The sequence below is a fragment of the Pholis gunnellus genome (assembly GCF_910591455.1).
Source record: "Pholis gunnellus genome assembly, chromosome: 14".
Taxonomy (NCBI): domain Eukaryota; kingdom Metazoa; phylum Chordata; class Actinopteri; order Perciformes; family Pholidae; genus Pholis; species Pholis gunnellus.
The window spans coordinates 2,593,416-2,665,504 of NC_136541.1; the positions used below are offsets into that span (position 1 = coordinate 2,593,416).

Sequence of the window (72,089 nt, forward strand, 5' to 3'; positions counted from 1 at the left end):
AAGAGCTCTGTTCATTTGACAAGATTATGTTAGTGTACAAAAACACGTGAGTATCATAAACGTTTGCCACAGAGAAAATAATTTGCAATAATCCAAACTCCGATGGAGGGAGTGAGATGCTAACTTCCGGGTTGGCCTACAAAATACATACGTCACCCCTGCAGCTCTCTATTAGGCAACAAGCAGAAGATACAAATAAATACAAACATCCTCCAATGCATTTCACGCTTCATCTTGTGATAAAAGCATTTAAATATTAATTTGTGACACACTAAAAACACAGTGTCACAGTCGCACAAGTCAGCTAACTGACCTAGCTAACGTGTGCTAAAGCGTGTTGAATTGAGCAGCAGTGTTATTACTTATTGATTCAACGTTTCAGTTATGATATGAAGACGACTGTCAAAAAATAATGGCATTTATAGTAAAGTCCCACTTTGGGGAAAAATATTGTAGTTCAATAGAGCCGCCATCATTATTATCCACAGTCACTTTGTCAGTTGGGCATCCAAATTGTACTTTAAAAATAAAAGGGTAAGCTAACGGGACTGTGTGCTGTAGAAACATGACCACTCAACACAATTATGGCTCAATAACATATATTTAGTTTGTAACGTCTGTGCTGTAAAGTAGTATTCTAGTGTAGCTTCCGTGTTCACATGCTAACGGGTGTCCTAAGAAAGCAGGGGAGTGAGTGATCTTACTGCGTGTACGATCTTTGATGAGGGCTCCCTGTGTGTGTGTGTGTGTGTGTGTCTGTGTAGAGGGCGGTAACCACTGCAGTCCTACTACAGCAGTGTCTCCCCTCCTGGTCTCAGATACCGTCAGTGTTACTTGCGTTACCGCAGGAAGAAGTCGTTGAATTGTACATTTTATTTCTAAATTTTCTGTGTGTGTGTGTGTGTGTGTGTGTGGGAAGGGGGAAACATGGCGGCCCCACCGAAGCGGCAGGACACTCGCAAATTCATAGAGAACTTGTCCGGCGCTGGGAAATCCATCGCAGTGCTGACGAGCGGAGGAGATGCCCAAGGTAAAAACCGTTGTGTAACCCGAGTTCCATTATCGGACAGTTACGTTGCCTCTTGCCAGTTTTAATTAATCAATGCTTGTAATTCAACGTAATTGATTTTAACTCACATTTAAAACAAATGTTACTCGTGTTTTTATTTTGCATTAATATTTAGGCCATATTTAGTTGGATAAAATGACAGAAACACGTCAGCCCAAGAGCTGTCCGATAATGGATGGCTGGCCGCGAGGATGTGTCAATTTTTTTTTTTTTTTTTTACATGGATGCTATAATAGTTATCCCGGCGAAAAACGTTAAGTATACCATTTAATATTGATAATAGGTCTGCGTCCAGGTTGTAATGAGTGCTTTTGATTGATTTGCAAAAGCAACAAGTGTTCGTGATGGCTGAATAAAATAAAAAGACATCTTCTCTTTACACAAGGTGTTCCTCCCCATCCTGCACCTTTAACGTGCATCCTGCACCATTGCATCTATATTACTGTGTGCACCACATACATGGCACGTGTGTGTTCGTGCATGAACCTGTGCGCGTGCAGCAGGACTTATAATATCATCATCAACCCGGATGAATGTATGATATTTCTGTGATACTCCCATAATGAGCTCAGTCAGTATGTATGATGACCTTGCTGTAAGTTTACATAATACTATTATATATTTATTTTGTGTCTTCCTGACTTTAGGACAGCGAGTACTATTCAGGTTTCCTGTTGAATACCATCTACTTTGTTTGGCTGAGTAATACTTTTAAAACGTTAGACTAAGTATAAGCGCTCATATGAACTTCTCATCCAGTAAAAATGATCAGTTATTACAGTAAGACGAGTAGAAACCCGCGTTGCATCACTGAGGATGATTTACGAGAGGACCGGTGTCAAGTAAAGAGGTTAAGGAGCTTACTTCCGAGTCAACCTTTCACAACAAAAGTCACATTATTCTGTTTGCCCTTCGGTGCTTTTACTTTGAAGGCAGCTTATATCAACTTCCGGTTTGTTTGCCGTTAGCTTTACTCATCCTGTCGCGGTGGGATCGTGCCGTCTACGTGAGGAGCGCCGGGTACACAGTGGCGTAGTGATGAACGGAAGGGGAATTACATTAATGCAAATGAACTAAGAGTGAGGTGTTTTATGATGTAATTTCTCATTATTATATTATACTGATAATTAATGTTCATGGAGATATCTTCAATGGGTAAAATCCATTCTCATCAGCTCTAATATCGACCCTGAAACATCGTCAGAACATAACCAACTATATACATATATTGTCTATAAATACACCATACTGTCTATAAATACACCATACTGACCTTGTATGGTTTATATGGTGCTCTTCTATCTACACAGTGCTGCAGGTTAACCACAGCTACTGTTGTTACGTAACACTGTGTCTTTATAGGCTGCAGCACAGAACAGCATATGTTCCTCCAGATGATGCTCAGAGTCAATCATGCGTCACCACTGTCCTAAATCTCTTCCATTCATGACGACTGGCTGCTGGTTTGCAGTCCGGACCAGAACAAAGTGTTTTATTATTGTTATTAATCAGCACTGAATCTAATGAAACAAGCCGACAAACTAAAGTACCTGAGATGGTGAACGCTACGTATCCTGTGACTGGATGTAAAAACCTTTTACAGACCAGTAGAATACAATACATTGATTTAATACAAACTAAATAAAGAAGAGCAAAAACCTAAAATCCTAAAAACATGGAACATTAAAAGCCAAACAAGATCTAAGCGTTTGTGTTGCTGTTGTAGTGAAAGAGGTCTTCCCTCACAGGGGGTCAGAGACAGAAATATCTCGTGAAATAGAGAAAGCTTGAAAAATTCTACATTTTTAAATAGATTTTTAAAATAGATTTTCCTCATCAGACATTGACCTTCTTCACCTCTACATGCTTTTCTGTGACACAGGAGCACCAACCCTACTACCATGGCAACTTTTACTAGCACTCAGGCACGCACGCACGCACACACACACACACACACACACACACACACACACACACACACACACACACACACACACACACACACACACACACACACACACACACACACACACACACACACACACACATAGTTGGATATGTTTAGTCAGGTCGGAAGGAAAAAGTATTTCGTAATTAGTTAAAACACATTATTGCAAGAGCTCAGCTGGAACATGACACACACACACACACACACACACACACACACACACACACACACACACACACACACACACACACACATTGACGTGTGTGTAGTTCCTCGCCATTACACGTCATTCAAGATAATTTGTTATTTTCCTTTCCTTTGTGAAGCTCATTAGATAGATTATAGATCCTCTCAACCAAGCAGCTCTGCCCTGGTCTCTTAGCAACACCATCTCATCCCATCAGCCCCCCCCCCCCCCCCCCCCTTATTGGCATCCATCCGTCATGGGACCTTATTTATTTATTTATTTATTCAATACGTCAGATAACACAGAGCAGGACAAACGTTTCACAAATACACAAAACAAATCTCTGAGATAAACAAAATTACACTTTTTATTAAAAAGGAAAATAAACATTTTTCCAACTGTTGACTCAGAGAAGTTCTGAATCTCTGTGGGTTAACATCCTGTTAGTCCACCTGGTGTCGGTTTACAATGGTCCGTGTTCTGTGTATTGATCGTTTAGTTTAGACCTGAAAGGATTCATTGATTGACAGGAAACTAATCTATAATCTAAACTATTCACACGGTTGATGAATCATTTCAAGTCATCAATCATTCTTCATCTTCTCACTTGTTTGGACGCGCTGCAGGTTTCCTCTTACAGAGAACTGAATATCTTTATAGTCTCATGGAACCCATCACAGCCCTCCACCCGACGCTGCTTTTGCAAATCTAGATTATTATGTGTTTGTAATCAGCAACAGCAACATCATTTAGAAACATTGCTGACTGTTACAACCAGCAGAAATACATTTTCCATGTTGCAAAAACATCCACGAGCCAAGTGTAGCCCGCCTGTGTTTGATTTTATTTAGTTGCCAGACGCCCTCCTCAGTGAAATGGAAAAAAAGAGAGTTCCATTATCTGTCTGAACAGAGCCTGAATCCAGACATTGTCCTCCAAGAAGTAGTCACGTCCCGTGTGCACTCTGCAGACGAGGTGAACGTGCCGGGTTGTTCGGAGCTTGTGATCGTGGGAGGAGGTCTGGCAGACGGAGCCGTGTCGGCTGTGAGGAGCAGCTTGTTCCTGCTGAGCTCGGAGCTTTGCTTCACTCTGACCGACACGCAGAGAATAAGCTACAGAAGAGCGTCATCGTTTCATATCAGTCTGCATCAGGCATCAGAAGTAATAAGCAGGGTCACTCACGGTGAGCTTAAGCAGTTTGGTGATGCAGAATTTGTAATTTCCTGCCTCTAGTGGCCTCTTGATAACAATGAGGAAAGAAGGAGTAGTGGTGACGTCGTGACGCAGCGTGGGATCATGGGAGTTGTTGTCTTTGTTGCAGTGAGCTGCTCACAGTTCTGATTCCTTCAGGGTCTCCTCCTCTGAGTAAAACCGGTAGAAACACGGAGTAAAGCAGCTTCACGTAAAAATAAATGTGTTTCTCTGACGCTGTTCAGCGGACGCAGGACGTTTGCTCGACTTGTCTTCAGATCCTTCATCCGCTTAATTATTTTAGTTAAAAACAACACGAGTATTGTAAAGATGTGGCTTCAAACTGGTTTCTCTGAATTCTCATTTGTATTATTATTTTCCTTTGAAATTATCTTTATTATTGACTTTAACGTCCGACTTCTGTCATTAAGTCTCTCACAGCTCTCAATCTGCATCACCTGATGCAACAACAACAACGTCTCTCAAACAGATGTTTACATCAAATACTTTAATCTACTCGATCAATACATCAGATATAAAATACTTTAATCTACTCGATCAATACATCAGATATAAAATACTTTAATCTACTCGATCAATACATCAGATATAAAATACTTTAATCTACTCGATCAACACATGAGCTACCAGCCTCTGTCTGCTTAAGTGAAACTGTACAATGTGTTGATCACACTCTGACGTTTGTTTCTGTTTCTAATTTCTCTAAATGCTCCAACAGACACTTTAAAATGTGGCACAAAATCCTCAAGGTCACTCCTCTCTCTCTCTCTCTATCTCTCTGTCTGTCTCTCTCTATCTCTCTGTTTGTCTCTCTCTGTCTCTCTGTCTCTCTGTCTGTCTCTCTCTCTCTCTGTCTCTCTCTCTCTCTGTCTCTCTCTCTCTGTCTCTCTCTCTCTCTGTCTCTCTCTCTCTGTCTCTCTCTCTCTCTCTCTCTCTCTGTCTCTCTCTCTCTCTCTCTCTGTCTCTCTTTCTCTCTCTCTCTCTGTCTCTCTCTGTCTCTCTCTCTCTGTTTCTCTCTCTCTCTGATTAATATCACTGCACTGTGACGTGACGACCACTGACTCTCCTCCGTTAACAGGCATGAATGCGGCGGTCCGGGCCGTCGTCCGGATGGGCATCTACGTGGAAGCCAAGGTCTACTTCATCCACGAGGTGAGACGTGACTCCAGACATCACTGACGACAGGAAGCTGAATTACTGCAGACGAGTCGTCGCGATCGTCTTTGAGAGACATGAGACCTGATGTTGGCCTCTGCTAACAGAGTCCAGCATTAACAGGATTTTACCTTTAGTTAAAAACAGATCACTTCAATAACGTAGAAATTATCTTTTGATTCTTGTTTCACTTCTTTGTGTAGTGTGAATTTCTAAGAAGCTTATGAAATGTATATGTTGTGTTCTTTTGTTCAATATTTAATGCTTTAACAAGAGGATGGCCAACAAAGTCAGTGTGCCGTCATCATAACATAATCAAATAAAAAAAACAAATACTGAATCAGAGAATGTTCCGATGAAAACACACGAGGAGGTTTTGGTTCCTCGGCACCAGGCGACACGGTGAGCACCAGACCAGCGACCGCAATGAACGCTGGCGCTGTTTAAATCATCAGATGTGTAACGACTGGAGGAGAACGTGTCTGAACAGCTTCTGTCCTCAGAGGCCGTCCATTGTGCTGCTATCAGCAGAAGCTTTGATCAGAACAGGTTTCATTGTGACGCGTTCTCACTTATTTCACCTGCAGAAAGAGTTCTCTGACGTTGACGTCTCTTCTCTTCACATTTCATCGGCTGATACAGAGTTCAGACTCCTCGTCCCGTCTCCATGTCACGTTTCCTCCAGAGGGAATTTAACTTCCTGTCTCACTGCTGGAACTATTTAAACTCCTTATCCGGTCCGTTTATAGTCGCGACCGGCTGGTTTGCGTTCAAGTAAACAAATGGTTGGTGTAGCTTGTAGTCTTTTAGTTCGATGTGTTTCGTGACGTACAGATCGGTGGTACGTAGCTCACATGACCATTTAGATTCACTTGCTTCTAGCTAGAGAGTATTTACATATGTTAACTTATTGATTGCATTTGATAATTCTTACTTCTTTTGGTAATTTCAAAAGGAAACTTTCATCATTCTGAGAATCTTTTCAGTTGTGCTCATTTGCATGTTTTTCTTTATTGCATCTCAGACCAGTTTTACACGACTATCCCAGCATGCATTTCTCAGAAAGCTTCTCTCTTCATATAGACAGTGAATAAATGTTTGAAAACTCTGAGAGCTTCGTCTCCGCCGGTGTCACTCCACGGACATCCACAGATCGACTTATTATGATTCAACATCAGGAAAGAGCGACGTCTCATCCGCGTCTCATTAATACGATGCTGAATGTCTGAGAGTATAAGTGCAGTTTGAATGTGCATGACGCCACTGATGGCAGAGAGAGAGGATGTGGTCTCAGTGTGGGTATAATTGGATTACCAGAGGCCCACTTCACCCTTCACTGGCTGTCGTCACCGTCAGCCTCCGACAGCCACTCGGCTGTGAGTAACGATCAGCGAACACGAAACCGTGAGAAAAAAACAAACAGAAAATAACTAGCAAACGTACATTTGAAGACATCACTTTGTGGGATTTTTGAATAACATTTAGCTTCATATTAATGCTCAGGAGTAGAATAAGGTGAGCCACAGTCACTGTGTCCTGGATGATCCAGTCATTCATCACTGTCTGTCTCTCCTCTCAGGGGTACCAGGGGATGGTGGACGGAGGAGACAACATCAAGGAGGCGACGTGGGAAAGCGTCTCCAGCATGTTGCAAGTGGTGAGTCGAGCTATTGGTCGAGGTCACAACACGCGCTCCCGATAACAGACTGGAGCCCGTGTTAATGTTGGAATTATCTTTAGCACCACGGAGTGCTGTGTTTAGATGCTTCTAGCTTTGAGCCAAATGAGTCTGTGATTAAATTCAAACGTCTCGCTGTTTGTTCACGTCGGACATTCATCGTCTCAAAGTGGATTACATTCAGTGCAACGGTGAAAAAAAAAGCTTCATCTTGTAGAAAAGCAATATTATTAACGAGATAGAGAGACAGGCAGACGGAGCCGGTATAGTCAGGAGAGAACGATGTGATCTCAGATTGTTCTTTGCGTTCTTCCCTCAGGGCGGCACGGTCATCGGCAGCGCCCGCTGCAAAGAGTTTCGTTCCCGCGACGGCCGCTTGAAAGCCGCGCACAACCTGGTGCAGCGCGGCATCACCAACCTGTGTGTGATCGGAGGAGACGGCAGCCTGACCGGAGCCAACCTGTTCAGGGAGGAGTGGAGCGGTCTGCTGGACGAGCTGGTCCAACAAGGTGACGGATCATCACTGCAGGGCTTCAGGTCGAACAATGTTCTCATTGTTGCTGCAGCCCTTTGCTGTCGGCCTCCCTGAAGATCTGCAGAGATTAGATAAGTTAGTCCGCTGACGTACGGAAAAGAAGAAACGTGAGATGTGATGAGGGCTGCTGGTGGTCGCAGGTGTAAACACTGCAGCTCAGCGTGTCCGCCTGCTTCATCCAAAATACACAAATAACAATGAAGCTTGGTTTTGTGTCACTGTGAAGACGTTTACTGTTCCATAAAGTCTCCACAGTAAATCATCTGCTGATTCTTTGATGGTTCTTTATTTGTGCTTCAGAACTTGAAACGAAGCCAAACTTTACTTTAAATGTCGTCAAACAAAGAAAAATGCTCTCCCCTCGTCCTAAAATGATCTTTAATCGATACAAGAGTACTTTCCAGAGAGTCCAACCTTCGATTAGGGACTTTTTGGGGGGTAAAATGTTCCCTAAAGTTCCATTAAAAGGTTCCTTGTCTCTGAGGAAAACCGTCCAACTGGAGGCTCACCTCTACAGGTGTGTAGAGAGTTTATCTCCCTCTCTCACGTCTTTCAGGTCTGATCGACAAGGAGGCGGCTCGCAGCAACTCGGAGCTCCACATCGTCGGCATGGTCGGCTCCATCGACAACGACTTCTGCGGCACCGACATGACCATCGGCACCGACTCGGCGCTGCACAGGATCATCGAGGTGGTGGACGCCATCATGACCACCGCTCAGAGGTGAACGAATCCCGAGACGAGTACGGACCAACCAGTCCACCGGGTTTCACTGACATGTGCTTCTTGTTGTTTCTAACATTCCTTTTCTCTGTTTTTTCAGCCACCAGAGGACATTTGTGCTGGAGGTCATGGGCAGACACTGCGGGTAGGCTCCTCAACGCAGAGAGATTTAAACACCAAAACACATGAGAACATGTGAATGAGGAGGTTAAATATGCTGCTCAATAACCAAACAAAGTCCATTCTGAATATCTTTGTCAAATTTAACTAAATTATCATTTTCTTCTGGATTGCATACTTTTAGCTTTTAATAGGTCACGACCTGGTAAAAATACTTTGATGTGGAAATGTCGATAAGTGAGGACCGTGCATGTGTGTGTTCAGCCACACTATCTGTTACTGGGAAATAAAGATTCAAAGCAATGTTTAAAATGTGTGTGTGTGTGTGTGTGTGTGTGTGTGTGTGTGTGTGTGTGTGTGTGTGTGTGTGTGTGTGTGTGTGTGTGTGTGTGTGTGTGTGTGTGTGTGTGTGTGTGTGTGTGTGTGTGCAGATACCTGGCCCTGGTCAGCGCTCTGGCATGCGGAGCGGACTGGGTTTTTATCCCTGAAATGCCTCCTGAAGATGGCTGGGAGGACAACATGTGTCAGAAACTGTCTGAGGTAACACACACACACACACACAACACACACACACACACACACACACACTAAAGTTTCACTGTCTCTAAATCAGTCGATATTATATGTGTGTGTAATACGTACACACTGTAGCAATACATGTTGTTTACCTCAGCAGCCTTTTTAGCACAATGGTGTTTAATGTTGTGTTTTCTGCACTTCAATGCCAATTTGGGAACTAAAAAGTAGTTTAATTGATGATTTGCTTCTTAAAAAAAGAGAGAAAAGATCACAATTCATGAGTCTGTGGCCCTTTAGGAAAAGTTTATTCGTTATTCTTCACAAAGCACATTTTAACAGGTTTTCAGTCGGAGTTCGATGTGAAGTTCAGAGACTGAAAAACGTTTTTGGTGTAAAAGAGCGACTCTGGTGGGACTCGAACCCACAGCCTTTGAATAACCTCTCATGTGTTATGCTAGAAGTCCAATGCGCTGTCCATTGCGCCACAGAGCCGGCCGCAACCTGCTGTAAACAGACACATTCATAAACTCACTCACACACACACACACACACACACACACACACACACACACACACACACACACACAGAGCTATGCTTTCACTTTCTCTTCTCAACAACTTGTATCAACAATAGCTGCAGATGTCTTAACTTTCTAACTTTCAGGAAAACAACTTGAGTCCCACATTAGTGGGTTTGTTTGTCTAAATCTTTCTCATACACACAGAGAGTCACACACATTTCTGCCTTCAGCTCAACTCTTCCTGTAACCACTGTACAAATGCAGCATTAGTTAGATTTCTACAAAGAAACTGAGATAATCTGTTTTACACGGTAAAGTAGCGACTCATGTGGGATTTGAACCGGCAATCTTTGAAACACATGTCAAGCGTTTTGATTACAATTCCGATGCTATACCTAGTTCCACGAGACACACACCAGCAGCTGGTTTGTGTTGAAGATTCAAACGCAGTCGATGTTTTAAACGCGACTCTGGTGGGACTCGACCCACAACCTTTGAATTGCATCTGTAATTATTCACTAGAAGTCCAATGCATTAAGAAAATGTAGCTACCACATCAGCTGCTTAATTATGGGCGACAAAAAAAGGTATGAAGTAAATCTATAAATAAATACAGGAATAAATATGTAAATATGTAAATATTACGAATCACCGGTTAGTCAGCCGCCCTGATGTGGTAAAAAAAGCTCCTTCTTTAGTAATAACTATGAACACAAACATTTGGATCTTCTGTCATGTACTCGAATGCTTTTGCTTCTGTTTCGTCCCTCTAGAACCGCGCTGATAAGAAGAGGCTGAACATTATTATCGTAGCTGAAGGAGCCATAGATTCCCACAACAAGGCAATAACTCCTGATTACATCAAGGATGTGAGTACAGCGGAGTCACCGACCCACCGACTCTCCCTCACAAGCTTTTTGTTTCATTCCCTGTTGTGTTGACTTTTCACATTGTTTCTTTCATGCAAGTTATTTTTTTGACTGTTTGTATCTTAAATGTTTGGCGTGAAACCCTTTAGATTCACGGAACAACTCTTATCTAATCACACTGAAATGTGATGCTATATAATAACGTGTGGTAGATTTGATGTCATTGTACGTGCTTAATCCTCTATCCTCATTGGTTCTCCCTCCGTACCCCCAGCTGGTCGTACGCTGCCTGGGCTTTGACACCCGGGTCACCATCCTGGGCCATGTGCAGAGAGGTGGGACCCCCTCTGCCTTCGACAGGATCCTGGTGAGTCACGACATCTTTTAATGCTTCTCAATATGGAAAATAATGTGACGCGGAATTCTCTCTCCAGTCGTGGGATGATAAATTGTGAGGGCAAGTCAGAATGATATATTGTCCTTGCAGGCCAGTCGTATGGGCGTGGAGGCGGTGCTGGCGTTACTGGAGGCCTCCGCCACCACGCCGGCCTGCGTCGTGTCTCTGGTTGGCAACCAGGCAGTTCGACTTCCACTTATGGAGTGTGTTCAGATGGTAAGAGTGTGTGTGTGTGTGTGTGTCATGCAGAGAACATGTGTGCACTCTTGAGATTGCTCCATTACATGTGAGCCTTAAGCGTTTCTAATAACAGAGTATTAATCATTTAAAATAGTTTAAATGTTTTTAACACGTGGAGCTCTTCTGTGTCTCGTCATCAGACTCAGGAGGTCCAGAAGGCCATGGACGAGAAGAAGTTTGAAGAGGCAGTGAGACTGCGTGGCGGGTAATTTTTAACTTCTTTTGACGTGATTAAACATCGGATTCATTTGCCCACGAAGTAGTTTAAATTAAGAGAAGTGTTTCATCAGAGGTCTCGTCAGGTTTTCTCCTCAACAACAACAGAACTGATCCATCGTGTGTTTTCTAACTTTAGTTTTTTTGTCACGTCTGTGCTCTGCAGGAGCTTTGAGAACACTCTGAGCACCTACCGACTCCTCTCCTACCGGAAACCAGATTCTGAGCTTCCAAATGTAAGTACTCGTTAAAACCGAGACGCAATAATGAAACAAACTGATTATTTCAATCACAACATTATCACAAATGTAACATTAACCCCAATGTGTCTCTCCACCAGCGGCTCTGAGATTTGTACGGTAGCATAAGGTACTTCCTGGTCAGGTGCCTTGTGGGTGCTGCGGTCTTTTTGTGACACTAACACAGAGTCTGTTTTTCCCCTCCTGAGGGAGAGGAGGAGGAGGAGGAGGAGGAGGAGGAAGAGGAAGAGCAGTCTGATGTATGTGAGGAGTAGTGAGGCTGCAGCTGTGTTGCTTTAGTGCGGCTCCCACCAGATAAACCTTTTTGTTCAAGAGTGAAATCCTTTAAGCAGCTATATTACTCACGTCAAATACACCAAACTCCACTGAGAACATGAGTCATGTTACCATATTGTAAAACACACTTTCATTCAGAACTAAATACAAACTCACCAAACCCTCCGTACCCGGTGGTTCCACCAACTCTGCTTTGGTCAAAAATAAACCCTTAATTCCCACGTTTTAGAATCCATGAAAGCAGCCTGAAAAACAAAGAGTCTTTGGAGCGGAGCCAGATATCTGTTGTTGGACCCCGGTCAGAGCTGCCTGATACTAAGCTGTGATTGGCCAGTCTGCGTTCGAGGGGCGGGGCCTAGCGAAGGGGAAGAGGAATGCTTTCAAAGCCTAATCTGTCATTCATTCCCCGCACACTGAACACCAAATGAGGACTTTGTTGGCCGAGTGCATGAGGCATTGCATTCAAATGTGGGTCATGAACACACAACTTCATGGGATCCGTGTGCACTCTGATAGTCAGGGTTGAAAGTTGCGGTGCAGCAGTTTTTAGATTGAACATGTTATATCCTCAGCATCTAGTGGGACGGATGGTTTGAGTTTGAATAGCTTTGGATTGTCTGTGAAAGTTTGCAGAATAAGCAGCCGCTGCTTCGCTGCGTCTTTTAGCAGCATGTGGCTTCTTGCATGCGAGGTAGTCTCTGCCTGCTGCTGCTCTGCTCGGAGGCAGAGCCCTGCATGGCCCCCTCAGCTCGGTTACTGAGACACGAATGATGTTATGAGGCAGTGTGGACGGACGACTTGTCCCGTCAGGCATGGGGAGCGATTATTCTTTTAATTTGCTGAATAATCCTGCGGTGATACACTGGCCTACTTGGTGTCTGCTGCAGAAATCACTGCTTGTCTTCATTGCCTCTTAACAGCCGCAGAGAAACCTTCTTCTTCAACTCAAGCATCATACATGCTGTGACTGCACAGTGAATGTGTGACCATGTTTAAAAAATGTCACAAAGCTTATAACATTCGGCCCAAACTGTTATGCCGGTGCCCAGGCTCGGCTGTCTCCACTGAGTGACCGCTTCCCTCTTCATCCACAGAGCTCCTTTAACGTGGCCGTGCTGAACGTCGGCGCCCCGGCCGCCGGTATGAACGCCGCCGTGCGCTCTGCTGTGAGAGTGGGAATCACCGAAGGCCACACGATGTTTGCGGTCAGTGACGGCTTCGAGGGATTCTCCAAGGGACAGGTGAGAGTGAAGGGGACTACATGATGCAACTACGTATTAAGTCGTCTCTGTTTGTGTCATCACTTGTTTTCACTTCATCAGCTGGACGTGTCGTCTGTGTGTCAGAGGTATCGGCTTCTCAGACGCCAAAGCTGTCGCCTCAAAGAAAACTCAAAAAGTTCAAATTAATGATACAAGAAAGAGAAACGCGTCAAAGTTAAAAAGCTGCAACAGGAGAACATTCTGCTTATTAACAAACTGCTTAAAGCGTTCATTATCAGAGTCGTAGTTGATTCATCTTCTGTCCATCAACTAAAGGTTCCAGCGCTGCATCGGTCCAACATTTATCACACATTCTCCAAATTATAAACTATTTTGAATCATGTTTACTCTTTTCAGAGAACATTTACTTTAAGAACAATAGAGTGTTTTGGTTATTATTTCACATAATCTAGCAGTATGAGGAAGGAGCTCGGCATATATTAGTAAAAGATAAAAACACATGTTTGCTGTAAAGTGCAGGAGCATTCTTATGTACGGATTAAAATCTTGATTCAAGGTGACCTCTTTTGCAAATAAATGTCATCGTACAACTTTCTAATAAAGGAAGAACAAATACTCTATTCAGTACTGAAATCTGAGACTTGATGTCAAAGAGAACTCCAGTGCATGAGGAGTTCATTCAGCATAGAACCGTCACGCTGTGTAAACTGTAGCTGAGCGTTGCCACGTTACTGAAGTATGAACAGAGTCTTATTCCCCTGAACCCGACACCGCCGACCAGCCGACTCATCTCTAGCCGTGATGGTCAGACCTCGCTGTCTTTCCTCACGCTGCGTCTCTCTTATCTTATTATTTCATTCATTACATCTTAGTCATGGATGCTGAGACTTTGGCTCCTGAATCATCTCTGAGCTCAGTTAAAGCTATACTAGCGCTCATTAGTGCGAGTACGTGATGGATGGAAGCAGCATTCCTTGGAGGTCAACGTGAATAATTGATGAATAGCGGGAAGCAGGAAAGTGTCTCTGCCACGACAGTTACGCTATGTACACACACACACACACACACACACACACACACACAGTCTTAATTATATATGATGGTGATAACGTGGAGCTGCTGGTTGACGTTACCACAGTGTTTAATGGTGTTTAATGGTGTTTAATGGTGTTTAATGGTGTTTAATGGTGTTTAATGGTGTTTAATGGTGTTTAATGGTGCCGTCTTGAGTGTGATGAGTTTGATCCGACCTTGCAAAGTGAAGCCACGTTGTTCCTAAACAACAACAAAAAACTTTTTACATTTTAAACTTAAATTTTAAAGAATATTTGAGTTTTTAAAATGTTTTTAAGAGAATAGTTATGACATCTTCCTGCTTTTGCAAATCAGATCAAGGAGATCAAATGGGGAGATGTCGGTGGTTGGACCGGCCAAGGAGGCTCCCTGCTGGGCACCAAACGGTGAATATGAGACGTGTGATCTGGAGATGAAGTCATCAGTCGTGACTTTGTTTCTTTACATCGAGAGTAATATTCACATATTGACCCATTTTCTTGCTCACTTCTCTTAAATGAACCCTTGTTGTTGCTTTCCACTCGTGATCTCTGTCTTTAAAAATCAATTCAGTTGCAGGAGATTTGAACTTTTTGCTCCACAAAGAACTGATCCTGACCTTGTTCAGTTACCAAAGACTGAGGCAGAATAATAATATGAATCCTGTTTGAATGAGGCTTCATTCTTTACAGATCTCTACATCAGTGTGACTGAACTCTGAGTCTATCTGACTAAAAGGAACAATGATTTAAAGGGTTTCTCACAGTAACTCTAAATACAAACAACATATTAACGATGATTTCCTTTCTGTTTGCTAGAACTCTTCCAGGGAAACATCTGGACAAGATAGCGGAGCAGATTAAGCTCCACAACATCAACGCTCTGCTGGTCATCGGAGGGTTTGAGGTAAGAAAGAAAAACATGCTAATATAATACAAAATATTATATTCTGACTGTTTTAGCGTTAAGTGTAGCTCCTAATGATTCTATGAAAACAGAAATGTTGAATAATATTTTCATTGCTCAGCGATATTGTTCCTGTCCTACAGCATTATTAAGAACTCTCTCTTTGAGTGCATTGTGTATTGTGTTATATTATTGCTGATTTCACTGATTTGAACATTTCAATATGCAAAACATGTCTCCATTTCTGCAAAACCACATTTTCAGAATACAATTCAGACACATAGAGATGTCATAAGCTGCCTCCTTGTCTGTCCACGTCTGCTTTTTACTTCACGGCCGAGCTGCAAAGCCAAAACCTTACATTTGAAACTTCTCATATTTGGAAACCTAATAATACGAAAACCTCTAAATATCTCGGAAATGGAACTTCCGTCACAAATTTAAACAACATTTTTTTTAAATAAAACAAAATATTTATTTCTAAACTGTGTAACAATACAGAATAGAGAGTTTTCTGTGCAGCTTGGTCAGATAGTGAACCCTGTCCCCCCCCTGGCTCTCTCCCTTTGGCTTCTCCCGCCAGTACAGTACAGTCCTCCCCGTCCGTCTCTGATCTTCCTCATTACTCTTGAGGTCCATCTCCCACCAACAGGCCCCGCCCACCTCAAAGCTCTCTTTTTCCAAAAAGCCCAAGTTTATGTCTTCCCTACACGATGCTCAACATTTAATGTGTTCGTTCTGGAAAAGATGAAAGTAACATCAAAGATGTCGGTACGCTAAGTTAGCGTAACCTTTTTATTGTGTTCTTGACAAAACCCGACACCAGGATCTAGTTAAACACGCTTCCCGTGTCCTGTAGTCCTGGTGGAGACCTCGGCGTTAGGCCTCTTCTCTCGTCTCCCACACCTCATCCCCCGTTGTCTGTACGTCCTGAACGACCGACCAATAAGACGCTGGCTCTCACCGCTGCAGGCCTTCGTGGGATTGCTGGAGCTCTCCGCTGCGCGGGACAAACATCCCGAGCTCTGCGTGCCCATGGTCATGGTCCCCGCCACCGTCTCCAACAACATACCTGGTTCAGACCTCAGCATTGGCTCAGACACCGCTCTGAATGCCATTACTGATGTAAGTGGTTTAGAGTGTTACGTGTGTGTGTTTTGTACTCGGGACTTTTAAAGCGCACACGCCATCCGGCCTGTCAAAGAGTTTTTGGGGCTTCGCTGATCCACAGCTCGCGTCCTTCGCATCAACAATCAGAAGGTGGACTTCATTTGAGTTAAGACGCCTCAGCAGAGGTTCACATGGTGTTGACATGAATAGCTTCTGTCAATATTATTGCTGTAAAGTATCGATGGGCTGCAATATGTTCTGTGTAAACAGGCAACCTGACACTCAGCAATGGAACCTGTAACGCGTGTCCTTAGACCTACACGGAGCGTACAGACTTAACCCTCCGACTTAGTATGAAAACAACAACTCAGGATGGCGACACATCCTTAAACTTAAGAAAACTAAAGAAACTGCTACAGGAAATGAATGGCTGCTGGCAAGACGTTGACAGTTCGTTAAGTTTAATGATGTTTAGATGCTGCAGCCTCAGGTCCTAGAAATAAGGATGCACCGATCTTCCGTCCCGATAACGATACCTGGGTTTTGGGTATCAGCGGATACAAATGTTTAATTAATAAACTGGACGCCCGCACAGCGTGGTAGAGACCAGGATCCTTCTTCTTTCAGTCAACATCAGGCTTGACTTCTTCAAACAAAATGGACCAAATAAATACAAAGATTTAAGATTAAGATAAGATTCTTGTGGAGGAGCTCGATTATTTTTAGTTGTTTATATTTTGCCCCCCTCCAGACGTTAGATATTGTCGGTATCCACATGACTTGTTGACGTAGCAAACAGCTGACATGTTTGTTGTTATCTTCCCTCCTACCAGCGTGCTGCTCAGCCCGAAAACATAGAACTGAATAGAAAAGATCTGCCCCATTGTCACCAATGTTGGGTCGGTGTCGGCCCGATATCGTTATCAAATCGGTGCATCCTTACAGCAGCAGGAAGTCGCTCACAATTACCACAAAGGCTAATCAGGAGGACCAGACACGCTGCATCAGGCCACGTGCATCAGTGAAACCCTCAAAGCTGGTTGTTGTTGGAGGCGAGCTGGTCAGCGGAGGTCTCAGGTGAGTGCTCGGGCATGCAGTGACCTGTGTTGTGGCATGTTTTTGGCGCCTTTTTAACCCTAAACCCTGGTGAACGGACGCTCAGAGTCTGCGTGCAGTCTAGGCAGGAAGTCCAGCATCGCTGAACGCGGTCTACATTTAGTCTGGATCTTATATAGAATCCAGGCCCGGGCCTCTTTACATTCTTGTACGTAAAAGGAAACATCGCCTACGGCCTCTGGAGACCCACCGCAGCCTTTATCTTTATCTTTACACGTCAACACCGCTCAGTGTCAGCCAGGGTTAACCCCCCCCCCATCCCATCTCCTCTCAGCCAATGAGAAGCCAAAGCCCCCATCAGTGGAGAGAGCCAGCCTGCAGCACACACACACACACACACACACACACACACACACACACACACACACACACAGAGCTGCATCTTCATGGTCTCAGTTTAAAGGACTCCCTTTACTTGTGTCCTTCAGCACCGGTCTAGCTCAGGGGTCGGCAACCTTTACAAGCCAAAGAGCCATTTTGCACCAAATAAAATACAGTATTTTTTTTTTTTAGATAGTTTACCGAGGGTTAATGTTGTGCCAATACTTTATGATAATAACAAAATAATCTGCACCAAGACGGCAGCAACTTTATTCACTTTATTCCCACACTTCACCAGAACCTCTTTCTCTTTTTCCGTCTCATCCTTCACAATAAAAGCCCCAAACACAGACACAGGAACACTGCTTCCTAGAGAGCTCTTAACGTGCTCAACATAAGAACTTATACAATAGTTTACCGAGGGCAGAGGTCTGCAAATAATATATGGTTGGCCACCTGCAGGCAAAGGCGTAATAGGATGTGGCGCACACTTTAGTTGACAAACTATTAAAACATTTTGTTATTGTTGGCGGCGTGTCCAGCGGTGTTATCAGCCACGGAGCGACCGTCTGAAGTCACGGTTAGCGGCTTTGAGGAGGACGGACACAAAACAGGACTTTCCTTTCCTCATTAATGCTTATTTTGTTCTGCACAACTATTCTGAATTCCACACAAATAAACTGTAAAGGAACAAAACATTGATTGCTCTCCAGAACGACAGAGACTTCAGTCACCAGCAGAGCAAAGCATCAAGCGCGACCTTTCATTATTAACTCCTTCATTACTCTGTCGTATTATTTTAACTAAGCAACCAATCTACATCCTGTTTACACCGTGCCCAGTGTACGTGTATAGTCACGTGATATTAGTTTTCAGACGTGTTAGTCTGGCTGGAGATCATCTGGAATACGATGCTGAAACGCTGTGTGGAGGGAGATCGTTTTAAAACTCCAAACTCCAGCAGTAGGATGTGGCCTCACGGAGCCGCGGGTTGCCGACCCCTGGTCTAGAAAAATACCAATATGTTTTTATTAATTGGGAAAGCTCCTAAAACAGATTTAGATTATCGTTCACCAACTCCATTAAGGGAAAGATCTCCATTTATTCTCCAAATCAGCTAAGTGGTTCACACACTCAGTTCTCATTTGTTGTGTAAATTCTAGATGCTGTGTAGACGTTGGTGAAACAAAAAAAACAAAAGAAAGTGACGGAAAAGTGCAGATTTCTTGCTTAACAACTGCAAAGATAGTCCATGAATATGAGTCCATATTACATGCTGTAAACAATTAGTATGAAGCAGCACAGTGTGTCACAGCTTCAGGTAGAAACCAACGAAGGGTTCAAGTCGAGGGAGCCTCTGTGCACCATGAAGCAGCCTGTTGAATCCCTGTAGTCTGCATCACAGAGGGACAGGGTCTCAGATGTGTAATGTGCCCCCCCCGGTGGTCTAACCTCATATCACGGCCACCACCCACCACCCACCACAGGCCTTTGAGTCCCTGCTGGAGCTGCACGAGGCCCGGGCCGCCCACGAGGACTTTTGCATCCCGATGTGCATGCTGCCTGCTACCATTAGTAACAATGTGTGCGGCACCGACCTCAGTATCGGCGCTGACACGGCCCTCAACGCCATCGTGGAGGTAAGGGCCATGTGGTGAAGACCAAACACACCTGGAATACATCAGCCAGAGGCCTCCTGCTGTGTTGCATGTCTCAGAATAATGACGGGTAGTGTGGAAGAATCCTAGTTCATGCTTTTGAAGACACAGTGAGAGTTTAAAAAAACTATCCCAGCGCATGTCAGACATGTTTATGGATAAAGCTGAATGTGAGAGAAGAAGTAAAACTACAATCTGTGAGTAAACACAACTTCACTGACAGAATGTCTGATCTCCTCTTAAAGCGTCTAAAGGTAACGGCGTGTTTACTCAGTATTCTGTCTACTTAAGGAGAGCTGCAGCTCATCATTATTCATTATTTAACTGTTTTCATTGTTTAGTCTTTAGACATAAATCTATATTTCTGTCAGTCTTCCACAGCCCAACGTTCAGATTTACTCAGAAAAACAAAAAGCAAAAAGTACTTTAGTTCATTTAATATAAAGTAGATTAAAGCAGGAAATCCCCACATTTGAGAAGTTATTGCAGTATAATATTATATTAAGTTATTCATATAAATACCGTATTATCTTAAAGTTGTCTTATTTCTTCTTGATTGCACATCAGATGATTGTTTCAGCTCTGTTGTGGTGAACCAGTCTGTGATTTTTTTGCTCGTTATTAACTTGAGTTCTGCGCGTGCGATGCAGACGTGCGACCGCATCAAGCAGTCGGCCAGCGGCACCAAGCGGCGGGTCTTCATCATCGAGACCATGGGCGGCTACTGCGGCTACCTGGCCACCGTGGGCGGTCTGGCTGCGGGCGCCGACACCGTCTACATCTACGAGGAGCCGTTTGACATCCGGGACCTGCAGGTCAGAGACCAAGTCTGCTTTAAGTATTTAGTTAAGGCTTGAAGGCAACTTGAAGGCTCGTGTCTCCCTCAGACGTGTACTTAATGTCTTTATGTTTCATAACCTTACTTTAGCATCAGCAGTAAACGTTAATATTAATGTGTTTAAAGCCTCTGAGCTGCCTCTGCCTGGATGTTTCAGGTGACCCAGATTATGACATTATACTTATTAATAACCTCTGAGCTGCGTCACTCATCCCGTGACAGACAGATCCATCAACACAGATCAGGTCGGGTATGCTAACATCCTGATTTTAGGTTCTGATCTTGTTTTCATTTTTATGTTAGTCTGGTACAGTTTAATGTCTTTTATTTTTAGGTCTTTTACTTTTATAATAGTTGTTTTTTAAATTGTATTGCCTTGTGTGAGCTACTTTCTACTCTACTAATAATAATATACAGTTAAGTGGCAACAGAAGATAAACTAAAACATGTTAGTAAAATAATTCTTCATTTGTGAGTATTACTATACATTATAAATAGGCATTAGCCAACATAAAATAGGACTTAACTGAGAGTACATGTGTGTGGGGATACGATTCCATATCGTCACAATATTAAACCTTTTTTTGTCTCCTAATGACATTTAAAAAAGGAGCCCTGTAAAACCTTTCTTATGCATTAAAACAAGGGTACAAACAGCAGCTATGGGGCCCCCTGGTGGTGTAAAAGTCACCCTGCACCCTCTCTGTTCTGAGGGGGGGGGGGGGGGGGGTGAGACTGCTGGATCGGCTGCTCGTGCAGGTTGCAGGTTTGCAGGACTCCGTCGCTCCGGTTTTTAACGCGAGGCTTCTCTCTCTCTGTTTTCAGGCCAACGTGGAGCATCTGACGCAGAAGATGAAGACGAGCATCCAGAGAGGCTTAGTGCTCAGGTGAGGCAATTCTTTTTTTCCATGTCACATTTCCACTGTTGTTTTCTTGCCGCACGCATTATTTAACCTGCGTGTGTGTGTGTGTGTGTGTGTAGGACTCAGGGAGATAACACAGGACAGGGTTGTAAAACTATGTTTTTTGTTGGTAAATAACTGTTTTGTCTTAAAGAAAATCAGTATACTTGTCTTCAATGAAACACACGACATGTTAAAGTGTCTTTGACAGAATAATCGACCGTACACACTTTACTTCACGTCTTCTGTTGAGGCTATTTTAGGTCCACTGCAGCATCGCGCTGTTTAAAGTGCTCCCAGCAGGATGCAGGTCTGGGGAAGTAGGACACATAATTCTGGACAGTGTGGAGGTGACATTGTGTGTCTGCGCTGAGGTTTTGCACCTGCGTCAGTGGTGCATCGCAAGTGGCTCAAGGGCACTGGAGCAGTGAGGGGCGTAGAGAACAAACAGCTTGAGGACACTAGTTAGGCTGCTTAATGGGCCGGTTCACCCAAATGAGAATAAATACATCCGCATCTCTGTGTCGCTGTTCAAACGGACAATCCGCGGATCACTCCACAACAACCTTCATGTGGGATTGTTTCTTTGGTACAAAGTAGATCCAAAGAAAAGTGTTTACAGCAGCTCCTAACTTTATTTTTGTTACTTTGACTAAGCTGCTGCCTCATTAACGTGTGTTTCAGAAATGAGAACTCCAACGAGAACTTCACCACTGACTTCATCTACCAGCTGTACACCGAGGAGGGACGAGGAGTGTTCGACTGCAGGAAGAACATCCTCGGTCACATGCAGCAGGTCGGACACACACACACACACACACACACACACACACATTATATATGCTGTATTTTCACCAGTGATGTTGGGAAATCATGATGTCCTGATATTGTGAGTCCATAAATATCCACTTACTCTTTCCGTGGTCGCAGGGAGCTGCAGCTTTTCCCAGCATGCACTGAGAGAGTGGTGTGGTGCATTCATGGAGTCCATTACATATATTTAATCAGGGCTGGGTGAAAACTCACAGTTAGTTTTTGTTTATATAATGCATCACAATACAGATTTTGTTGCACTAATCATCATTTCTAAGCCTTGATTTGAATCGAGCAATATTTTCCTTTTTTCACAGGGAGGAGCTCCTTCACCGTTTGATAGAAACTTTGGCACCAAAGTCGCTGCTAAAGCCATTCAGTGGATCTCACGCACGCTCAAGGACTCTTACAAAAAAGGTAAGACACGGCTCATTGACGGTGTCTGTGCATGAGTGTGTGTGTGTGTGTGTGTGGTTATAAAGGCTGATGCGGTTCTTCATTGCAGGGCGAGTGTTTACTAACTCGGAGGACACCGCCTGCCTGTTGGGGATGCGGCGCAGAGCTCTGGTGTTTCAGCCGGTGTCACAGCTCCGGGACGAGTCTGACTTTGTGTGAGTAACATTTTACAGGTTTCCTCTCGGTAGCATTACAGCTCCTTGATCCCCTAAAAAAAAAAAAGAGAGATCAATCAGTTTACCAGCAAGAATCGGGATGACTTCCTATTCGTCATTGTTTCTTAAAACTGCAGCCCGCTGCCTCCATAGTATACAGGACTGTCTCAGAAAATTAGAATATTGTGATAATCCCCATACGTGTGATTTAGTTTACTGAACCAAGCTGAGTGTTTTTCAAGGCTCAGGAAACCCTTGCAGGTGTTTCGAGTTAATTAGACGATTCAAGTGATTAGTTGAATACCCTACTAGTATACTTTTTCATGATATTCTAATATTTAGAGATAGGATATTTGAGTTTTCTTAAGCTGTAAGCCATAATCAGCAATATTAAAAGAATAAAAGGCTTGCAATATTTCAGTTGATTTGTAATGAATCCAGAATGCATGACATTTTTGTTTTTTTAATTGCATTACACAAAATAAAGAACTTTATCACAATATTCTAATTTTCTGAGACAGTCCTGTATATATATACAGTATGTATTTGTGTTTCTGAAGAACGTCACATTCAAGCTGCTGACAACAGAGTAGAGTGATGTGTTCATGTTGCTGCTCACTGGTTTCAGTTGCAAAGACCATTTGAACTGTTGCACATGTTAAGTTGTTAGTATTCTAGGTTTCCTCATTTAGTCATGTAATCGTCTGTTTCTTTAAATAAATAGTATTTCTCTTAAAGTCAGACATGAGTTTTCTTAAATGAGTCAAACTGATTTATTTTTCACACTTCACTTTGATACAAAGTGCTTCTTTGTAACAACATGAAGCTTATAAAGTTGAGCGGGATAAGTGGCTCCCCAAAATATAGAGCAGGAGATGAGGTCAGGACAAATGAAGCTTTAGAGAAAGTTGTTGAACACTTTTGGTGAAGCAAACTTTGAACTTTTGAACCCCGTGTGGTTCCTGTATCAAAGCTCACCTTCACATGGAGTCGCTCTCTTCCTTTGCTGGTGAGACTGTTTTGTTTTCACACATAACATGCTTGAATAATTGATTATGTGGAAATAAGTCATAAAAAGTGTTAAACATGAAGTCTGTACTTTGTGGTGTTTCAGGAGGAAAACTGACTCAGTTATTCTCTCATATTAGTTTCACATAGTTTCACATTTTCTCCATCAGCTTTGTATGAAACCCTGTAAATAAGACAAGAAGAAAATACTTTGTTCATTCTTGAATCCAGAAATACTTTATTCATCATGTAAACCTTCAGTTTGTTCACATCCCATCAGTAAAGTCTGTTAAATGACTCTTGTTCAATGATTTCATGAACACATTCACTTCATCCTCATAATCTATTAGTTTGACCAGAATCTCAGTTATGTGAAAGAGAATAATGAATGATTTACTTATTGATTATGATTATAATAATTAGTGATATAATACATCATAGAACCTCTTTTGTATAACGATTAAGAAAACAACAAGAACAACATTTAATCTGTTCTAGAAAATAAACATAATTTCACTTAAAGAAATCTTCACAAAGAGTGCTGAGAACTAAATATCTTTGATAAAAGAAGCTCTGGTGATTTCTCTCTTTAAGAGCCATGCAGTGGAAGAGAAACAACAACTAACAAATACATCAATACTAATATTTATCACACATTTAAACCTCAGAGCAGTTTACATTTTCATGAAGAGAAATATCAGTTCAGGTCAACAAAGATCATCATGAGCAGTGATAGCCTCCATGGCTAAACAGACACAGAAAGGAGCTCCACCTAAAGAAACTCAAACATTTACACGACAAGAATGAGAAGATGTCAAAGTACCGCCCACAATGTTTGATTGACAGCTGAAGAACAATCAGCAATTAAGCGACAATGATGGAGACAAAATGAGTTTCAGGATTAAAACACAAACATTAATTTGCTGTTCCTTAAATCACTTCTGACTATTTTAGTTTACAGAACTCAGCAGTGTCTCCATCATAATGAAACCTGAGTCCAGCATAGAGAGGCTGAGTGAATGTGGTCTGGACTCTGTGGAGGAGAGTCATGGTTTCAGAGACGCTGTAGAAAGACAGAATACCTGCTCTGTGATCCAGGTACACTCCTACTCTGGAGGACTGAGGACCAGAGACGGGAGTTTTGATCTTGTTGTACAAAAATGTTAAACTGCTTTTGTCACAATCTAACGCCCAAGATTTGTCATTGTATCCAAACACACATTCACTCCAGTTCCCTGTTCTGCTGATATTCTTGTATGCGACTGCTACATAAACTCTTCCTCTCCTCTCCACCTCCCAGTAACAACGTCCAGTCAGACTCTCTCTACTCAGGACCTGACAATATAAAGTGAATCTGTCTGGGTGACTAGAATAAGACTGATGTTGACTCACTAATGTTGCTTTTCTGTTCCCCTCAGATAATAACAGATCTGTGTATGCTGTGTTTGGATCCAGTGTGATATCACTTGAATATCTTAAGAACTCAGCTCTGGTCTTGGGCTCTGCTTGTGAAGGTGACGGTAAAACGTCCACTTCAGTCACTGCCAGTGAGACGTTTGTCCACTTCTCTCTCAGAACGTCCTGTAGTTTATCTCTGACTTCTGACACAGCCGCCGTCACGTCCTCAAAGTAGCTCAGAGGACGGATATCGATGCCGGACGAGTCTGTAGGTTCTCTGAGTGGTGACAGTGAGGGGTAGTTGTGTAGAAACTGGTTGTGATCCTCTGTGTGTGAGAGCAGCTTCAGCTCAGCGTCTTTCCTCTTCAGCTCAGAGATCTCCTGCTCCAGCTTCTCCTGAAGCTCTTTGACTCGACTCACTTCACTTTTCTGCTGGGATCTGACCTGCTGCTTCACATCGGAGCTTCTTTTCTCCATGAGACGGATCAGCTCAGTGAAGGTCTTCTCGCTGTCCTTCACCGTTTCGTCGGCAGAGCGATTGACGGCCTCCACCTCCTGTTGAAGCAGCTTCACGTCTTTCTCTCTGTCCTGGATTCTCTGCTGGATGTTTAGTCGACTCACCTCCAGCTCTCTCTGCCTCTCAGTGATTTCTGCTGCAGCTGAGACTGTGTCGTGGCCTTTGTGTTCATCCACAGAGCAGAGGTAACAGATACACTGCTGATCAGTACGACAGAACATCTTCATCACCTCATCGTGACGAGAGCAGATGTTCTCCTGGAGCTTCTTGGAGGGGTCCACCAGCTTGTGTTTCTCAAAGACAGGGGATTCATAATGAGGCTGGAGGTGTTTCTCACAATAAGAGGCCAGACAGACGAGACAGGACTTGATGGCTTTCCGTTTCCTCCCAGTGCAGAAATCACAGGACACATCTTCAGGTCCAGCATAGCAGTGATCAGCAGGAGCAGCTTGGAGTCCAGTCTTCTTCAGCTCCTCCACTAAAACTGCTAACATGGTGTTTTTCAGCAGGACAGGCCTCGATGTGAAGGTCTGCCTACACTGAGGGCAGCTGTGGAGTTTCTTCACATCCTCTTCATCCCAGAAGCTTTTAATACAGTTCATGCAGTAGCTGTGTCCACAGGAAGTAGTCACCGGATCCTTCAGTAGATCCAGACAGATGGAACAAGAGAAGGTTTCCCGATCCAGCTGAACTCCTTTCTGCGCCATTTCACCTCTCAGTAACAACGACTGTCTGAGTTTCACTTCACTAGAAGCGACTCTGCTTTGACTTCTGATCTGAACAACATGTGTTTGTTCAGTGAATGGAGCCTGTCAGCTCTATCGCTTCACCACCATGTTGGTTACACCCATCTTTAAAACTGTAGATCTGAAGGGGAGGGAACAAGGAGATATGTGGACAGAGTGGAGCCGGATGTGTTTGAGAGCAGCAGGAAGAAGGAGGGGTTATCAAGCTGTGGTTCATTCCAGGAAGAGGAGCAGCGCTGTGAATGTGAACTTTGTTTCCTCATTTACAAACAGAGCCTCGGTTAAAACCTGCTCCACGTTTGAAAACATTTCATTTCTTTAGTTGTTAAATATTTAATATATTTAATAATAAATATAATATAATATTATTATATTATTATTATTATATTATTATTAATATTATATAATATATTATTATTATATAATAATAAATATATATAAATTTAATATTTATATATATTGTTTATATATAAGCTGAGTGTTTTTCAAGGCTCAGGAAACCCTTGCAGGTGTTTCGAGTTAATTAGACGATTCAAGTGATTAGTTGAATACCCTACTAGTATACTTTTTCATGATATTCTAATATTTAGAGATAGGATATTTGAGTTTTCTTAAGCTGTAAGCCATAATCAGCAATATTAAAAGAATAAAAGGCTTGCAATATTTCAGTTGATTTGTAATGAATCCAGAATGCATGACATTTTTGTTTTTTTAATTGCATTACACAAAATAAAGAACTTTATCACAATATTCTAATTTTCTGAGACAGTCCTGTATATTGTCATGAAACTATTAAATATTCCACAAAACAATCCACAGTTCAATCCGTCATCCAAAGGTCTTCGTATAGATTCACAGCCCGGCTCACAGGACAACAAAGGAGGGAGGAAACAGGAGATGAGATTTTTAAATCCCCCCCTCGTGTGTTTTGTCTCCTCAGCCACAGGATCCCTAAAGAGCAGTGGTGGCTGAAGCTCCGCCCACTGATGAAAATCCTGGCCAAGTACAAGACCAGCTACGACGTGTCCGACGCCGGCCAGCTGGAACACGTGACCCCCGTGCGACCCAAAGACACGGACGCCTCGGCGGCCATCTGAGCCTCTCGCGGGCCCCCCCCCCCCCCGCTGCCGGAGGAGCGCTTCAAACCCAGCAAGCAGACATCCGTGACCGCTACTCACACAATCACCAACCGACGCGCTGGTTGACTGCAAACGCATTAAAGTAGATTTATCAAAGCTAGATGGGAATGAAAAGAAAAGGAAAGTTGTGTGGTGAAGTCACGGGACTTATCAGAAGGGATCTTCTATTTTGTTAAGATGATGACGGGGAAGAGATTATTTGGAACAAGCTATCAGAGCTGACATTGTATTTTCCAGATCCCCAATCAAAGTTATTATAACCTTAAATATATATATATTGCCCTCCTTTATTATGTAATGAATAGGTTTCAAGTTATAGTCCTAGAATAGTATCAAAATTAATTTGTAACCACCAAGTTGACCGAACCCCCGCGTGGTGTCGCTGCAGCGAGGCCGAGCCGGGTGATGTCCAGCTGCTGTTATATTGTTTCTTACAGCACTTTGAGCCCCTCAACGTAAACCATAAAGCTGCTTTTAAAGAGATAATATATATATATATACACACACAAGGAGGATCACACGGTGTTGATCTAACGCCCGTTCACACCTTGAAAAACGTGTCCAACAACCTGATTGTAAAATGGAAATGTGACCTACAGGAGGTTTAGTGGGCTGAGCTGGTCGTGCGTGTGTGTGTGTCCTATCACCTGCTAACTGTGTGTGTGTGTGTGTGTGTGTTTGTGGTGTTGCCTTAGCCGTTTGTATCCACCCTGGGCTTTGTCTGTGGCATCTTTATAGATCTGGTTATAGAGTCCTGCTGTTGCTGTAGTTTGGCCGTGGAGTGGAGAACGTGTACGCAACATTAACTTAATGTGCTGGAAGTGTGTGTGTGTGTGTGTGTGTGTGTCCTGTCACAGAGTAATAAAGCATTTATGGTGTGGAAAGTTATGAAATTGTGTTTGTCAGTAACTTCTGATTGATTTTTTTCGACAAACCATGTGACATTTTTCATCTTTTATAGAATAGTATGCTGAAAAAAAGTCTTTGCATATCATGTAAAAAAAAAAAAAATTCACTGAAAATGTATAGTATGTTAAAAAAAGTCAAATAAAAAACTGTATAGCATGTCAAAAAACGTGATCAGAAAGTCATAATATAGTATGTTAAGTCACAAAAGACAGTAAATATATATAGATAGCAGGTCGAAAATAAATCACCGAACGGGTCATAGTACGGTTTGTCGAAAAAAAGTCATAGTATGTCGAAAAATTACAAAAAAGGTTATAATAGTATGTTAAAAACAGTCTTAGTATAGCATGTTAAAAAGTAATTAAAAAGTAAGAAAAAAATATAAAAAGGCCATAAAAATTCATAGTATAGATCAGAAAATGTGCATAATATAATATCACATAAAAACGTTTGTTATAAAATGTAATAAAGTATTTTATCTTACTTCAAACATTAAATAATGTAATTTGTACATTTTATCTTCATTGCTGGTTTAAAGATCTTATAATGTGTAAAAAGTTAAAGATCTTTCTTGAACCACATGACCTGTTGAAATCAGGATCACAAAATAATCACACAGAGCCGACTCATTCTGTTTTTCAATATTATACTGTAATGTAATGTTCATATGTACACAACATAATATATAAAAAGAAGTTTTAATCTGAAGAATCAGATCATGATTACAACACAATTTTTGCCACCGTTTTTAAATAATCCCAACAAGAGAATTGCCTGCAGGTTCTCAGCACATCTCCAGTAGTTTCTTCATTAAATACCTGCTGGTCAGATCATTTTACGATCCATGATGGATCTTTTTTAATAGTCTCGTTCTCTGGACCCAGGATGGCAACGCCACACGTCCTCTGCCCAACACCGAGGTACCTGCAGGAACGCGACACTCGTTAGAAACGGAGATAAAATAAAGAACCGTTTCTTGATTCTAAAAGGACGTTTAAACTTCACCTTTCGGCCACTTCCACCAGACTCCTGTGACTGACGGCGAAGAGTCTCTCTCTGTGACTCTGCAGCATCTCATCCGTGACGCCGCTGAGGAAGCGACCCATTCCTGCAACACAGAGACGTGTTGAACAGACTAGAGTCTGGGACCCAATTTACAACGAGAGCGCACAGTTAAACTAACGTGTATGTTCGTTGTTAAATTATTAAAACAAGGACACTGAATCTGAGATGACATAAAACAGAAGAACTGTTCAGTTTAAAAAAGGACAACAGACATATTTTCTCTGGTTTTGAGTTGAATCATTGTGGACATAAACATCTTTTAATCAACATTAAATGACGCACAGCAGGGGGGGGGGGGGGGGGGGGGGCCTCACCTTTGCTTGCGGGGGCCACGGGTGAGTCGACAGCCGAGAAGACCGACAGTTTGGCTTCATCGATGTCCTGCTGGGTGAACTGTCCCGACTTGGCCCAGTCCACACCTTTACGAAACGCAGACAAGGTCTGCACCGAGTTCGGGTCCCTGAGAGACGGACGAGACGGGAACGAGAGGCTCAACACACTGAAATGATTCAGTTTTATTTACCCATTCTTTTCTCAATTAAGTTACAAAAACGTTTCCACCTCCGTGCAACAGGTACTGTAGAGTATCAGTGAGTGTTGGACACGCGGCCTACCTGTACGAGTAAAAGGTGAAAAGACCTCCTCCCATCCTGGCCCCGCCCCCGTAGGCTCCTCCCTTCTCCCGGATCTCTCCATGAAGAAATTTCGCCGACATCATCCTCCCCAAGATGCACAAACTGACGACGGGAGAAAAGGAAAAAAAGGCTTCAGACGGAGGCCGAGCTTCGTTGTAATCACCGCCCGGGTGTGACGGTGTTTGCGGGTTACCTGGCGTAGTCCTCGTGGGAGAACGGCACCGTGCGAACGCTCTCGCTGACAAAGTTGACGGGGAACGGCAGCTGGAAGAACGTCTTCATCTGACACGGCTTAAAGTTCTGCTCCTGGAAAGTTAAAGAGTAAAAAAAACACCGTTTAATCCTGATTCAGCATCGAGTTATTCATCATTAATAAAACAAGACTCAGAGCAGCAGGTGTTCTCATATAGTGACGTTAAAGAGGTGTTATGAAGACCACTAAGACATATATCGTATCTTTAAAAATGTATTCTGACACAGTTACTATAAACCTGTTAAATACTAAATGTAGTCAGCAACCAAATCCAAGTATTGTAGTATATGAAAGTGATGTAACTTGATTACTTTGTTCATTTTGGATATGCAAATAAAGACTCTTCTCATGCTGTAATATATAAATAAAAAACAAGCGTAACACTTAAAGACGTGCTGAACTTACAGAAATGAGTTTCCTGCTCGGTCCGAAGTTGTCCACGGGGTCCAGCGGCCTCTTTAATGAAGCAAAGAAATATATATATATTATATATTCATCTGATAAACATCTCAATACGACACATATTCTAACTTGTTCATTGGTCCAGTTTGACGTCTTACCTCAATAATGTTGGTTCTGACCGGTTTACGAGCTTTTCTGTTGACAGCGACGTCCTTTATGAAACTCTCCAACTGCTCCGACGCGTCAGACATCTTCTGTGGCGTTGTGTTGACCGCACACCTAGTGGAGGAGACGTATTAATGTAAGGTAGAGAGACGTATGCTAAATATACACTCAATATACCCGGAAATCACTTTGTTACATCGCAGCAACAGAGATCCAGAAACACAAGTATGATGTCAGCAGTCCGTTAATACAAACACACCTCATGTTGTCCGGGTTCAGAATGTGTTTCTTGATTTTGGGTAACGTTCGGATGACTTTGTTGAGGTCGGACATCTCGGCTATCCTCTTCATGAACTTCACCTGAGGTTCAAATAAACACAAAACAGCTGTTTTCACAAACTGTTCACTCTGACAAACACAAATAAATAATCTCTCTCTCACGTGAAGAACGCAGCAACCTGACATGCTCATGTCATCATATAGGACTCATTGAACTGGTCTAATTAGCGGTTAGATGCAAACAGCCGACACCGTTTGTCAGACTGCGTTTTCTGCTCAGCACCTGTTTGATTCCACCGAACGTCTCGTGCAGTTCCCCTGCAGGAGTCAGGTGTCTTCCTGCGCGGGTCATTGCATACATGTGACCCGAGTAGGAGATGCCATTGGCCAACTCCTGCGCCGACATCATCACCAGCACTCTCAGGCGCTCCTCGTCGTTGAAGTGGGGGCTGGAAGAAAACAAAGTCAGAAGTTACGTCTCAGCACCAGAGAATGACGAAACTAGATCGTTTGTGGAGCTTGAACTCGTGTCTGTATCTCGTCTCCAGCTGCAGGGGACATGAAGCGCTGGAGGACGTACCTGTTGAATATGTCGCTCCACAGCTGGAACATGTGAGGAAGGTTCCTCTCCAGGCAGGAGGAGGAGAGGAGGACACCCTGAAGCACACAGCACAGAGCCAATGAGAGACACTCTGCACACAATGAAGCAATAACTCACTAACTGCATTTGATGTTTTTCTGAGATGCAAAGGGTTGGCGATTATCCCAGCATGCACTAGGCTGAAATCAGGGACCCAGACCGGACTGATGGCCGGTTTTGGACATTTATAATTGTATTAATTTGTGTTGCAGCAGGACAGCGCTATGTCACACTGACCTGCTCGTACATGTCCAGCTGGGTGGAGTCGGGGGTGACCTGGGGGGAGACGGACATGCCCCCGGTCCTCAGCTCCATCTGCTGGGACTGTTGCCTGTAGTCCAGAGCTCCACAGCCCATCCTACACGCACACAGAAAACACATCCAGCCTGTAAGATGTGCTTTGCATGCTGGGAAGCATTTACAGTATAAATACACACAAAAAGAAACAGTCCATCCGTCTCAATCTCACATATAATTAAAGTACACGGACAGCACAAGCAAAAACTAATTCATTCTTGTGTCTGCAACATAATAGACACCTGTGCACTCTGGTTCCTGTTGTGGTCTTACAGACCGACTCACTTGGTGATGACGCTGCAGAAGAGCGGGACGTAGAGCCGCAGGTCCTCTGGCAGAGTGTTGAGGCTGCACATGGCTTTGAAGTAAACCAAGCCGTTGGTCGGCTGCTCGCAGTACTGAACCGGAACGCCTCCTGTGGAGATTAGGAGAGGTTCAACCAAATGACATTAAATCACCACGCTACACATCCTCTGCAGACGGGACATGGACTGTAACGCTGTACCGGACCTGCAGTGCTGATTTGAACAGGAGTGATGGGTATCGTGGGCTCGATGTCAGACACTTTGAGTGCAGGCAAACAGGAGGAATCCTGGGTTTGACTCTGAACAGCCAGCAGCTCCAGACCTTTCCAAGAAGAAAAATAACAGAATCAGAAGTTACAACAGTTCGATTAGATTCAATTTACTGGACTAGAAATCCTACAACGTGAGATTCCCCCTCACAGACTGAGCAGTGAGGTCAGCGTTACCGTTCTCATAGATCTCTTTTCTGTCGTCCTCAGACAGAGCCTGGATCTTCTTCTGGAGCTTCTCCTCCTCGGCCTTGGCCTGCTTCTCCAGGTAAGTCTCATCTGGGCTCATGGACAGGGTCAGTCTGTGCGTGTTCTCCTGCAGGGCCGATGGAGAGGGGAGCATTCATTAGCATTAAATGCTTAAATTAGACTAGAGCGCCTGAGCTTCTACATGTTCATTTAACATATCTCCCCTGAAGTAGTTGGCCTTCACATTTTTTGGAGTTAACAGATTATCAATTATTCTTTAAAAGAAAATATTTGAAGAGCATCATTTGTTTGTTTTTCCTGTTTTCTCTCAATAACAAAATCCCACCCTCTCAAAACTCCCAACCACTGGGTTGTTGGGAGCTCCCCTCACTCACCTTGAAGTAGTGCTTAACTTTGTCCTGCAGGAAGCGAGGGTTTTCCTTCAGGGCTTGTCTGAACTTGGCAACGCTGTCGCTGATCTGCAGCAGCTCCACCGGGTCGCCGTCATGGTTCCACGACGACGCGACGTACTAGAAACACAACAAGACAACATGTCAACAGTGAGCAAACAAACACGTTAAAACAGCTGATCTCTCGTGTTTTACTCTTCCTTCAGAGCATGATTTATACTTAAAAACAGACAGACAGGCCCATACATCATTCATTTAAAATATTGAGGTATGTGTACATGTTTTTAGGGAAACATGGATTATGTAAAAAGAGGAAAGTATCTAGAATTAAAGTAACAATCCAACAGGAAGAAATCAGTACAATTAAACTGCTCTGAAGGACAATCACTTTGGACATGTTCACATTCTTGATATTTATAGAAATATACAGAAACACAAGATTTATCGCACATAAACAAACATCCGTAGTATTGCTAACATACCTCCCACATGGGGGGGGGGGGGGGGGGGGGGTTATAAATACATGTGGCGTCCTTGTGGAAACAAAATGAAGGTTCCAGATAAACGGTGAACTCACCGAGGCCAGAGACAGGCCGAAGTTGGTGGACTGGTGTTTCATCTGGATCTCGATCTTATGGAGCAGAGCCTCGATTCTTTCCTCCTCAAAGCCGCCTCTGAGAGCAAGATGGAGACAATACTCTAGTTAATAACATAAGATAAGAGTTATTAAGAGTAACAGATGTAATACTGACACCAGTGCAAAATAGAATAACATGAGAAAGGTAAATACAGTAAAAATATAAAGTGTGTAAGAAGTCATGTTAACACCAGGGCCTAATAGAAACGAAAATAGAAGTAAAAATATATATATTGCACATAATATAACTGCACATGAGGTTATTGTTACGATGGTTTAGCCGTCTTTGCTGCAGAAGGGGGAGGAGTCATATAGTTTGATGATCCACGGGTAGAAAGGACTTCCTGTCCTGTGGCGATAACTTGCTGGTCTCAGTCTACGACTAACCGTACTGACTGTGGAGATGATGGATGTGGCACTCACTCTATGATGTCATCGATGGTCTGGCTGATGATTCGTTTCACCCTCTCCGTGTCCTCCTCAGACATTCCCTGCAGTCCGATGCTGAACGACGCCTCCTTGGTGCTGCCGTCGTATCTGCACAACAAGCACATTTCAAACACGCTGCACAGGAACGTCACGGACGCTGAACAGCAAAGACAAGAGGTCAAACACTAAAGGGGGAAATCTGCCATCTGTTTATGCGGATGTCCAAATGAGTGCCGATGATGAATTGCTCAGTACATGTCCGAGAAAGCAGAGTTTGCAGCTGAAAAATCTGTTGCTCTTCCTGCATCCAGTGCCGCCATTTGACGTGAAAGTGACGTAGTTGGTTTCGAGAAAGAACTGCAGGCTATCTCAGGCTACTTCCTTGTTGTCTTAGCTTGTAGCTAACAGCGAAAATGACATCCCAAAATACAAGTGCAGAGGATGTTACAGACAAAGATACATTTTACTGTATCAAACCAGAGTATACGGCAGAAGAAACGAAGCGGAGAGATGCTGAAGCTGCTGCTTTAGCCGTGCAAGAGGATATTACTGAAGTGGGTCCAGTCAGAAGAAGAATGCCTGCAATGCATCCTGGTACTTGTAGGCTCTGCAAGCACGACTCTAAGAGCAGGAGAACTCAGCTTTTGAATTTATGGATTCAATTGACTACATTTACCATCAGCACTGATTGGACATCCACGTAAAAAAATGACAAATTCTCCCTTTAAGTTGATTCGTTTGTGAACTGATCCCATCTTATTTTAATGCAGGTTTGCTGACGCGCTCACCCTACGACAGAAGAGAAGTCGGTCCCTATCTTGGGTTCAATGAGGGCCTTGTAGAAGGGAGAGTTTGGTCCGGAGATCATCAGCGATGACAGCAGGCTGAGAGTGAATCCTTCAAACGTGTCGGTGATGCTGCAGAAAGAAACCAGAAGAAGAGATCAGATGTTACTGAAAAACAGAGCAGACTCCGTTTAAAGAGAACTGTCCCTTTGCATCGAGGAAGAAACCCCTTTGAAAAGCTGTCGACACAACGATATAAACAAGAGTCAAACAACATCAGGAGAAACACATTCATGCGACGCTGAATCTGTGGCTTCAGCATCTCATGAATGCTCCATCCTCCTCACATGATGCCTCAGTGAAACACAGCCGGAGTTCAGAGAGCGATGATGTGGTCTTACTCTCCCAGCAGGTAGCTCACACACAGCGTCTCCTGCCTGGCCGGATCTGGAGCCATAGCATCAGGGCTGCAGGTCACATGGTCTTCTCTCTGAGGAACAGATGAGGCTCACGGTGAGATCACACAAGACTACTCCATGCATTTCATGTTTATAAAAATAAAACCATGCATGTAAGGGATAATGAAATGCACGCTGATGTGAATAGGAGTAGTTTTGTAGTCTCATATACCCGCTCACCCGTCACGTAATATCTCTGTATTGTGAACTTACGGGGCTGCTCCAGTGCGGCTGGGACGGGACCTCTGTGTTCGGGTTGATGCGTTCAAACTTGGACAGAGCTTCCTCTTCGATCTGCTCCAGATGCTGCTCCAACGGCAGATCTCCATAAGTGAAGAACCTGAAGAGCGCATTGAAGAGTCTCACATCTTTAGGGAATGCGTTTTAAACAAATACGTCTAAAATCTAAAAAAGCTGCATGCTTCCTGTGAGTGTGCGTCGCTCTACCTCGCGTTGCTGGGGTGGTAGTGTGTGGCGTGGAACTGTTTGAGTTGCTCCCAGGTGAGGTCTGGGATGTCCAGAGGCTCCCCTCCCGACACCACCGAGTAGGTGTGGTCTGGAAACAGCTTGTTCTGGAGGTGCTGGGCGTACACGCGCTCGTTGTCCGACTGCAAGAACACACAAAGACTCTCAAATTAACATTTCAGATTCTCCCACTGCTCACATGGTAAAAGCATTACGGATTCAAAAATAAATAACATAAACACACTTTTACGTAGCACATGCTTTGTTTATTATCAACGACGTTGTTTCTAAATCGTGGAAAGTGTCGTTCGTTGTGTGTAAGTGCGGCGCTGTCCGTGGTACTGAAACGGCGCAGAGGTCATCGATAAACAGAAACAAGTGATTTAGTTCGGTTTCTTAGCCCGCTGAGTGAGAGAAGCAAACAGCTGTTTCTACACACGGAGAATCTTTCATAAATTAAAAATACATTCAGCGCTCTGCTAGTGCTCATAATATATATTAATGGCAGTGAGCGGGAACGTGTTGACTTACAAAAGCTCCCTTCATTTCATTGAACACCACTCCTTTAAACACCAGAGGGGAGCTGAGGTCTGTGGGGTTTTCGTTCTCCAGCCTCCAGCCCTCCTGCCTGAGAAACCAAGACACACAGAGTCAAAGTAGACCGTTACAGACCTGCCAAGGGACAATTCCTACTCATTGGTCTGCCGGCTGTCAGGCAATACAGTGAGGAACTGACTGTTAAGAGACAAAAAACACAAAAGCTGACTTTGTCTATGTACTAAAACCGAGCAATTGCAGCATTGTAACTCACCAGAAGTCCTGCTCTCGTAAACAAGGGAAGAAGACGGCATCCAGATAGACCGACAGGAGGTTCTGGAAGTCCTTCCCATTTTGTGTTGAGAACGGGTACATGGTGTAGTCACTGGCTGTTAATGAAGCAAACAAACAGACAACACATACAAAAATGTTATCAGCCACTTGAGAAATAACCAAAAATGACGAGGAAGTCGTTTTCTTTTATTTTGAAGCCGACTAAAAGAATTGACAGCAGGTTTAATTCAATCAATCAAGTATTTGTGTCTATAAACACTCATTTTCAATACTTATATATAGTATATTTGGACATTTATCACAGTAGATCCATAGTCCCCAATTCATCTTAAACTCACGATATTCATGTGAATATAAACAATCTTCTCTCCTCACAGACTCTGTGGTCGTGTGGTGCATTTAGGTTGAACTTAATGTTCTGTACCTGTGAAAGCATTCATGAAGGTGGACAGCGACCTGTTGAGCATCTTGAAGAACGGGTCTCTGCAGGGATACTTCTTAGATCCACAAAGCACCGTGTGCTCCAGGATGTGTGGGACCCCCGTGCTGTCCATGGGGGTCGTCCTGAACTGGACACTGAAACAAGGATAAGAGGCACTTGATCTGTTGTTTTTTTGGGGGTTTATTTATGTACAAGGATGTCCTGATTCCAAGCTGGTACATTTCAACGTCATGTGTGACTGCTGGAACACATTTGAACCAACCTGAAGAGGTTATTGGAGTCATCTCTGGCTGCGTGGAGGTGCTGAGCTCCAGTTCTATCGTGGGTCAACTTCACTGCTGTGAGAAACAAGTCAGGGACCACTACAACCTGTGAGGGAAAAACAGAATTAACAGCTAAAGTTACCACTTATTTGATAGCAGCAGACACTGCTTTTCATAACGCGTCCTTGTACAAGGATACATTACTTTACGAGGCCTAAATGATGCTACTTTGAGTCGAGCTAAGTTCACCTCTCTGACTGTGAAGCCGTGGATTTTCTGCCCTGGTTGGTACCGACATGCTCTCTCTTTGGCCGAAGAGCTCTGCAGCCTCCACGTCTGCTGCGGTCCATTCAAACTGGAAGAAGAGAAAAGAATGATGAACAGACAAGATCTCATATCTCCACATTTCATAGCGTTGACGATCTTAGTAATGATGCTGGGGGGGCTTTAATTAAGTGTTTCCTCTATCATAGTGAAGACCTAATGCAGCCAAATAACTTCCATGTGTATGTTTTGAATATATATATATATATATAAAATATTCACTGTAAGAGTAGAAAAGAAGGAATTGGGTAGTTTTTCATCTTTAAATGCAGATAATGACTTTACACACAACATGTAAACACCTTTACATTAATAACTACTCGACACATTTCTTACAGGTCATGGAGTGATAGGTAACATAATATGGTGTTACACCAATGTGGGCTCGTGTGGAAACTGCCACCGAAGTTGAAATTCAGTACCTATCCTTTCCTTGCTTTAATACACAAACCATAAAACCGTTACTGACCACTGGTGACTAAACATGCTATCCTGTTAAAATACAGGTTAAAATAAAAGAGACAAACAGTAACGTTAGTCACCGTTAGCTAACGCTAGCAGGTGCGTTCACGCGAACTTGCTGTAACACAACCGTTAAGCTAACTTACCTTAGATGTCGAAGTTTCTGGAGCACCGCCTTCGTTTGTCGAAACATGGCGTCGATACAACTGTTTGAGTATGTATACTCACAGTACGTTCGACTACAGAGAGTACACTAATTTAACCAAATGTTGTTAATAATGCCACATTATTCAGGTGATGCATCCCGAGTCGGTATCCTCTCTCTCATGCCGTGTGTAGTACGGTTGGATCAGTTGCACACATAAAAAAAATGGCCGCCGCACCTGCGCAGATCGCAGATCTGACAAACATTTTTTCTCTCAGTTGAACCCATCCCACCGCATTGAAACTCTACCAATACTCGCTGAGCAACTTTCGACACCCGTAAGCCGACCTTCCACCTACAAACATGCTTGTTTTTGATTGGTCGAGCTGGAATGAAGAGCAGATATGATTGGCTAAACGCAAACATCACTAATATTACCAAACCTTGACCAGTATGGGGAGTTTTTGAAGGGCAGCAATATTATAACCTGATTATAACACATATTTTAACATCAGCTTATGCCACACTTTTTAAAATGTATTTACAGTTTAACGTTAATTCATTTAAAACTATCTCCAGATTTCATCTTCCACTTTATCCATCGAGTTGTACTTCAGCGTCTCCACCAGCAGGTGTCGCTGTAAGATAATATTTAGAAAAGTAAGTCACAAAAGTAGTTTGGTCAGTAACTTTTTTTTTATCAGGTGACACTTTATTTTCCTCAAAATGTTCCACTCTGGGCTCCCAAAGTAGAGAAAAGTGGGAAACATGCTATGAAAGATTAACTGAACAACCTTTATTATGAAAAACAATCCCCCATATTTATTTCAGTTTGCATCCAATCATATTTACATACATTAATACTGCCGACTTCAGTGTTGCTAAGCAACTTTTATAATTGCCATGACATTGCAAATTGCATTTGCTGTTCGCTCGAGCTTGGAAACTTAATAAAGAATCTCAGTTTGTCTGTCTGATTCACTGAGAGATTTCTACAGCTGGCATTAGTTAGTACATTTTATAATGATGAGTGGTAATTGGTAGTTTTTAAATGTTATTGTCACCACTTCCTATTTATAGTCTACAAATGACTCACTGGTGCGTCAAAATACCTTGTTTACGACTGACAATCCAAGTAGCTGCTGTCTGTAGTCTTAACAAATCGTTCTTCAACCTGTCCTTTATTATTTTCCTTCATTTTCATTTCCCCTAAATAAATGAAGAGTATTGATCTATTTGAGTAACTTCAAAGCTACAAAACTCATGTACGACAAAGTCTCAAACCTACATGAGCTGCACACGTTCTGTATCTTCTTATTGAATACATACACTGCTCGGTCATATCTGGATTAATCTGTTCGGAGGCCGTGGAACAAAAATAAACCGCTGAGCCCTCATTATCTCCTCCATTCCCGGTGATAGAATACTACCCCTGCTCCAGGTTTACTGTGCGGTAAAATGATTAAACCCAAACCAATTTAGAATATATGCACCTGGTAAGTAAAGCCCGCTGAAATAATGTAGGTCTCATAACTAGATCTTAGCACGGGGACGCTCTTCAAAATAGACTGTAAAGATGACACGATAAAGCAGGACTCACCTTTAGGCCTCCATCATGTCAAGCTTTCTCTGTTACAAGTAATCAAAGTCCCATGAACCAATCGTTATGCAGCAAACCTATGTTTTTTGGGGGGACTCATCCCAGTTTGTTATCCAGCCTCATGCACGGTGTATTCAAACCCAAGACGCTATTATTGTATGGCTGCACTGATAAATCACATGGATCATGTAAGATGTCTCTTGCGCATTTTAGTTGTGGTTGGAAACAAGGATTTTAAATATTATTCGCAATGTTTGAGCAAAGCTCAGCTGCATAAAGCGTGTTTGTACGGACGGTCGTATTCCGCTCCAGCCGAGTGCAGCGGGGCATAACATCATCGTTATGGAATCATCAAAGCAATCACCTACAATCAGGTGCTGCCTGTTTACTTTATTTATATGATTTGCAGTATGAATTTCAAGACCAGTTATGTCATGGGAGGTTGCAGCGTTCTTCATTCAATATCCCAAAATCAGTCCACTGTGAAGCAAGCAGCAGTTAGTGACTCAAGATGAAGCTGAAGGGGAATCCTCTGCAGAGGAGGAGAGGCAACATCGGCCTTCCACTCTTCCTGTTTAAGTAGCAAGCATGTGACGCCAAAACTAAGATCACAGAAAGGTTTTAAAGGTAGAATAAAGTCACCATGGAGAACTGCACGCTCACAATGACTTAGTGGTCCTTATGGACTCCTCAGCATTGTGTGGAACTTCCTTCTTCCCTCTCAAATATCCCTCTGCTTGTATTGACAGCAACAGCACTGCCGTTTCTATTTTTTTTTTTAAATATCTTTTGAAAAAACCCACGGTCATCCCTTGTGTTTCCACTGACAGCATGTGGGATATTTTCCAGCTGCATGAATAGAAAAGCCTTGGCGAGGAGGCATTGAGGGTTTTTTTTTTGACAGAGCAGGAGCGTCCTCCAACACGGTAGCTGGCTCCAGTCTGCCACGGCGTGTTCTTTATCAGGGGAGACCTTGATCACACAAAGCGTGGGGGAAACAAGACACGCTGCAAAAATGTCTCCTAAAACCCTGGCTGCATGGAAAGTAAAATGTGACATCATTTGAGTGGAATCTCACTTGTTTCAAGGACTTTCTTTAGTCAAATTGAAACAGTGAGGCTTTTAGTGGTTTCATAACATAGGTGCTCGTAAATAGTCATTCCTTTTCTTTTATCTTTCGTAATTTCACCGCCAACATATCTTCAATCTACAGGAGGTGAAGAAGCATTTTGGTCGGCGTGCATCTTGCCTCGTTAATTTGATGTTGCAGCAGGACGTAATGCAAGGCCGATCAATCACAAGTTTAACATGATGAGATTTTCAAAGAAATAAAAGAGTTTTATTTGCCTGGGAGTTTTATTCTCACACGTTCGACAAAAGCATCAGCTCCCTGCGGTTTCCCAGGAGGGAGAAAACATTTCTCTTGAATCTAAAAACGTAAAGATATTGTGACTACAGAGTATATACTGTGGTGTGAGCAAATTAGCAAACAACTTTGAAAAAGTTATTTTTTCATTTCACGGTGACTTTAAGGTCAGCTGGAGGATTACATGCGCCTCTATAAGGTTGAGCAAACCCTCCTGCTCTTAAAGCCCTGATTTGATTAAAGTAATAAACACGTGGCGGTCAAGCCACGAACGAGGCCGTGTAATACGGCACGCAGAATAACAAATCCTCAAACTCTACAGTCTCTACATTCAGGGCTGTGAGCGAGTGGCGGCGCGTTGGTGTTGATGTGCTCTTTCCTCACAGTAATCCTCAGGATTTCATAACGGTCCGGACGGTCCAGATGCCGGTTCATCCGGGCTGAAGCCATCCGTCAGTGTCAGATGGAAAACAAAACCCCGGCTTCTCGCGCTCCTCCTTCACTTCTGTCTTCCACAGCTCTGTTATCCGGCGACAGCTTGCTGAGTGTGGATGTTTCCTCCCTAAGCAACCACTTTCTACTTGCTGTGTTATGCACACCGTGTGGCCAAAAGCACGAAGACGGTCCCGTCCACTGGCCCCGATTATCTGCTGCTGTTTCTCAGGGTAAAGCTCGGCCTCTAAGTTAACCAAATATTCTACGTAAAAGGGCCAGTTTGCAGGATTTAGGGGCATTTTATTGGCCAAAATGGAATTTAATAATCATATAATTGTGTTTTCGTTAGCTTAGAATGATTACTTCATGTCTACACAGGGACCGCGTCCTCTTCACAGAGTCCGCCATGTTGCACCGCCATGTTTCTACAGGAGCCCGGAATGGACAAACCAAACACCGACTCTTTTCTTTACGTTACCACCGTAACACCACACTAGTTCTCCCTCCCCCCCTCCCTCCCCTCACCCCCCTCCCTTTACAGTGTGCAATATACGGGGGTCTGGGGGGTCGGAGACAGGACCCCACCGATTGAAAGGAGTAATCAGGTTTGCCGTAGACACTTAACAAAGTGCAGCTGAGGCTGAAGAGAATGTCATTAGTTTTTGCAGATATTTGGTCATAAACAAAGAGTATTGGACAAATACGACCAACCAATAAACACGCCACGCCTTTAAAAACGCTGTAAACACGGCTCAAAAAACGTGAAAGTACCAATAACAGCTTGCTGATATAAATCTCAGTGCTCTATTATTGTAATAATTCAACAGTCACTTCTATCTTTGTTTGACATCACGAGTTCCGCAGTAAACACACTCGATGCACACGATGCAACCACAGTGGTACGCGGTGGCATTTCGTCTTGCACCGGTCAGCGGTATCAGTGCCGAGGTTTATCACACAACGCCCTCTCCCTGCCTTTATCACTCCCTTTCGCAAAGGGCAAATAAAGGTTGGGTATTTGATAAAATAAATCATCACGGGCTGTTTACTTTAAGCACGGTCCACCCCGGGGGAGGCAGAGCCATGCATTCTCCCTCAATTCAGCCATATAACACCGGGCCTTCTCTTGCAGCGGCTAATAAAGGTGAGCTGGCTGGGGATCGGATATGCAATCTTGTATTTCAGTGAATGAAATTTGCGGTACTTTGGAGATAATGAACAACATGTAGCTGCAATGTTGCCTCCCTGAAATGGGATTGATTTGAGAAAAGTGTCTTTGAATGAACATGTTTTAAAGTATGAAGCCATTTGATAACAGCAATTAGTGCCGTTGCTGCTTTTGTACAACATTGAAACAGCAACAAGGATTCTAAACGTTCATCCTGGCGCCTCTCGCGATGTGTCCTCGTCACATTGCGGGTTGCTTCGACAGGATGAAACATTCTGCGTGTGCAGAAGAGGTCAGATTCTGTGTCTGGACATATTTAGTGACAAATGGTGTGAAGATCTGTTATGCAGAGTCTAATTAACATGATGTGACGTATTGAGTTGCTTTCAGAGCGTCCCACAGGGCTCTTTGCTCGGCCACTCGCCGATCTGACACGTCCTCGCTCTTTTTGCTCCGAAATGTCAATTTCTCCCCAGACCCGTTTTATTAGCGCACACTCAGGATGGATAGCTGGCCCTGGGTCTCCACACACACCCCCCCCCCCCCCCCCCCCCCCCCCCCCCCCCCCCCCCCATACCCATCCACTCTCCTCCTCACCTCTGGGGCCAATTAGGGCGCCGGAGCCGAAAATAAATGAAACGCGGTGGCAAAACAGCGTTTACTTCAAAACCTCGCACTTAATTTGAAGATCTCTCTCTGATCTGAAGTGGAATTAGCGGCTGATATTCTCTTTGATCTCGCAGGTTTTTTGCATTTGTTGCCAACTTATTGAGCGGAGACTCCAGAGGAACGGTCGGTGCCGAATGTGTTGATATGCGAGGTGTATACACGCGCCGATGAAGCGCATGCACAGCGCGGACGGTCTAACACAGAAGCGCATGAAATGCAGACTTCTCCACTCCCTTTACTTCAAGACACAAAGACAAAAGTATACAGGATGTGCCCAAAAAGACAACGCACCGTGTACAAAGTGAATACAAAGAGACACAGTCGACCCTCAACAGCACCGAGACAGATTCATCCTTCAACCAAAAATCTCTTTCCAACAGCATTTATTCACAGTCCTGCAGACTTTAAATGTTGTGAAAAGTTTGTATTGTGGCAGCTCCTTGATGGAGGACAGCACCTAATTGTCTACTTCAATTCACAACAGTTACAATGAATTCCAAAGAAAACGTGTCAAAACATAACCAAAACTTTTCTGAAGCAAAATCAGTTTTTCTACCCAATTATCAATGTTCTCAGTATGTTCCACACACTCACGGTATCGTTTCTTCCCCATGCAGCTAAACACGATAACATCAACTCCGTGTGTACGTTGAAGCGTAGGCCCACAGTGGAGGATGCGATTTAGCTGCAGGAGCGGTTTCTATTGACATTTTTCTAATACTTGTTTTTCCTTTGTGAATCTTTTGTAACCGTGAATCACTGTGAAACATGCCTTTCTGGCACTTTTAACATCCCCGGTCATAGCTATTCAACGTATCCTCATGCAACTAAAAGTTACTCATCTCTTTTCATGTTTCTTCATACGAAAGCCAGCAACCTGTGTTCATTTCCGCTCGTTACATGCATACTGTCTTTTTAAAAAGAAACCTCCGTCATCACAGGAACCTCAGTTCGGGTTTAGGCAACACAACTACTTTGTTAGTTTTAGGAATTGACGGTCGATTGGGTTGAAATAACCACGTAAGGTTACTAAAGTACGTAAGTTACTTGACAATAACATCAACATTGACCTCTCTCCTTTCACACGAGTAACGAACTACAGTCTCCTGGCTGAGAGATGGGTGTTGGTTGGACCCATCGACCTCCACTCCCGCCCGCCTGTTGTGTGGTTTAGTGGTCTTCATACGTCCTCATTCATGATTACGTTGTCAACACACGAAAAAAATGTGTGCGATATCTACGAAAATGCTGGAAGAGACCAGCCTGAGCGATTGAATAATATAAGCTAAATAAAAATGACCCCCAAAAACCTCTATGCTCTAACTTCTGTTTCATATGGAAAAACAAAGCTTAACTCAAGGTCCTCTTGCCAGCTTATTCTAAGCTTTCAACAGCATCTCACTGTCTTCCTCAGTTGAGTTTTGCTCTGTTGTTTACTGTCGTCCCTCAGGAAGGAAAATACTTTAATTCCTTTTTGTTGGAGGAATCATTTGACCTAAATCGAATCCAAAACTTAACCCTCAAACCATCAAAGTGAAAGTGGCCATCGTTTCAATCTCAAGGTTTAAAACTCAAATCTGTCTTTGCTAAGATGGAAAGTGAAAGAGCACGGACACACAGCAGTAGATGTTTATGAGTTCACTCTCTCTAGACAGACACAACTCCCGAGATGCACCCACACTGCAGACGGTCACCTGTGTCTGATCCGGAGCGTCGATCCAGTTGGTTGACACTAATCTGGACGGATCGTCCGGACGGACGTTCGCCCTCGTACCTCAGACTCAGATGGCTCTCCTGACACACAGCCTCGGGCTCTGCTGTTTTTGTTTTTTTGGACTGTGGTGAAATGAAAAAAAAAAAGTCCACACGTACACAATGTAGCCATCTGAGCACCGGTGACCCACACGTTGCATCTACATGGAAGGGGGAAATCGATGAGACGTGAGGCCACCGGGTTCAAAACGTTATTGGCTGTGAATTCTCTTGTTCAGGTGTTGTGGGTTCAGTATTGAGCTGCTTGCCGGCTGTTAATAGCCCCTCAGTGGACGGATACGGGGCTGATGGTGAATGGGATTGATTCCCGTTCTCACGCCAGAATATCTACAGCAGAAACTTCACGTAATGTTAAATGTCGGCAGTCTAAACTCTGTCTAAACTCTGTATGCAATGTACTTACCAAAGACTATACTCCAGTTTTATCCACTCTCACAGAAGCCACACACTGTTGCCGTTTTAAATAATACAATGAATAATTCAATAAAACAGCTCAGACTTTTGACTCTTTTATTGAAGAGTTTATACAGTATATATATATGTCATATTACTGCGTACTGTAAAGAATATTCTGTTAGTGAAGAGGCAAAATAAAACCCATCGGAGACTGGAAGGCGTAAACACACAACCTGCACTTTATTTCACTTCTGGCAGAGTAAATTTACACAACACCATGTATGAAGTTATGCATTTGTATGCAGGGTGTCAAAGCTGTGATTATTAAATATGTCCTATTAAAGCCACAAAGTATTTGAAATGTTGTGCTTTTGCCCCCTCTGGTGGTCATATTAGAAACGGCACAGAGGCAGATAATGACCAGGTTCACATGAATGACTGAGCTAAAACGCTGTGGTTAGTCTCTCCACTGTTCCAACAGTCACCGACTCTGGTTAAGAGTTTGAAAGAGAGACTGAACCAGTAACAGCTAAGAAGTAACCACCGTTGCATTTTTCCTGATTACTAATCCTGTATTCCGACTTGTTTGTGACACATTGGACTGTATTTAAGAAGTCGCCATCTTGACTTTTTGCAACCAGTGAACGGAAGTTAACCATATTTGGAATGTGGAGGAGTGACGTAAAGACGCCGTATACGTCTCTGGTAGAGACCTGTCAATCACCGTGTAGCCCCGCCCCTAAAGCATCCCCTGCTTTATGGTCTGTTTGACTCTAAATGGACCATCATTTACTAAATGAACATCATGCTGTATTGAAGAAGACTTGAAACTAGATATTGAGACCATAAACTCATGTTTACAATGTTTACTGAGGTAATAAATCAAGAGAGAAGTAGAGTCATTTTCTCATAGACTTCTATACAACCAGAGGAGTCGCCTCATTAGAGAGAATGCAGGTTTAAGACACTTCCACATTGGCTTCACTTGACAGAACCGCAGGTTGCCGCCCGGACGTGACAAACTAGAAAAAAACAGAAAGGCGTACCCGTCTACTAACAATGGGAAAGGAGTCTACTGTCTATTATTTAGCTGGTTTTCCCGTGTTTAAAAAACCTGCTTAATGCACGCGAATGTTGGAAAAGGGTATAAAGGACATTCTCTCTGAAGTCTGGGGAATAAGTCAAGGCTCATATCGTGCTCTGCGAGTTCAATACGTGGGAGTTTTTCCCCCTCCTGTTTGAGAAGCATTCCCAGCAGCCTCGGCTGTGACCTCTAGAGAGGATGGATAATAACTTCACTGCAATGCATGTTCAAAGTTAGTTTGCCCTCCACCCACAGCTATATCTCCCATTTCTGCATTTGCTTTCAAGCTTGCACTCTCCCGGCTCCTCAGACTCTCTCGCGCACACACACGCGGTCTATCTCTACATCTTTGAGCGTGCACATCCAGTCCGTCTCATTCCCCATATCTGTGTGCATGAGATTCAGTCTGTTCCTGCACTAAGGAGTTTGTATATCTTCCCCATCTGCTCTCAGAGCAAGGAAAAGTCTGGAAAGTCATTTATCTGATGCATTTCACCTTTATTTTATCTCACAAGTTCAACTAGACTTCACTGGAGTTATGTCACATTAATGAGGCCGTCTTCTTTTTTTGCTGCTATTTCATACAAATGTCCTTAAAAGATCCACTGATGAATACTTTTTTTGAGCAACAATGAATTAAATTCTGTGTGTAATGTGAATTAAGTTGCTTACAGTGCAAATAATCACGAAGCATGAACGCGCAATTATGCAGCTCTGAATGTTTTTTGCCTCTTTTGTTTTGGTTTTTAAACACATTTACTTTTTGGTTCACGAACATTTTTATTGAACTAATCCCGAAAGTCACAAAATGTTCAATCACAACTTTATCTGTTTACTTTCCTCCGCTCCTTGTAACAAGAAGCACGATATTGAAAACAAAGAGTTCATATTAAAGCAAAACCACTGTGTTTCTTAGTAAAAGTGTTTTTGTTGCCTAAACATAACCACACGGGGAAAACACAGGACTCTAATCCTCGTGTCTGGATTCTCACTCTCGACTCGTCAAACACAGAAGCCCCACTAGCGTTAGCAATCAACGGTGTGTCAAAAAAACGCTCGATACATGCACAGTTCCTTTCAAAATAAACATCCGTCTACACAGGAAGTTAGGTCGAGGCAACAAAAACCACTTCGTCAGGTCGAGGAAAACAGTGCGGTTGACCTTAACTTGACCGACTAGCGACTCACGTCGCTGCAGAGCGACTAACAACTCCAACGACTCAAGCGACAAATGACTCACTTGACAAAATGTCAACATGTACTTTTAGTTTCGCACGGAGCAAGAACAGCGGTCTCCCGGACGAAAGTCCTGCGTTTGTTCGTTCACGTCTCAAGCTTTCACGAGACTCGTAAAGATACGCAACGAGGTCTGTAGATTAGAGGAACCGGGTCGCGATTTCTGGAAAAAGACAGCTTAAACAGAGGAAACATTAGATGGAAACATATGTGTATCATGATTTTGGGGTGAACTGTCCCTTTAAAGTCCCTCACTTTGTTTGGCCCTAATCCACCTCAACCACCTCCCAATGTGTGGTCCAACCACATGGCGCTGTGTGGACTGGAATTAGGCTTCCTCATAAATGTACAAGACACAAATAAAAGACAACACCATTTGTCATTTCTGAAAAGAAACAATACAGCAAAATGAACCGACAGCTCTCGAAACACATCTATTATAATTTGACACGTTTTCAGGGTTTCCGTTTTCCTTTACATCCCATCTCAACATGTATGTTACGTTCTTTGTCTCTTTACATTCTTTTTCATCTTTTATTCCTTTTTGTTCTGGTGAAGTTTTTCCCCCCCCGACAGGACAAACACCGAGGACGCTTTCACTTCCACGTGTGACACACAAGAGCGAACGCGGTTTAATCTGCCGTCGCCGTCAAACTCCACGTGTGCACACGCCGAGCGCGAGCGTTTTGGTTTTGAACCCGAGAATTTTTTTTTTTCTGTTTGTTAAAAATGCAGCCGACGCCGTGCACTCGACGAGAGTCGCTTCTGAAACAACTGTCACGCCGATAAAGTCATTGACTCGAATTAAACTCGTATGAAACGACCACAGATTGACAGGTGTTTGCCAACGCGACGGCGCGCTTCCACCTGCTGCAGCCTTGCTGTAACCTTGCTGAATATTTAATATCTGCCAATATGTTTCCCGTGTCACACTTTTGAAGTTCGTGGCGTCAAATTTCACAGGGGTGAAATTTTCGGCGGATTGTTTTTTCTTTTATTGTTTTGCTTCGCCTCTTTTTTTTCTTTTTTTTCTCTCCACCACAACAATGTCAATTTAGCATGCATCGCTCATCAAAAGCAACCTTGTCTGCCAGCTGCTGAACAGAAACCTCTCTTTGAGAGCACTGGCTGCTGTCTACATTTAAATTATTCATCCGAATTTTAATAGACAGGAATATGATTATATAGTTTGACAATGAAGAGGGGGGGGGAAAATCCTCCCAAAATTCATTTCAAACATTCATGCATATTTAATAGGCTGTGTGCCAAGACTTCACACGGCAGTATAATCCCAATATGCGGCGCGTCGTTATCGCTGTCATAGGCAATATGCAATAATTCTGCCACTGTGCACCTCTTTGGAAGACCAAACAGTCTGGTGCTGGTGTTCAACAACCAAAAAAAAAGGCTTCCAAAGTCAAAACCAACAGTTTCCCTCAACCACATACACACACACACACACACACACACACACACACACACACACACACACACACACTCCCTCCAGATTCCCTCACTGGTTTTCTTTGTACTCGACAGCACTCCAGTCCTCCCTGTTGCCGTCTCTGCTTTCTGATGGGTGCAAATGGGTGATGCGCTGGGTGAGGCGTCCCTGCTGGTGTGTTTCTACCCCTCCCATCAACCTCTCGACAACCCCCGGCACTTTTGGAGAGAGGTGACAAAGTACAAATGAGGTTATACTCACTATACTTTTACCCCCGAACTTTTGAAAGAAATGATCATCAAGTAGCACGACGGTAAAACGCAGAAAGACTTCCTCTTATCGCTCGTTCTTGTGACGTTCCCCTGTGGAAATCCTTTTAATTGCCGGCCTCCTCAGATTGTGGAAGAAGTGATCAGAAAATATGTTAGAGAAAGCATTGAATAATGAAGTAGCGCCGGGAGAGCTGTTAGAATACAAACACATGAAGATAGAGTGGGAGTGGAGGTGTTGGTGGGGGTGCTGGGGATGAGAGAGCCAAAAAACACACAGCGGCTTCATTTGCATTCGCACCTTAATTTTAAAAAGGAGCATCCCTTCTACAGAGTGTGCGTGTGTGTGTGTGTGTGTGTGTGAGAGGAGGTCCTGTGTTGAGATGTTGGTCTCATTGCCGCTCAGCTCATAGATCATTCATTAGCCTGGTTCAGTCAACAGGTAACACACAGGTTACTGAGTGCACAGAGATTTATGGCTCACACTGCGTCACATCTGCATTAATCATCTAACTGTAAAGGAAGCAGTGTGTGTGTGTGTGTGTGTGTGTGTGTGTGTCCTTTAAATATCTTAAGAACTGTCCATTCGTTCTACTTCATACTTGGTGGGTGTACTGTAAGGGACCAAAGGACGTGCAGGGTCTATTTGGACACGTGGGACGTTCAATATTAATAAACCAGCGATAGCGCTCAGCGGGGGGGTTGAGCTTCAGAACTCTGCATCTCAAAGCATGTTATCCGTAGAGGGGCCTTTAAGGCCTTTAGAGTCCTCAGCTCATTGACGGCGGTTCCCTTTAGCTGCTGGATCCTGAATACTAAAGTAACAACCGAACCCTTTCTCAGTTCCCTCGACTTAAACATAGAAGTATGACGAGCGATGACAACGCCCCACATTAGCACTTTCGGGGTCCAAGCGAGGAAAATATAAAGGAGGGAAGGGTCGTTACATCACTGTCATGCAACACTAACAGACCATCAAACTGAGAATGATAATTGATAATATTCAGGAGGGCAAACGTTAGCCCGCTCTCTCGATAGTGTTTCCTATAATTGTCAGGAGGTGACGCTAGTCGCCTAATTGTATACGCCTCTATAAATATTTATACAGTGTCACGATGACGTGAAGAACCTTCCTTCTTTTATATGTTCCTTGGGGCCAAGCATTTGACCCATTCCAGACGCCCACGAACTCCAAAACGGGAACGCCGCTCGAAAACAATGCGAGCAGCAATACCGGGAGCCAAGCAACCGGCCCAACCGGTCCTGCACAAGTACACTAATAATGAACAGCACAACTGAGCTTGTCTACTCTCTGTCTCTTTGATTGGTTGATTTAATAAAACTTTTTACATGGAAAAAGCCTCTGATGTGGATTGCATCCCATAAGACTTGATGTTCACACTCACTCTTTCATTAAAAGCGCTAACGAGTCTTTGTTTTTTGGGAACGAGCTGTAAAAAAACAAACCATTGACATACTATCCCCTTAGTTGCTGTAACTAAATGTGTCAGCAAACAGTTTCACAGCAGACAGAACAACATTAACCTTTATTTGGAGTTGTGTGTTTCTGGCCAAACAGGTGAATTTAAACCCAAAACACATTCTCCTGTTTGCTCAGCTTTGGGTCTCCACCACCTGCTGAGGGATCCGTCTCCTCAGCTGCTGCTGGGTTTATCGGAAGCTAATTTGTTTTACGAGGCGGCATGTTGCTGATGGAACAAAGGTTGATGAGACTTGAGACTTCGGTCTGCATGTAGAACTCCAGATTGATTCTTAAAACACACAGTGACAAGTATACAAATCAACAAACCACCATCAGCATCACGGCTAAAGATTATATTTTGAAGCAGGGCAGCAAGGTAAGAGCACAGACTTCCCGTCTGCTCAAATAAAAAATGTGCGCCGAAGGACTCCAATTAACGGTCACAATTTACAGCTTTTACATATCTGACTTTTCCTCCATTTATAGATTCTGTGGGTCACAGTAAGCCCACGAGCAGATTACACACACACCACTTTTTAAATAACAAGGCAGAAAATTACCCTTTTCATACTCTACTGAACAAGGTAATGGTGAAATGACAAGTGGTTACCAGCCAAAGTGGTTCACTCAAGGAAAATACTGTACCAGCTGTGGTGGTAATATGAGAAAAACTGCAAATTCCTCCCGTACAAAGTCAGAAAAACCCCCCATACGGTTTAAAGCTTTGAAACACTTCAACGTTGACTTTTTTCTGCCCTCCAAAAAGTCCCATTTGTGGAAGTTCCCTTCTCTTTCAGAGTTCAGGTGTGTCATTTGGAGAACCCTGTCGTAGTACGTGACCATTTCAGAACGCTGCCGAGTCTGAACAAGCCCCCCGCTGCCTGTTGGGAAGAGCCGGCGTCCAGGCAGCCACCTGCTTCCCATGAGCCTCTGGTGGGCTGTTGGCCTCCATTCATAAACGTCGGGGAAATTACACATGTCGGCTCTGACCTGGACGGCCATCTAATGGGCAGCACGCATAATTAACCCGGAGAACATTTATTAGCCCCGACGGCACTGTGAGCACGGTGCGGAGGTGTGTGGGGAATTATGTGTGTGTGTGTGTGTGTGTGTGTGTGGGAAGGGGAGACATTTGAAGTGTGCACGTGTGCTTGAGAGAACAGTGAAAGCAGGGGGGGCGTGTGTGTGTGCCCATGTAATGCCTTTTTAGTGTGGAGAGGAGAAAGTGAAGACATATTTGTGAGTGAGTAATAACAAAGTGGGGACATTTTAGGAAAATAAGGACAATTTTGTAAAGTAAGGATGTTTATGAAAAGTGAAGATATTTTCGCCGGAGCGTCGACATTCTCAAAAAGCAAGGACATCGTCGGGGAGTGAGGACATTTTGGTGAGAGTGAGAGAATATTTGTAACATTGTGACATTTTACAATGTGGGAAGACATCAAGCAAAATAACTTTTTGTTTCTTTTATCCATAAAGTCTCAAAGAAAATATTAATAATGAAATCTTTAAACTCATTTATGAGCATCTCTTTCTGATTCGTATCCAAAAGTAAACTATTCTAAAACTAAACAAACATGTCTGCCAGTAAAATAAGGAACCAACATGTCTTGGAATAAAGTTTAAGAAGTGTCTGGACGAGTGAAACAATTTCCTCCACCTCATCATGTTGATGTCGCGAGTGTGTAACAGTATGAAGCCGGCGTGTGGGCGGTGAAGAGATAACCGGACGTGAACGGTGTGTGACAAGCGAGTATACAAATGGCCGTTAATATTGTAAAATTCAGCCTCCGTTCTGCGGTGAAACCCTCTCATTCAAATTCACCATCACTCACCACTCGGTTCCATCAATCATCTGTTTTCTTCTCTCGGCGCCGACAACAAAGTGAATCTCGTTTTGGAGGCGAAACAATTACCCGGTCTCTGACACAGATAGTCTGCAGAGTTCCTCAAGTTCCTGTGAACGTATGCCAGGTTTTTTGATGCGTCTCTCTCTCCCTTCCTCCCCCCCCCCGTCTCACCCGTCTCCTGGAGATGTTGGGCCTGGCTATCGCTGCCGGCCAGTCGTCCTGCTGTTTGAGATGTGCTCCCTGTGCTTCAGTCTGGAGGGGAGAGCGGTGACAGGCTTATCTCCCCCCGACGCTCACTCACCTGGAAAAAAGGAAGGGGAGAAAAAGAAGAAGAGGAGGCTGAAGGGGTTCACAGCTTCACTGAGCACCGTCCTCCAGAGCTGAAACCCACACTGGGGGGAGAAAAGTCCATTTCAAGAATTTATTTCATCTGGAGTTAAGTCTGTACGCTCGGTGTTAGGAGAGAGGGAAGGCAGACGTGAGATATATCGGAGGAGGAAAAAAGGATAAATATTACAAATTACATTGGTTTTGAAAATCCAGCAACTCTCGCTGGGTGAGAAAAGTGCCTCGAGGGAAAGATGCAGAAGGACGTTTTAACAGCTGAGACGTAACATTTGAGTTCTTCTTTTCAAAAAACACATCAGTGGACTTTCTTATCTAGTGACACTGCTACAGCAGAGACGACCCAGGCAGGACCACGAGTGGTCGGACCAGAGCCTTTGCAGAGTGTGTGTGTGTGTGTGTGTGTGTGTGGGGAAAGATCATTGACTTCCACACGAAAGATCATTTCTACACAAACCACACAACCTCAAAATCAGCAGGATAACAACCAACATGATGTTCAAATTTCTTCTTTTTAAGTTTTAGACGAGCCGTGTCCGCACTGTGTGGCTTTTAGAGATTCTGCAAAGCGTATTTAAAGGGTAACTTTGATATTTTCAACCTATTTCTCCATGTTTTTGCGTGTTAGCCACCAATGGCGACAATAATTTGGTCCTGTTGCTAAACAAGCTGAAGACAAGGTCGACTAAAAGGTGCTTGCTTTAAACACTGACAGGCTCAGATTATGGAAAGAACCCCACAGAGAAATACAACTTTATCTCTTTACCTTTTGCTTTCTGTTTGTTATTGTGTCGTGTGACTTGTTGCCAGAAGACAACTGTGGAAACGTAAGTGAAAGTTGGAGAGAGGAGTACAAAAAGCATAGCTTTTCAGTGTCATGGCTAAATATTTAGACGATTTCGACAATGTGGATGCGCTGGAGACCTCAGAACGAATGAGACACACTTAAAGTGTTCAACTGGGGAAGTTCCACGATGATATTTAGTTTAACGTTTGACCCTGAATCTCCCAAATTAACTTTGTTAAACTAAATCAACTTGTGTCAAGAGACAGTTCTGTCTCGAGTAAAAGAAATCCATCATGAATCAAGTTTCTTCAATTAACGAGACGCTGCAGAAACCATTGCTGCCCACAGTTGCTGAGCTAAAGCTAATGCCAGTGCTTTAGCTCAGCAGCTGGCCTAAAGACTGGAACCATAATTGTTAAGTTGATTTGCACAGATGTGGTAACATGACGCTCCTCACACGCTGATGTCCCAATAGTCTGTCTTACACTAAACATATCCGTTCGGATTCAGCTGTAGTTATTAATGTTGAAGAAGGCGCGCGTGTTTTCGCGCTCACCGCTCCGCCGTGCGTGCAGGTACAGGTGAACGCGACGCGGCGCTCGAATCACAAAGTCTTTCATTAAACACCTTGCCCCTCAGGTTTCCATGGAAACAAGCTTGGCAACTTGCACACATGTGAATGTGCAGGAGAGAGGAAGCTCTGTCTTCTCACTCAGAGAGAGAGAGAGAGAGAGAGAGAGAGCATATGGCAGCATGTGCATGACTGCGTCACTGAGTCAACACGTCTGTGACTACATTCTGTAGATGGCTGCATTTCCAGCGATGCTCTCGTGCACGTGCTGCACATGAGCGGTGCGCGGTGAGGACTGCTTCATCGTTTGCATGCGTGCATGTATTTGCATATCAAGTTCTGGTTGTGCAAGTAAGCCAACGTGTACTGCAGGAGTGTGTTTGTGTTTAACTTTGCTCGTCCACAGTTGTTTGCATAAGTACGCGTGCACGCGTGTGTGTGTTTGCGTCAGAAAACAAACAGTGCAAATTTTCATATTTTTTTGAGTGTTTTGGTGCACGACAGAAGGCTCGTGAGTGTTCATGTGTGTATTTGTTTGTCGCTGTGTGTGTGTGACTTGCATTGGTTAATGCAAAATGTGAAGTGTGTGTGTCGTGGCAGTGTGACGGGTAAACAAGCCAAGAGGACAAGCAAACAACCAGTGTGAAGATGTCTACTTGTTCTTCTTCTTTCTGAAAAGCCTCTGATCACATCTCTCTCAACACACACACACACACAAACACACACACACACACACACACACCTACACACCTGTCCTTCTCCGTGAGGTTGAGTCGTCACTAGTCGGCGTGCTGCGCTATCTCACCCAGCAGGCTCAAACTACCCTCCTGTGACATTTCAGTGCTTAAAAAGAGAAATCTCATTCCAACAATTTGACTCTGCCGGACGGCTGTTAGAACAGTCTGCCAACGCACATACATGCAAACACACACACACAGACACACACACACACACCATTGCTAATATCTCCAGTCGAGCGCTGCCATAAGGGGAAGAGAAGATCCAGAGGCTAATGGGAACCTGAGGAGAGTCGGAGGACTTTTTACATACATGTCCATTTGTGCTGGCTTTGATCTCAGTGTTATTATTTATTAAAGGCCACTCCACCTTCATGCACACACACACACACACACACACACACACACACACACACACACACACACACACACACACACACACACACACACACACACACACACACACACACACACCCTGCTGTGTGTCTTTCTGTTCTTTCCTTCATTTAGGATTTCTCACTCTCATTGGCATTCTGTCCCTCTCTCTTTTTCACTCTCCTTCATTTTCACCTCGTCTCTCTCTCTCTCATCTTTCTTTCTTCCTCCGTCATTGTCTCCGTCTATAACCCTCTCACTTTATGTCCCATGATATATTGTCTCTCTCTCTCTCCCTAAATGTAATTCAGAGAGGCATTATTGAAATGGGAAACATTGCCAAAGCAAGAATGAAATAAAAAAATAGAAAAGTCCATACAATAAGTAAAGATGTAGCATGTAATTAAATATATGAATACAAATAAGTAGGCCAAAGCTCAACAGAAAAACTGTGGTTTCGCTGTAGCAGATATACATATATATATATATATATAGATTATGTACAGTTTATACAGAGAAGTAAAGGGCTAGGGTTAGGTGACTTTAAAGAAAAATACAAAATACAGACTGAAGTTAATAATATACAAACAAAGAAGTGAGAATTTTAAAATCAACATTAAAAAATTAAGAAATGCATTTAAAGGTTGGCTGATCTGTCCCGTTCCACAAGTCTCTCTCTCTCTCTCTCTGCCTTTTGATCGTCCTCCTCTAGTTGCTCTTCCTCCTCGTCTTCCTCTTTTAAACCATCTTTCCTTTTGTCCCGAGACGTCACTCTAACCCATGCTGTTGTTCACCTCTTTCTCTCTCGGTCTCTCTCAGACCCCCCCCCCCCCCCCTCTTTGTTTTAATGCTCTCACTATTTGTCCCAAGACACAGTCATTTCCATTCACTCCCCCCCCCCCCCCCCCCCCGTCTCTCTCTGCTCTCACTTTCACTTTCTCTCTCACTATTACAGAGTCTCTCTTTTCCTCCCTCTCCTCTGTTCGGGGTTTTATTCTCCGTCTCTGTCCTTGTGTTACTGTTTTTCTCTCTCTCTCCCACTTCCCCTCTGTTCGGCTCCTTCTCCATATGCCTCACTTTTTTCTTTATCTTTGTGACTCAGTCTTTCCCTCTGTCTCTCTTTCCACGTCTGACTCACCCCCCTCTCTATTTTAATCTCTCCCTCTGTCTGCTCTCCCACTTTCTTTTTCTGTCTCGATGTTTCATTTCTTCTGTTTGTCTGTGTCCTTCATCCCCCATATTACCCTTTTTCTCTCCGTCCTGCCGTGTGTCTGACTCCCAACATGTCTCTTTTTGTTGTTGCTTCCCTTCTGTGTCTGTCTTTCTTCTTTCTGTGCGTCTCACTCTCTCTCGTCTCCAAACATTCCTTCTTTCAATATATCTGTCTCTCTTTACTCAGCAGTCACACCGAATATGGGCGCAAATCCTCTCCAGCCTTTTCTGTCCATCATCCTGCTCCTTCTGTGTACAGCCTGATTGACTTAGACCCCGCCTCCGCACACACACACACACACACACACACACACACACACACACACACACACACACTTCTCCGAAAGCACTCACTCCGCGCATATGTATCCGAATTAGCCTGGGTTGCCCGCGGCGACTTCCATCTTAATAAGTACGTTGTTTATGGGCCTATAAGCAAAATGTTGCCTGCACAGCTCATTACTGCTGAGTGGGGAGGGAATCTCCCAGGAGGCAGCGCACACACACACACACACACGCACACACACACACACACACACACACACACACACACACACACACACACACACACACACACACACACACACACTCCTGTTTCCTTCATGTATTTCACCTGCATCCGTCCTGTGTGCAGTCCTTTCTTGAACATTGCGCAACAGAAGGGGATTTGATATTGTGTATCATAAGGCACCCTTCATACGTGGTTTATAGATGGTTACTAATGTCCTCATTAAAAGGTTATTACATCATTTAAACAGTGTTTTACACATACTTATAAGCAATCAAGAAGGATAACTTTTGGGTTGCCAGGTTGCTTGTTTGGAGGAAAACTCTTCTGATGCCAACATTCACCAGCTGGAGGAGCGCTGCGGAACATCTGGACAGAAATGTATTACTCCACAGTCAATAACTTAACATCTGTAACTGCACTGTAACCTAATGGGTTGTTAGGAAGTCCCGACAAAGGATCCTATAAAAGGCTTATTTGATCTTTTTGTATTTAAGATTATTAAGAACACCTCGAAGTATAAAACAGCACAACAAACTGTTGTTCCAAAATGGCCGTAGAGTTGAACAAACACCTCTCTGAAATACTTAAACGGTTCTAATCTTCATGAAGTGTTGTACTGTTGTATTACACTGCATTAACTTTAAGTGTATTTACATGTAATGAGCTGGCAACTGAGCGTACAAAACGTCTTATCAGGAGGTGATAGCGTTTAAAGGGGAAACTCTACCGTCAGCTCATCCTGCTGGACGCCAGTTCTTTTGGATAAAAAGAGAGAGACTCTTTTCTCCCCCTCACTCGATCTGCTCGTCTTTGGCAGTGCAGCGAAAGTTAAGCAGTCAGCACGACTCACAAAGTCTTGACTTCCACAAAAGCAACAATTACACCGGTTAACTTACAATTTTAATATCCGTGGAATAAAAGTAATTGAATCCATTAAAAAATATAATGCACTCAATGAGTAGAAAGGGATGAAAAGCGGCAGGCGTATTTAATTTAACAGGATGGTTTAGTGTCGGGGGGGAAGTTAGACCAGCTTTGGATCGTTGGGGGAATAGCTGCCCTTGGCGTGATTTTCCTCAGGGGAAACCACGTTTTTCCAACAATCCAAACACCCATTGGTTTCAGCATGCCGTGGAAATCCACTCGCAGGGATGTGAACCCTGCTCAACATAGCTAATGCATCATAATGAAATACATATGAAATGTTGAAATGCATTTGAAAGCATGGGGTCAACCTGCAAATTCCTCCTGGTGGTGCTTTCACATGCTCAAGAGGGCTCACGATAAAGCTTTGCCGTTCAGCTGCAACAAAGCAATGCTATTAAAAGTCAAGCTATATATACGTCAAACCTGCTATCGTTGGGTAAACAGGTTTGGAGACCAGCAAGTCAGTTGGTCGGCAGCAAAATGAGTCGCCAAAGATTACAGCAAAGTTACAGTCTCACAATAAGCATTCAAACGGGGCGTGTGCCTTTACACGGTCACCAGAATGCATCATTACAACAAATGATTGTGATATCTTGCTTAAATTCTACTAAACAAATAACTGGACTTGATTCGAACAGGTGTCACATTTTTTTTTTTTTACAGATATCTCAGAGCAAACTCATCCAATTATCGTCACATCTTCCACACTGCTTCCTCCACCGACTGGTGAGTTGGGAGACATTGTGACTGCGGGAGCGACAGTATGTGACACTTGAACACATGTCGACACTGGGAGCGAGTTGGGAAACAGATGGCGGTGCGGTGCAGCGGGAAAGACTTAATGCCCCGAACTGTGTGTGACACAAAGCGTTTTTTTTTCTCGCCGTCACCCGAGTGTGAGATCAGGGCGTGCGTAGACAAACTCACAAATTAATACGTTGAGAAGACACACACAGATACAGTGTGACATCTGCAACATCACGCCGGTTATTACCGCGTTTTAGTCCCTCTGGGGCGGCGCTGATGGAGCTGCGTTGTCGAGAGAGGCGGGGCAAATGAGTCAAAGACACGAAACGCACGAGCAAAGAGATAATCTGACATCCTTTCCGGTCCTCTTACATTTGTTGTATTCAAAGTTACAGATACATAGTCACTATTTCCAGCAGCAACGTTCCCCGCTGGGAGCCAACACCGTCAGCACGCTACTGGAGGCCCAGGCGGCATTACTGGAGCTGCTGGTGAGAAGGGAGACAGAGGAGAACCAGAGCCAGGACTGCAGACCGTCAGACCCTGCTGCAGTAAAACGAGAGGTTTTCTAAAGGGAGTCTGGAGCTTGGAGACACTACCGCTTTTGTCCACAGGGACCGTCAAAATCAGCACAGAATTAAAGTTCCTTGTAGAAGCTTTAAGTTAGACTTTTTTACAAAAGACACTACAGCGACAGAAATGGCAGATTTAGCAACACAGTGGAGGGAATAGCTGAGAGCAGACTGTCAGTCCCAACTGCAGTAAAATTTGATTGTTTGGATAATTTGACGGATAATCTGTCTATTTAGCTTCAAGATATTAGCTAGCCTACGCTATCTGTGTCTGCTGTTTGGTGCTAAACAAGTGGCATACAGTGGATTTATCAAAAACCTTTTTTCCAGAAAAGGTTGCTGTAAAAGAAAACTACATGATTGAGTGACAGGAAATTTGGAAATGTCGATGGGAGCGTTGAGACTGATCGATAAGAGTAAATGTGAATCAAAACAATGAGCCAAAAGAGGCTGTGAAGGTCAGTAGAGTCGTGTTGGACATTAGCAACAACCATTTTTCACATTATGTGAACTAATTTGATCCAGAACGAATTATCAATGGGCTTAAAACTGTCTTAAAAACCTTGCAGGCAAAAGAACGCTAATGTAATAATCAAGACAAACGTCTTAAATGTAGTAAAACACTGATTACATGACAGGCACAAACTGGGGCTTGGGTAATCCACTGTCAACAACATTTGCAAGCCCCATTTCCTACATCTACTTCCAATCTCTCCAGGCAGCAGTAACAGCTTTACAACGATGCTGAGGAATCTGTTCTTTGTCTAAACTCCCGAGAGACACAAATAATTACTTTTCCATGAAATCCACACATTGTGAATTTTGTTTTTCTTCTGTAATTTTGTAGATAATTGAATTCAATACCCCAGAGGCATTATATTGCCTCCAAAAAAAAAAAAAAACTGAGCAAACACACACAGTGAGGAATCTAAAAATTTGTCTCTGTGTTGACTTGTTATATCTCTGCCATTAGACGACTTATCGTAATGCGCTTCGTGTCACAGCGGATAATGCCGGATTGACTGACGCGGCCCAAAAAACAAAATAATTGCCTTAAAAATAACATAAGCAAACACGGCAGATATGCATAGCCACACACACACACACACACACACACAGAGACACACACACACAAACACATCTACGCAGACACATTCATACACATATATACTCTTGCAGGCGAGGGACTACAAAGCGCCATGCAGTTCTGTGTTTGCTTGTTGAGCTTTCATTAAGTGTGATGGAGGTGTGAAGGTTTCGTTTGATCACTGTCTTATCCACGTCCCAATTACTCCAGCCTGTTAGCTGCCAACGGGAGTGAACGGGGGAAGCCAAGACAGCCTTGAAGTCCATCCGCCCTCCCTCCCCCGCTTTTTTCTTCTTCTTCTCCCACTTCAAATTAGGATTTCTTTACACTTTTTTTAAAATGGAGTTTTTTTCAGCCCAACATGTACTGTATGTGGCTTTTGGCTGGCGAACGCAAAAGGGGGAATCACCTCTTTACAGAGCTTTTGTCAGATTTAATATCAGTCACCAGCTGCAAAAAACCCCCTAAAAACAACTAATGAACAACATTGTGTGTTGGTGTTATTGCTGTGATGATGACTTACAAAAAGTACAAAGCAAGAGCAGCAAGACGAAGAGACAGTGCAGGACACACAGCAGATACGAATGCTGGTGAAAATCCCATTTTTAAGGTTTTAAATGTAATTTAAGGTTTAAGAAAGTAATTTAGCTCATGAAAAATATGCTTTTATTAAACGATCACTACAGGTTTGACCCGAGCTTGAAGCTGAATTAAGCATCCGGATCTTTAATGTATCTCATTAAATCTGCAGCGTTTTGCTTCAGAGTTCCTCTCACTTAAGAGAAAAACAACGAAATTCCAATGAAAGCTCAGCTGTTGACGTGCAACAGGTTACTTTACATCCTCGTTCAATACAGTTGAAAGACGGCAGAATCATTAGACGCTATGAGTGATTGCTGAGCTTTGTATTGAACACAACATATATTTTGAGGTTTTACATTATGCAGGCTTTATGTTCCGTCTGTCCAATCCTCGTGAACGCGATTATCTCAGGGACGCCTCGGAGGGAATTTCTTTAAATTTGGCACAAACGTCAACTTGGACTCAAGGATGAACTGAGTTTTGTGGTTCGAAGGTGAAAGTCACTGACTGTTCACAACTCAAGGATTCATGTGCAAATGATGACAATTTCACACAAATGTCTAAATATGAAGTGATGACATTTTGGACAGACATGGATGTAAACTGCAACTCGACTGATTGCCGGAGGCAAACAACCACGAGTAAGTACTTCTTGCTTGACTTTGTAAGCTGTTTGAACCAGTGTACGGTTCGCAGATTGAATTCAGTTTGAATCCCAAAGAAAGGAGGAGGACCATGACTCGTGATGGCACGAATGAACACTGATTGCAACTCTATAGTCAGAGATTACAGAGCTGAAAGGATACAAATCAGTGATGAGTTAGAAGATCAGACAACCTCCAGTTCTGCCGAGTGAAGCCCTTATTTGGAATAAAAAATGAAAGCAAACAGTAAAATTATTCTTCAAATATCCATCACAACATACAAACTGACTTCCTGTTTCCAAACTGGCCGACTGTAAAAGAAAAAAATGAAAGAGAACATCCATCCATCTGGATAAACTGTTGGTTGGTGTTTTGGAGAGTCTGACTTTAAATGCTTCTCGTCTAATCAGACTTTTATTTGTCATATCATGTTCACAGATCTCAGCAGTTATTTTCCTTATTATAACATTGTATTACTGATTGGAATAAAAGCCAACACTATGGAAAAAAAAGACCAAAGTATAATAAACTTACAAAATGAACCTTTCAATGGTTGAGCAGAATTATACGTTGGACACTTTAAACAGCCAGCCGGTTGGTTCACACTGGTTTCTCAGGTTCCCACTGCGAGCATGTTCAATGCATATTCTGTGCTGGGTATTTGCCTCTTCATGGATATATTTAGTTTTTTTTGTGCTTTAATATTTTATCACCTTGTTTCTGATGACCGCCTGGTCACGAACATATACATCAAGAGGAAGAATAAGCATCAAGCCGGGGGGATACAATATCAGTACTGTACAGTATGTCCCTTATGGACTGGTGTAATAACTGCAGTCAGTCATTTTGCATTATATAACAGCACAGGGAACCATGATATTGTACAAGGCTCAGCTGTAGGGAGGTCAGGTGTGTATTGACCTCATTTACTATTCTAATCACACACACACACACACACACACACACACACACACACACACGACTGTCTGCTCAGTCTGAAGCCTCCAGCCTGAAGCCATGTGGGTGTAAGGAGACAGGTGTGAGGATGAGAAGTGACACGAGGTTGCACACCGGAAGGAACAGTCCGCTTGTCTGTCTCCGAGGCTCTGCAGTCACAAGTTAATAATACTAGATTTGTGTACACATCCCATGATGCACTGCTGGACCATCAACGACCCCCCTTTTCCTCTCATACATCTCCCACCACCTTGTGCACACCACCGCCTGAATAATACATAAAATGCATTAACTAAAAAAACAACATGTAAAGTATAATGCAAATGAATCCTGAGGACATTTCTCCTCTTTCTTTACTGAATTGTTTTAAGGGCGTTTTCCGCCCGGACCCAGAGATATACATGAAATGGCCACGACCTGTTGACGGTGCATTACGCGGTGGTGGCAAGTAAACGCATCCACGAGACTATGCAACGTTCAGAGCAAGTGACAGGCGGGAGGGGGGGTGAAAGGGTCAAACAAACACAGGACTTTCAACCACGAGACCAGGGTTCATGTCCCAAAGGGATGTTGTTGTGAAGTGACTCGTTCATGACATTAAGTGGACATGTTGCCTAAACCTAGTTTACCTTTTGTTGTCTAAACCCACCGTACTTAGTTTTATTTTTACTTCTTTGTTTCAATGATACACTTACAGCACTTGTAGTAGTTGGCGTCATAGTCAACTTGCACTGCACTATATATATTCCTTAACCTTGTCCTGCATTTCTTTTTCATCTCGTCTAAATGTCCTTTATGTAATATGTAAAGCAGTTTAAGTTGCTGTATAAACCTGACCTGCCTTGACTTGCCTAGCGGCTGTTTTTCTTCTTCCCTTTGGGCTCAATATTTTTTCTCACCTAGAAGCACCGTGCAAGGAATCAAAGAATCAAATATATTGACAAGAAGTCAATGACATAAACTTTCTAGGTAATCTGTCAGTGACACTGACATGAAGAAGGGGATGGAGAGATGGAGACTTTTCCCTTTAACTTGATAGCATGGTCATATCCAATAAAAACTAGTTTCCTTAATTGTAAATAATTATAAGAACACGATTAGCACATTTCTCTTGGTTAGGATTAAGATGTATTGGTCATGTACAGTATGCAAAAAAAAGAAGCTAATATTAGGCTTCAAACGAGACACCATTGCATGAGTGCGAGTATACACAACGAGGCTGTGAAGGCGGACTAGTCAGCGTGATGACGCTTAATGTCCCCGACAACCTTTGCAGTCTCATTAAGCCACGTTACCTTCTTTCTTAAGACTCGTAAAAGCGTACAAATTCACGATGGAGAATTTACTGACGTATTTTATGTCAACGAACAAAACCAAATCTCTGAAGCTTGTGTTACCGACAGTCCTTATTCCAGGCATCTAACCGAAAACAAATAAAAAAAAACACATTGAAATGCAAAAATGCTGACTCATTTCTTGGTTTTAGGACTAATTCTTGCACCACTCTATTAAAACCAAGGCTGGATTAGAACTGAAACAGTTAAAAAAACATATTACAACTGGTTTTACCAATGAGGAGGTTTCAACAGCGTACAGTCAGTGAAGGCTTAAAGACAATTAATGTTACAAAGCCTTCATTTATCGAACTAGATCAAAGACAGGAGATGAGATATTGTCACCATTCTAACAGTTATCAGTTGTATTCACTACTAAGGTAACTGACGTTTAACGGTGCTGTTTATTAGTGGATGTCCATTTCTGATAAAGCACACAGACGTTGTGTTCTTGCAGGATTTGGGGATCTTCTGTTGTTACTCACTTGTTCAACGCGTAGGTTTGAAGTCAGTCATTACGTGTTGCGTCTGTAATGCAGACCTGGGCGAAGCCTTGATCCACTAGTACAAATGATAATCGCACTTCTAATCATGTCTACTGATCATCTTCCCACACATGTTTGAGAGCAGTGATGAAAGGTTGATGCTGCGCCTCATTTTTTGAATGTTTTGAAGAAGTTTCTGTGTCGATTTGATTCGGCTTAAGCTGTTCACACAAATGCCTGAAGAAGGGTTTTAGAGAAACGTCCTTGATTTTTTTTTTTTTTTTTTTTTACTGCATCATTCTGCATTGATGGAAAGAACAAGAAAAAAAATCTCTCTTGACACGACGAAATGAGCTCATGAACAAAAGACTTTGTCTAAACGCCACAGATCGAAACAGAAAAGAAATTTGTTTTTGTGTATTTCTGGGCTTCGCTGTTTGCACAAGATCGACTGTGCGAAGACCGCAAGTCTCATTACGTCGTGCAAAAGCAATAAAATCATAATTGTTTCATGGCTTGAAACAGCTAAGCAATCTCTATGAAGTTTGGTTCCCTGGTTTCTGTGTCTACAGAAATATCACGTTGTTAAGACTTAAGTTTCATCATAGCTCATTATGTTGTGTAGAATCAATAAAATCATGCAATTATGGCTTTTCTTCCATGAAACAATCTTTTTGTTTGAGGGAGAATGCGCTCCTCCTCGCCATCAGCAGCCCTGGAACCTACACCTTTCCCTTAGGTGCCGTAGATTTCCATCGTAAAATTATGAGACGATAATAAAACGATCAAATCATTTGCTCTTAAAACGAATTTACTGTCTCGCCACAGTTTTTCCTCTGTATGTTTCATCACTATAATGCAAGAGGCTATGAAACGTACAACTCATTTGTTACGATGACACAGAGACCATGCAGTCATTGAAGATACTGGGAAAGCTACAGGGGGTGGACAATATGCTGTATAGGGAACAGCCTCCTGAAAAAAACAGCTCAGTAATTTACCTCCATAGTGGATGATTCTGCACATTGTTAATCCGCTAATCCGTTGACTGTTGCTAAATCTGCCATGTCTGCTGTAAGCCCCTTGTGTAGCAGTCTAGTGCTGTGCTGTGTTTGTAAAAAGTCTTAACTTAAAGCTACTACGAGGAACTTTAATTTAGTTTTTTCGATTTTGGCGGTCCCTTTGGACAAAAGTGGTAGTGTTTCCGAGCTCCAGACTCCCTTAATAAGAAAACCTCTAATTTGACTGCAGTGGGGTCCAACAGTCTGCCTTTCCTCAGTGCCAGTCCCGGGTCTCCAGCAGCGTGGCGTCGGTATTGGCAACTAGCGGAGAGCGGCGAGACGAAGCTCTGCTCCTGGCCGGAGGAGTCAAAAGCTCTCCGCCTCCCATTAACAATGTCTACTCAGGAATAGCCAATCTTCCTGTTGATGGTCTTGTTTACTTATTAAAGTCATGTAGAGGCATCAGTATTAAATTGAAACTGTTTCATAAGCAATTAAAAATCCTTCACAGTAACTTTAACATCTGTAAATTTGCCTGGATTCATGCAGATTAGGGAACGGACCATGTGTTGACCCAGCCACACTGATCTCTTTTCTCTGCAGACTATGAACACACCACATATTTCTTCCTTTGCTCCAGATGGACCAGTAATATCTACAGATACTAGAGGTCTTGTTCGTAAACATTTGGCTTTGGGGCATTTGTCATTTGTCCTGGGAGGACAGACTCGAGAGCTCATGTTTTCTGCCTTATCGGCCTTCTTTGTAGCAATGTCACCAAATATCAGCAGAAAACCTACTGAAACAAATACCAAAACATGATAAAGTTGTAATAAAGTGTAACTATGCTGTCACTTACTCTCTTTACCCACTTTTTCATATCACGCGCCAAAACAAAAACTACGAACCTCTCCCCGTTTTTTGTCCGCTGCATCAAAGCGAACACTGTTTATAAATTCACCTTCATTTCATTTTATTCATCACGAATCATTCACTTTCACAAGGATCGAATTATTAATTCCTAAAGCTTGAAATAACCCCCCCCCCTTTCCTGCTGTGAGCTACTGTACAACACACACTTTTTCTTTGACAGTACGCTACGTTGCTCCCAGTGACAAGAGGACTTTTTGATGTTGGCAACAGTGCCGGATCAAAGTCAAACACAAAAGCTCAGTGTGGGTGGGGGGGGGGGGGGGGGGGGGGGGCAGAGCTGCAGAGGGAGAGACAAGAGAGAGGGCAACCCCCCCTCCTTTAACACCAACCCTCCCCCCAACTCCCCCCCCCCCCCCAGGAGTCACCCAGTCGGTCTGAAACACACAGACTCACACACACTCAAAGTCTCCACGGATCTACGCCGATGAGATCACTCCTGATGAGATCATCATCTCTCGCACACTGTCTCTCCATATTCCCTTCACGCAACGTACCTCATTTTAAGAACAAAGGCAGTATAGCGGTTAAGATGTCACCTGCAAAAATAAATAGGCGACATAAATTTAATAAATACAAACAAAAAAAAAATTAAATGATACAATCACTGTCGTGCTCCGTCTCTCTCTCTTTCACTACTTCTTTGGCACAACAGACAGAATTTTAAGATACAACAAAAGTTATAACAGTAGATGAAACATTCATGATTAAATAACTTAATAAAACGTACATAAAAGATAATGAAATGGCATATTCGTGCTCGCGCTCTCACCACGTCGCTCCGGATCAAACAGCTCTTTAAATTTTAAGATTTCTTCTTACTTTACAAGAGCCATTCATCCTGCTCATTGATGTCGGCTACAACACAACATCAATGATGAACGGCACAGTCTTGTATTTCTGTGCAGTTATTTAATAATTCAAATCTTTACAGTTAGGACACAGTGGGTTTTTAGGTTGATTATTCAGATGTGTATTTCTGAGCTCGTGAGGTTGTAGGAACAGGTACAATTGTTTGATCTTTTTTAAAGCTGCACTGATGAATATTTTTTTTAAATGAAAGACACACGTGAGATGTATTTGTGAAAGAGGTTGTTCAAAGTGACTAATGCACGAACAATGATCCCCGAGCTTTTAGCTCATTGTTGTTGTTTTACAGCTTATTTAGCAACATCTGTGGAACATCTAGCAGCTAACATCCTGGTCTCCTGGAAACTACGTTCCCGTACTCTCTCCTGGATTATGTTTGTCGGACTTTCACCCAGGAAGCCGCTGTTCGAGTTCCCTGTGAAACCAAAAGTCAACGTTGATTCATTATCATTTGTCTGTAACTTACAGTAAAGAACGTAACAACAGTACTTATCTAAAGCCAAACCATGATGAACCATGAAAACCAGTTTTATGGAAATGTCATTTTGCAGGAGACGGGATTGCAGCTAGAAGAGACAGATATTTGATTTGGTGCAGATCAAACCAGAGCTAAGAGAAGACGAAACATTAGACTTTTATTCATCAGGAGAACAGCACAACTCTGAATGAATGCAAACATCTTCGTCTGCTGGATGTGTAGATATAGGGCTGGGTGTTGGAGCGACCGCAAAAAAAACAGTACCGAGTAGTATTGAAACATGTCAGCGATCTATCGTTTTTGTGCCCAGATCTCATACAGTCGGCATTGCCTGCCTGCACACACCTCTCAGCACGAAGATATCCGAGCCGGCAGCTAGCAGCTAACGGTGCCCACAGCGCTAACAGAGCTAACAGCGCTAACAACGATAACAGCGCTGACAGAGCTAATAGCTTTCACCTTGGTGGGAACCGGAGGGATGGCGCTCTTTTGCACCTTTAATCTGTCTCTGTAGCTTTAATTCCTGTCTTTCTCTCCCCATGTTTGTATTTGACATGTTTCTCTCTCTCTCTCTCTCTCTCTCTCCTTCCTTGTCTCTATCTTCCTCTTTTCTCTTTCAGCAGGGTCTCGCTCTCACTTTATTTTGCTGGATTGCAATCACCACTCGTGAGAAACAACATTTCCAGGGCAGTTTACAACATTTTTCGTTCTCTATCTGCCATTTCCTTCTTCCTGAAAAAAAAACCCAACCAAGACCACAAATGAATACACTCGAACACACAAACACACAACAGCACACACACACGGAGCACTACTTGCTCCCGGGGTGACTTGAATGGAGTAACATCCCTCCGAGGCCAGCCAACTTTCTTAATTAAAGGCATAAATTTCTTCACCCGCTCTTTTTCCACGACAGAACTGAGGGGCGTTTGTTTCGTTTGCCTCAGCTGGGCCTCTATGAGGAGAACAGTGATGAAACAAAGAAATAAATAAACAGCCAACCCTCAGCGACTCAGATGCGCTACTGTAGCAAGTCCTCAAGGAACCCTATCCTGAGAGTGCCGTCATTTACATATTGCTTTGATGAAAGAATACATTTATTAGGTTTTTATTTGCATCAGTGAGACAAGAGAATCTTTATTCCTCCTCATTTTTCTACTCCCGCCCCAAAAACTGAAAACAGAAGGGAAAATGTTTGTTATATTTTGAGATCACATAGAAATGCCAGCGTTAATTTAAAGGTGCAAGCTTTGTTCGTATTGGAGGCTCTTGCTGCAGAAGGTGTTTTGTGTCGCTGCGATCAGTCTGGTTCTATTTCTATCAGAGCTCAGTTGCAATTTGACTTACCCCCCCTTGTCACTTTGTCAACCTTCGTGATAATTCTGTCAGACTCTCAGTGTGATCACGCTGTGGCCCAGTCTACAGATGTCTGTCAGAGGCAGCTGAATGTGAATAGTGGCTTCATGTTCAGGGACGGAACTGAAAGAATCACAGATTTGAAGGTTTACTGTGCTCTCTAGATTTTAATTTAAGTAATTGATTTAAAAAATATTTTCACTTTTTCACCAGCGTTTGCTGCTCTTCTAATAAAAACTAGACTACTTTTAAAAATGTGATAACTACAAAGAAAGCTTCTTCAGTTGTTGACGTTACTTAAACGTTGACTTATAAAAAGACAAATTCGTCCCATCCAACCCGACCTTTTCCCTACTCAGACTTCTGTCTTTGAACTAAATCACCTGATGAAACAACGACCACATTTAAATTGTATCTCTTTCGCAAATGTTCAACCAGCTAGAATGGTTTAACCCTGAAGAATAACGAGATGATGACATGGTTGGTTTCAAAAAACTGGGCCGGATCTGGATCACGTTAGGTCTCTGAGTGTCTGACAGTCAGCCACGATTGGCCTGACCCAACTGGCTGACTGGGAATTAGATTAGTGTTTCCAGAACAACTTCACCTACTTCCAAGTCTGAAGAGGTAAAACTCCAGCAACAAAACAACTTGATAGTCAGACCAACCCGTTTTTGGCTTGTGGGCCTTATAAGGGCCGTCCATGATGACCATGATGGTCTTTTCTCCATGCACCATGGAGGTAGGTGAAGTTGAGCCGGAAACCCCTGCTGTGCTCCGACAATAAATGTGAATTACTGCCTTACCAACTGGCTATCCTGTCAAAAAAAAGGAGTTACATTTGTAGTCCAATTAAGCCCTTTTCAGGCATGAATGATGTACCGTTGCTGGCTTCAGCTATCTATCAGGGAAAAAGAGATTCATGTTATGATAGTGAAGAAGAAAACTGGTTTCTGTTCTCTTTCACTAGATCATTGAAGAAACATATTTTACTGTTGAAGTCCAAATTAATGACCGTCGTGAATCGATCGATACATATTTACATTCATTTCCTCATTCAACGTTACTGGGGAGCAAATTCTGCTTCCTGCTTAGCAACACCCAAATCTGCACAGCCAGTGAACGACAGGCATGAAGTCGGGACTCTCATTTGATCAAATTCAGTTCGTCACATGTAGAGCATTTTGCTGGATATTTATTCATGCATGAAGTCGGCATGAATACGTATTGATAGTACATAGAAAGATTACAGGTAAACTAATTTCATTCATTTAAATCCTAATTGCCATTATCTGTTAAAATCAGGATTTCCTTCATTGTTTTCTAGCTCAGCCTGTGATTTGAAGTAATCCTGCTTATGAGTGAATTAAACTATCTCTGCCGCTATCACACACACACACACACACTCAATGTCCTTTTGCCTTTCAACTGTGTAAACATGAATTGCAGTTGTAAACCCGTTTGTATGAGGAGCTTCGCCTTGAGACCAAAACTCTCACTGTCATTTATTTTGACACACCATTTCACTGACCTTCTCTTGGAGGCAACATTGTTCTGCTCAACTTGAGCAATCGCTGACTCGATAAACAACGTTTGAATCACTTTGCTGGCTGTGCAGTGGAGCCTGCTCTTTTGAAACTTGATGAAGTTGTTTTAAAACACACTTATAAGCAGGGTTTTGCTTAGGTGTGTTAGGAACATTTGCATTCATTTCTACAACCAAATGCTGAATAAATCACTTTTTAAGCAATTAAAATGTCACAATCAACTTCCATGACCTGAAAACACACTGTTAAAGGGTTAAAGTTGTTAGATGAATACACAAACACCTCCCAGACCGGAAAACGCTGTTGTTGCAACCTGTCAATCAAAAGGTAGCCAGACCCTAAATCAAACCCTTCTTCGTGGTCTATTTGAAGAAGACTTGAAACTAGAGATTGAGACCATAAACTCATGTTTACAATGTTTACTGAGGTAATAAATCAAGAGAGAAGTAGAGTCATTTTCTCATAGACGTCCTTATTGCAACCTGATGGCCATTAGAAACAATGCAAGTTTAAGGTACTTTAAGGTCACTTCTCAGACCCAAAGGTTTCCACCTGGTACCAACTGGTTCTTATTCCACAAAAACAAAACCTCCCTACAGTTAAATTAATTGCATAAATGTAACCAATAGCTTACCCGTTTCATGTGTTCATGTTGTCACAGATATCTCGTGGAGGACGTTGAGAGAAGCAACAATCAGTACAAACAATCTAGAAACTTGGTTCAGAGGTGTTTTAAAACAAAAAACAGTTTTACATTTTACCATACAGAGGGTGCAAAAGCCATGATTGAACAAATAAAACTCCACAAGGAGGGTGTTGTTCTTGTCCACAGACAAAACTCAAATGAAGGAAACAGCAGCTGAAATACCTCCCGGTCTAAACCACAATGATGTTAGAAGGTTTGAGAAAGACTTTAGAC

The 72,089-nt window shown here is 43.1% G+C and overlaps 3 protein-coding genes across 3 annotated transcripts; 1 reads left to right on the forward strand and 2 right to left on the reverse strand.

Moving 5' to 3' along the window:
* Nucleotides 1-920: 920 nt before the first annotated feature.
* Nucleotides 921-28,155, forward strand: pfkpb (phosphofructokinase, platelet b). The gene is made up of 22 exons (XM_079173909.1): nt 921-1,030; nt 5,495-5,568; nt 7,151-7,228; nt 7,569-7,758; nt 8,341-8,506; nt 8,607-8,651; nt 9,058-9,166; nt 10,440-10,535; nt 10,810-10,902; nt 11,023-11,148; nt 11,313-11,377; nt 11,555-11,624; nt 13,019-13,165; nt 14,537-14,607; nt 15,019-15,106; nt 19,141-19,293; nt 19,962-20,126; nt 20,975-21,036; nt 21,736-21,847; nt 22,182-22,281; nt 22,370-22,475; nt 27,085-28,155. The coding sequence occupies exons 1-22, from the start codon at nt 928-930 to the stop codon at nt 27,239-27,241; spliced, it is 2,376 nt and encodes a 791-aa protein (XP_079030035.1). The 5' UTR covers nt 921-927; the 3' UTR covers nt 27,242-28,155.
* Nucleotides 23,700-26,120, reverse strand: LOC306706743 (tripartite motif-containing protein 16-like). Its single transcript, XM_079173922.1, has one exon. The coding sequence runs from the start codon at nt 26,103-26,105 to the stop codon at nt 24,429-24,431; it is 1,677 nt and encodes a 558-aa protein (XP_079030048.1). The 5' UTR covers nt 26,106-26,120; the 3' UTR covers nt 23,700-24,428.
* Nucleotides 28,156-28,821: 666 nt separating the features above from the next.
* On the reverse strand, nt 28,822-38,516 carry pitrm1 (pitrilysin metallopeptidase 1). The gene is made up of 27 exons (XM_079173905.1): nt 38,344-38,516; nt 37,661-37,766; nt 37,411-37,517; nt 37,131-37,282; nt 36,687-36,801; nt 36,407-36,503; nt 35,858-36,018; nt 35,624-35,750; nt 35,354-35,442; nt 34,956-35,084; nt 34,162-34,275; nt 33,679-33,775; nt 33,087-33,221; nt 32,680-32,818; nt 32,439-32,555; nt 32,214-32,343; nt 31,869-31,989; nt 31,572-31,648; nt 31,275-31,440; nt 30,972-31,072; nt 30,706-30,826; nt 30,551-30,601; nt 30,086-30,198; nt 29,872-29,994; nt 29,572-29,717; nt 29,198-29,300; nt 28,822-29,116 (listed from the first exon to the last, which is right to left on the reverse strand). Exons 1-27 carry the CDS (start codon nt 38,388-38,390, stop codon nt 29,023-29,025), a joined length of 3,078 nt encoding a protein of 1,025 aa, XP_079030031.1. The 5' UTR covers nt 38,391-38,516; the 3' UTR covers nt 28,822-29,022.
* Between the last annotated feature and the right edge of the window lie 33,573 nt (nt 38,517-72,089).

Excerpts from the sequence above, each read along its gene's own strand:
- pfkpb (XM_079173909.1), top strand. The coding sequence starts at position 928 with ATGGCGGCCCCACCGAAGCGGCAGGACACTCGCAAATTCATAGAGAAC. Across the intron at positions 10,536-10,809 it reads CTCCTGATTACATCAAGGAT|CTGGTCGTACGCTGCCTGGG; the intron begins GTGAGTACAGCG and ends CCGTACCCCCAG. Across the intron at positions 11,625-13,018 it reads CAGATTCTGAGCTTCCAAAT|AGCTCCTTTAACGTGGCCGT; the intron begins GTAAGTACTCGT and ends CTTCATCCACAG.
- LOC306706743 (XM_079173922.1), bottom strand. The coding sequence starts at position 26,105 with ATGGCGCAGAAAGGAGTTCAGCTGGATCGGGAAACCTTCTCTTGTTCC.
- pitrm1 (XM_079173905.1), bottom strand. The coding sequence starts at position 38,390 with ATGTTTCGACAAACGAAGGCGGTGCTCCAGAAACTTCGACATCTAAG. Across the intron at positions 31,990-32,213 it reads TTCTGCAGCGTCATCACCAA|GATGGGCTGTGGAGCTCTGG; the intron begins GTGAGTCGGTCT and ends GTGTGCGTGTAG. Across the intron at positions 29,718-29,871 it reads TTCACCTTTTACTCGTACAG|GGACCCGAACTCGGTGCAGA; the intron begins GTAGGCCGCGTG and ends TCCGTCTCTCAG.